The sequence below is a fragment of the Malaclemys terrapin genome, chromosome 8 (genome assembly GCF_027887155.1).
Source record: "Malaclemys terrapin pileata isolate rMalTer1 chromosome 8, rMalTer1.hap1, whole genome shotgun sequence".
In the NCBI taxonomy this organism is placed as follows: Eukaryota; Metazoa; Chordata; order Testudines; family Emydidae; genus Malaclemys; species Malaclemys terrapin.
In genome coordinates this window covers 72,705,966-72,759,380 of record NC_071512.1, presented here as the reverse complement: position 1 = coordinate 72,759,380, position 53,415 = coordinate 72,705,966, and the positions used below count along the sequence as shown (strand labels likewise).

The 53,415-nt window shown below is 40.7% G+C and overlaps 2 protein-coding genes across 6 annotated transcripts; one reads left to right on the top strand and one right to left on the bottom strand.

Annotated features, from left to right (window-relative positions):
* Positions 1–1,982: 1,982 nt before the first annotated feature.
* On the bottom strand, positions 1,983–23,017 carry DBT (dihydrolipoamide branched chain transacylase E2). 5 transcript variants are annotated; one of them, XM_054036375.1, is made up of 12 exons: positions 22,952–23,003; positions 19,329–19,447; positions 17,358–17,481; positions 17,106–17,181; positions 16,053–16,234; positions 9,491–9,618; positions 8,777–9,020; positions 7,477–7,643; positions 6,965–7,042; positions 5,610–5,801; positions 5,338–5,409; positions 1,983–3,717 (listed from the first exon to the last, which is right to left on the bottom strand). In XM_054036375.1, exons 3-12 carry the CDS (start codon positions 17,422–17,424, stop codon positions 3,550–3,552), a joined length of 1,374 nt encoding a protein of 457 aa, XP_053892350.1. In that variant the 5' UTR covers positions 17,425–17,481; positions 19,329–19,447; positions 22,952–23,003; the 3' UTR covers positions 1,983–3,549. The 5 variants fall into 5 exon arrangements, with proteins under 5 accessions (XP_053892350.1, XP_053892352.1, XP_053892351.1 ...); XM_054036377.1 differs by lacking the exon at positions 19,329–19,447 and adding an exon at positions 21,361–21,415 and having other exon boundaries at positions 22,952–22,973; XM_054036376.1 differs by lacking the exon at positions 22,952–23,003 and adding an exon at positions 21,361–21,415.
* Positions 23,018–25,208: 2,191 nt separating this feature from the next.
* Positions 25,209–37,171, top strand: RTCA (RNA 3'-terminal phosphate cyclase). Its single transcript, XM_054036379.1, has 11 exons — positions 25,209–25,589; positions 26,001–26,101; positions 28,035–28,178; positions 28,673–28,796; positions 29,426–29,484; positions 31,283–31,424; positions 32,551–32,675; positions 33,795–33,853; positions 34,500–34,594; positions 35,749–35,853; positions 36,670–37,171. Exons 1-11 carry the CDS (start codon positions 25,545–25,547, stop codon positions 36,766–36,768), a joined length of 1,098 nt encoding a protein of 365 aa, XP_053892354.1. The 5' UTR covers positions 25,209–25,544; the 3' UTR covers positions 36,769–37,171.
* Positions 37,172–53,415: the final 16,244 nt, after the last annotated feature.

Here is a 53,415-nt window from a genome sequence, read left to right as displayed (position 1 = left end):
TGGCAATGTTTTGCTGCAAATAACACAGTTTCAGAAAAATATTAAACATTTGGCTACTGTGAAAAGAATTATAAAGCAAAATTAAACCCTAAAATGCACTGTATTTGGAAGAGAAAAGAGTTGCTTTGTATTGTTCTGCTCAGTTACACTTGTAGTAAATTTAAACATTTGTGAAATTCCCAGACACTCTGCTATGCAGTTCTTTCTCTTCACAATAAAGTCCAGGATACCTGCTGAACAGTGATAGTACTGAACCAAGAAGTAGTTCACTTCTGGCTGCAGAAGGAAGAATTTGAGATGTTTTGTTTTTGCTGGTGTTTCCCCCCCTCTCCCAGAATCTTAATGTAAATAACTTTTATAAAAGGGCCATATTGTCCTCCATGCAGGAAAAATCTGCACAGGAAACTGAGTTTTACCTGGCAGGTATGATCCATCATGGGAGCTTGGATTAGAACAGGCAGAGTTTGGTCCTCTAAAATGATGACTTTGTTGAAATCAGTGTGAATCACAGGACACTCAGCTCTCTGATAACCATCTGCTTTTCCCAAGGCAGTATAGTTTTCTCAGGAGAGTTTTGCTATTCTCTGGGACCACAGGTCTCATTCTCTGGGAATAGGGATGTCATTAAGAGAAAACAAGTGTACAACCAGTATGACAAGATCATCACTATATTAGGCTTCACAACCCCAGTGGAAATAAAGAGATGTGATGCTGTGGTCAGTGGTCTCCCGCTCCACTCCCTTTTCAGTCAGAAATCCCAACAGTTCAGAGCACCTGCACAGAGGTTTCCACAGGATCAGGAGAAAGGGGAACTTGCATATGAGATGCTGCTGTCCCTCCCCTTCTACACTCCCACCCAAGCAGTACTTGATTGGGCTCCTCTCTGCATGATAATTCCATCTGATAAATATTAAAGGTGAACTTTTAGGTAAGTGGGGTTTGTCTCTCTACCCCCAAAAAGAAGCAGGCCACAACCTCATGATCCTCCAAGATTTGAGCACATCTCAGACATGGCTTCTGGAGATTCTGTGTCTCTGTGCTAGCTCAGGGCCCCGCCTCCTTGAGCTCCCTGAAAGCACAGTCCCAACCACAGGCATCCCTGGGACCTCCTGTGAAGTCTAACCTCTGCACTGATTCCCAATGGGTTTAAGGGAATTGTGCACCCAGTCCCCAGCTCTGCCTATCTTGCCCACAGCACATTGGATCCCAAGAGAGCCAGGACAGAAGGACAGGACAGAAATCACAGCTCACTGCTTGAAAGAGAATCAATAAAACTATGTCCTCAATGACATTGCCCAAGAGTGCCGCTTGTGAAGACAATTTTTGTAAAGTGGATTCATAATCACTATGTCAAATCCTCATCAAATGGCAATGCTTTCCTGTCACTACCAACCTGGGCCAGATTAGAACTGGTTCCATGTGAAGGTAAAAGGCTCCATAATCCATCACTAACCCCCGATCCCTGTTAGTTCCCCCCACATCCATTTATAGATACCAACTGTACTCACTTTTCAATCCTCTAAGATTTTTTTCTGATCTAGTTATTGAAAACTTCTCTTAAATACCCAATTTCCTTCCTGATTTAATTAACTACTCAGATAAGTAGAGATGATTGCAGAAGATAGACTGCCCATTTTGTTAAGGATTTGACAGACAAAAATAGAAATCTGGCTCCCTTTGCTGGCAGAGTAGTTTAATCTATCTAAGGTATTTCTAAGGCACCTATCATGTTGTATCATTCCTGCAGCCCTTCAATTTGGTTCTCATCCATAGTCATAAGGTTTTCACATGCATCATTTGGATTGCAGCCCTTACAGCAACACAAATGATAGGTGAGTAGCGTTTAGTCCATGTCCTTTTGCTAAGTCTCACGAGAGCTAGACTCCAAGCACCCCTTCGTGATCTCGAATAGGAAGAAGATTTATTCTCCTGTTCAGGATTGTCAGCATGAAATTCCCAAATAAGAAGATCCAAAGCACAAAGCTTGTCATAAGTTTTATTAATAGAAAAATCAGATTAAAACGAATCTTGTCTTACACTGCAAAAGCTAATACAGATAGAAACCACTGTGCATAGGAACATGAGTAGCAGCTTATATTTCTGGTGTATATCCTCTCCCCACAGCTTGAGAGTTTCTTCCTCGCCCCCTTAAGCAGTTAGCACATCAGGTCTTGCATCTTCCTCCCTTCCTTCTCATGGTCCCTCAGTTACACCTTTCAGGTTACTTATATCTACTCACCACAGGGTCTTATCCACAAAGGTATTCAGCCAGATGTACCCTCCAGAGAGGAGATTAGTCTCTTATGAAATGTCCTTTTTGACTTCCCCAAATTGTTTGGTTACATTACAGTGATCCTATATTGTTTTTGCAACTCAGTGTTCTCTGGAAAGTGTATGCGCACAATGGTTTTTCTTTGCATCTTATTTGCAAACCAGCATTCCCATTGTCCATTGTTTTAGCCTAAAACAACATATATGCTATTTGTCCTGGGGGTGCTAACCTGAATCCTATTGACTGTCTGCCTTGCATATGAGTTTAGAGAGGATTTATCTAATTCTTATGCACTGTTTACACAGATTCTATTTCATATCAAATACTGATCTGTTATACCTTCGTATCTGAACAAACAATAGCTGTCATGTGCAAGGTGACGACAGTCTTTTAGAGCACAGTAGCTGTTTGCTAGGTTATGGTAATTATAAACTATGGTGGTAAGCAGCTATTTGGTTAGTGATGGAAAACCTATTCATGGCATCCTTTTGCAGGATGTTGCTTCCCAGAAGAAAAGTCTTAGAGTATGTAAACAATCCTACATACTTTCAGCCTACCAGAGTGTGTTGCAAGACAGTTCTACAGAGTTATTACAAAGAGTTGTTGGATACAAGTAAATATTCTGAAACTGTGCAGGAAGTAAATTTTGGGGGATATTGTCATCTTCCATTGTCACCTGATACTGAGTACCTGTGCTAAGAACTTTCTATGTATAAGAGGACTAGAGGAAACATTAGCACCATAAAACAATAAAAAGTCCACTGGACATCTTTAAAGATAATCGTAAAGACATTTTATTTGTACATTATTTCTGCATAATTTCTTTCAGGAACTTGGAAATATTCCATTAGATTTGTTAAAATAAATTCCTGTTTTCAACCAGGAATAATTGCGACGTAACTTCCCTTCTATCCAGAATAAGCAGTTTAAAAGTACTGCAGACATGTAGATATCCGTCTTTCAGTAATGTCAGCTTAGTGGCAGTCAGCACATATTATCACAGTCAGGCACTAAATACTTCCCCCCCATCACATTTAGAAGTCACACCATGACCTATTAAGTATGACAGCCTCCCATAGAATAAACTACAGAACTACTCATTTTAATTGAAAAGAATGGAACAGGTTATCAATAGACTGACATAGGCTCTTGAGACCTTTCAACCAAATAATATAATTATATAATAAGAAAACGGACATATGCTAGCATAGCTAGCTTTTATAATGATCGAGTTTATTCCTCCGAAGTTTAAGGATGTGTTCTGGCATTAGTGTTCTTTATTTAAGATCTAGCAGCATGGAAGCAGGGTTTTCCAAATAGGATTTCCACAAGTTAGAAAAACGGGCCATTGTAGCTCCATCAATAATTCTATGATCAGCTGACCAGCTCACATTCATTATCTGTGCTTTAAATACTGCCCCATTACCATTAAATCGGGGAAGAACCTAGAAAGAAGAGAAGGGAAGAAAATAGGAACCTGATGAAAGAAACTATACAAACATGATTCTTGTCTTAACAATTGCTAGAGTAAATATAGAGTAGTATTTCAATTAAGAGAATACAGATTTCCCCCCAATTGTTTATGTAGTGGGTCTCAAACAGAATTACCACCTACCACTCCTAAGCAACCCTGTTGAATTTATCTTAATTCCTCCCTGACTCCAAATTATCCTGCTAGACCAGAGGTCCCAAAACTGTGGGGCGCACTCCCTACATGGGCATGAAGGAACATTTGGGGCATGGCTGGGCCTGGACCAGCCCCCATGTGGGGCAGGGAGGGAACACCACCCAGCACCACTCCCCGCTCTGCTCTGGCCCTGCCCCCAGCCTTGGCTCCTGGCCATGGCACCCAGCCCTGGTCTTGGCCCCAGATCTACCCTGAGCTGCAGCCTGAGCCTTGGCCCCCTTACCCTCATCCGCGTCCCCTTCAGCCCCTCAGGGTAGCTGCGGTCCCACTCCTGGCCCCAGGGGGCGCGGACAGGGATAAGGGAAGTATGACTCTGAAAAGTTTGGGGACCACTGTGCTAGAGAAGTTGATTGAACCTTTGGTGTTGAGGTGACACATGCCTCCCAAACCTTCCCTAAAAGCTCAAAAAGGCATAGGGGAAATATATGAAAAATATTATCCACTAAGAAATGTAGGGGGAGGGTCTGTTTTGGTTTTTTGCTTGTCTACACTACCAAATGTATTTATCTGACTGTACAAAGTTCTTAGATAGATTTAAATCTCTGGATCACGTAACAAAACTTAAATATCAGAAGCAATTTGTTTCAAGTCTTCTCCTGGTTTGAAACCCTGCAAATATTCTTTCTGAACAAAGATGGTATTATAAAACCCCTACAAATATCAGAATATAATCTAATTTTTTTCTCTTATACCTAGAAGCCAACAAGTTAAATAAAAACATCATGAGGTGAATATAATGGACTTCTGGTAGACAAAAAGATTTTTGTTTATAATTTTAGTCTCTGCTCAGCCTTTTAAGTCTTATAAAAACATTGTAAGATTTCATTTACAAAGTTTACATGGTGTCCTTCTTCCACATCTTGTAGAAAAAATGCTTTCAGTAAGAACAATGTACAGTAGTACCTCAGAGTTACGAACACCAGAGTTACGAACTGACCAGTCTACCACACACCTCGTTTGGAACCAGAAGTATGCAATCAGGCAGCAGTAGAGATGAACACCCCACCCCCAAAACCCCCAGAAACAAATAAAATTCAGTACTGTGTTAAATATAAACTACTAAAAAATGTAAGGAAACTGGTTCTGTGCTTGTTTCATTTAAATTAAGATAGTTAAAAGCAGGATTTTTCTTCTGCATAGTAAAGTTTCAAAGCTGTATTAAGTCAATGTTCAGCTCTAAACTTTTGAAAGAACAACCATAAAGTTTTGTTCAGAGGTATGAACATTTCAGAGTTATGAACAACCTCCATTTCCGAGGTGTTCGTAATGATGAGATTCTACTGTATCGAAGGTAGACGAAATGCAAAGTTTTAATTGAACATGGTCTTACTACAGTACAAACACCTGTGTCTTTGTAGTTAGATCAACATACACATACCTGTATCTTTCCAAGAGCACCAATAGCTACTTCAGGAGGTAGTATCACTGGTTTGGCATAGGTACCACCAATCTAAAAAGGGAAACCAAGAAAATTAGCTCAAGAATATTCCAGGAGTGCCCATTTGCAGTAGCAACATGTTTCTTGTATGCTGTACTGTAATATTTGTTATAGAAAATACTTTTTTCTAACGATTACATATTTATCAATGTAACAGGTAGTAGTTATTTTTTAACCAATTTTTTCAATGTAAAAACTTTTTTTTAACTCACTGTGCCAATATTGGAGAGCGTGAATGTTCCCCCAGTGAGGTCATTTGTTCCCAACTGGCCTGCAGAGCCCAAGGTCAGAAGGCGATTTAATGCAGAAGCAATCTCAAACACGCTACAGACCTGAACATTTTTCACATTAGGGACAATCAAGCCTTGTTCTGTGTCCATAGCAACTCCAATGTTGTGAGAAGCCTACAATATATTCAGTTACAATACAGTAAGTTTCACTAACCAACCATACGCTATATGTAAGTTAATGCAAAAAAAGGAAATATGAATTAGCTTTATTTTATACAAACTAAAGTGCTAAAATATTGTTTTCAGTATTTCCACTACGGAAGTTTCTGTTCAGAATAAACCACACTCTATGCAGATTTGAATTTTTTAAAGAAAAGTCTCTTTGGTACTCTCCATATAATTCTGGAACAGTAAAGGCAACTTCCAAACTGTTTTTGGGGAGTTTAAATCTAGGAAATTTAGGTTCCTGAGTTCGACATCCCCTTGGAAATATGAATTCTTTATTCTGGTAACAAATCTGTGCACACATCGTAACAATAAAAACTATCACCCATGCTGTCAGTCTCAGCAGTGAGACCATGAATTTAAAGGAAACAGAGACTGAACTGCCCTTTCATCCTCTGAAGTGATTCAGAAAGAGTAAGTCTCAGAGATGTGGAGTAAGACAGTCCAAGGGAAGCTTGCATTGCTGACACCCGTGCTATATCATTTCTGTAAATATAGGAGTTCAGTCCTCAGGACCATCAACCCAGTACCGTTCACAAGCACAAAATAAATCCATGCAAAACGTGTATTCCGGATAGCCCTGACCACAAACTCTCTATATTTTCTATGTTGCATGTCAAGCTTCCTGCTTTCTGTCATACCAAGAAAATCCCATTTTTTTTTTTTTAAGTAGAAAGGTGACTTATTTAAGACATCAGAGTTGATAGACAGAACAGTGTCATCATTGCCACAGTAACAAAACATTTCTACCCCTACATTTGTATGGGTTATGGTTCGGGACCGCTTGGCCCCTTGTCAGAAAGAAGAGCAAGAGAGCAGGTTGCTAATATGGCTAGCAGTGGCATGTCTTTCTTAGCAGGCGCTATATAAATAGCATCAATTGCATTAATCTAGTCCTCTCCATTCAATCCATTTTGATATTAGACAGAGGTGGTGGTGTATGGATCATTTTCCATCACAGTACTTAAGAATTGCTTTGGGATCTATTGTTTTCCCCCTTTTCCATTCAAAAAAAGTTAATTTATTTGTACCGAAAAAGAGCCCTGATTATTAGATGCTTGGAGGAGCATTACTTTTTTGGCACAGGAGTATTTTCATAAAATTGCACAAACCTTGTATGTGATATTTTGACAGTTTTCATCCACAGACGCATTAAGAATAGGATAATGCAATAATCCCAGAGAAGCTGCCTGTTAAACATAAAAAAACAATATTAACACTAAGACCTCTCTTAATACTCTTATCACCCAATGGAGAAAGGAAGGGGCAGGATGAGTGTACCTCAGGCAGCTTGTAATATCCAGAATGCAATCAAGTGTTTGTCTAGGTTACTCTAATTTCTATTTTGAAATACTCTGGAGATCCATACAAGTACCTGGATAGGTAAAGGGAACGGGTTACTGTAAGCAGGAAGAGTTCTCACTGTAGAACTAAAGAGGGTTTTTGTGTGTTGCTGATTGTAATGATGAGAGGGATAAAATAAAAAGGCAATTAAAAAAGCTGGCTGAAACTAAATGAAAAAATACAGAAGAAAAGCAAGTTTTTCCTTCCTCCCCACTATGTCCTTTGGTGTCAACAGTATATGCCATCAGGAATCCTGTTCTGAGATGCAGCTATGACTCACCTTTATGAAGAAAGGCATAAAGGAGAGTTTAACTCCACGAACTTGTGCTAGAGGTTTCAATTCTTCTCTCAATTGAACAAGCTGAGTTAAGTCAATCTCATCACAATAACCAAAGTGAGGAATCTTCAATGCAGCAGTCATGGTCTTTACCATTGCCTTGTGAAAGCCTGAAAAATATTCAATGGGTGCTTTTACCAATAAAAAGCTTTTAGAAACTTTAGAGTTAGTCAGTTTTGTTTGAAAAACTATAAATCTTTCTTTCAAAAGTTGGGATAGAATCCACTTATGATCATTCTTGCTTGGGCACCAAGTTACTTTAGTACTACACCAAGAGCTACTAAAATAGCACTGGATACAACTGGACACTCTGAGTACCTTTCCCAGACCTGAAGAAGAGTAGCTCCGTGTAAGCTCAAAAGCTTCTCTCTCTCACCAACGGAAGCTGGTCCCATAAAAGACACTACCTCACCCACCTTGTCTCTTTGTATACAAGCGGAATTTTACCATGAGTGTGAAAATATTGATGGGGAGACTCGTTATACACCTGAAGCAGGTACCCGATAACTTCAGTAATGAATTTATGCTGCCCCAAATGTTTGGAATTATTTCCGTATCCTAGCATCTGTCTCTAGATCATTCCTACAGGCTAACCTTGTGTGCAAGGCCCACAAATGTTAAGCTGCATCAGTCTTTTCATCTTTTCTAGCCCAAATATTATGTAACTGAGGAAAACAGAAATGTAGTTTGCTCTCCCAGTGCATCTTGTCTTATCTGTGCCCATCTTAGATTGGGAGCTCTACATGGCAAGAATGATTACATCACACATAAACAATCCTACTCATTGATCCTGCTAATAAATTACATAATGATTTCTATAGGAATAGTATTTGCAATACTGTTTGAAGAATTCCAGAGTATCTATTTCCAAAATTTTGCACAAAATGTTTTTAGATGTTCATAATGCAGAGTTAAAAAAACAGAATTTAAAATGAACAGGTGCAAATCACAGCCCGATGCTACTAGCAGAGAACATGATGAAACCACACAGTGCCAGAGAAGAACACTGACAACCCTGTCTGACCACCATTTGAAAAATTATTTCAAACTCCTCCTTTCTGCAAAGTACACTTACCTTTCCTGATTCTCATTGTCTCCCCACACTAGTGTGATTACAAGATGAAAGCTGGCTCTCCGTCAATGGGAATAGGAGAATCAATTTAAATGTTATCATTCACTGACTAATTATTTAGAAGCTATATCAACTATGAGTGCTACTTCATGATAACATTTATGTTTTTACCTGTCACAGCCTCAGTTTTATCTTTCCCTGCAAACACGATGGGCTTGGAAATGGGTATAGGAATTTTAGTTCCTTTGTCCTTTGGAGCAGCTGGTGCAGTCTCCGATTTTGGTAATGGTGGGATAATTTCAGGTTTTGGTGATGGAGGTAAAATAGCTCCCGTCTGCTTGGCCAAATAATTGAGAATATCTTCTTTAAGGATGCGGTTATCTTTCCCTGTTCCAACAACTTCACTCAGTTTAATCTGAAAAGTATATAACAAACTATAGAACTTTTGCTATATAGCACAAGTAGAGAAATTATATGTTGTAATTGGATTATAAATACAAAAATGTTACAGGTACTCGAGTAACATTTCTCAGGTTAATACCTTCTTGTGACTTAGTATCTGGCTCAAACACTATCTAAACTTTCTGAAAGACCCTCTGTGTCCTTAATTACATATATATATATTAAGGCAGAATAATGATTATTTAAAAGGTACTTTTTTCTTATAGGAGAAATATTATATACAAGCAGTTCACAGCTTCAACAGTGAAACACTATTCATTTGAAGCAAGCCATTTATCAACAACTTTTTTCATTGTTGTTCCCTGGCAATTCACCACCAGCTTTCAATAACATTTGAGTTTTATTGCCCTCCCAGATGCAGTCAGACTAATATACAAGCAATGGATATAAAACAGAGCTGGCTTCAATAGAACACAATCCTACATTGTTTTCCATGGCAAGGCGACGGACAGCAGGGGTTGCCAGTGTTTTGTGGCCTTTTATCTCTTGGTGTGTATGTTCTTCATGAGACACAGCAGGTGTCTCAACAACATCCTCTTCTGAGGCTACATCTGAAAATAATATAAAAACTGCTTTAACTTTACTACATTGCTCAAAGTGGTTTTGATTAAAACAGAGATATGTATACAGGTTATGGTTATGAATATATACACACACATACACACACACATATATACATATAGATATATACACACACATATAGACAGATATAGAGATATAGATATAAACGGTAATTGTAACTCAGGTTCAACTTCAGCATTACCTCACAACAGAGTGATGAAGCACTCTGGAAGAGAGGGGCTATCTCCCCAACCACAAGACACTGGTTTCAAGCACCTAGTCACTTCACCTTGAATGATCCCTTCACCTTAAATGGTCTTTATCTAGAGATCTTGATCTGTTTTATCTTGTATTTATTCATAGATTCATAGAGTCACAGATTCTAGGACTGGAAGGGACGTCGAGAGGTCATCGAGTCCAGTCCCCTGCCCGCATGGCAGGACCAAATACTGTCTAGACCATCCCTGATAGACATTTATCTAACCTACTCTTAAATATCTCCAGAGATGGAGATTCCACAACCTCCCTAGGCAATTTATTCCAGTGTTTAACCACCCTGACAGTTAGGAACTTTTTCCTAATGTCCAACCTAGACGTCCCTTGCTGCAGTTTAAGCCCATTGCTTCTTGTTCTATCCTTAGAGGCTAAGGTGAACAAGTTTTCTCCCTCCTCCTTATGACACCCTTTTAGATACCTGAAAACTGCTATCATGTCCCCTCTCAGTCTTCTCTTTTCCAAACTAAACAAACCCAATTCTTTCAGCCTTCCTTCATAGGCCATGTTCTCAAGATCTTTAAACATTCTTGTTGCTCTTCTCTGGACCCTTTCCAATTTCTCCACATCTTTCTTGTAATGCGGTGCCCAGAACTGGACACAATAGTCCAGCTGAGGCCTAACCAGAGCAGAGTAGAGCGGAAGAATGACTTCTCATGTCTTGCTCACAACACACCTGTTAATACATCCCAGAATCATGTTTGCTTTTTTTGCAACAGCATCACACTGTTGACTCATATTTAGCTTGTGGTCCACTATAACCCCTAGATCCCTTTCTGCCGTACTCCTTCCTAGACAGTCTCTTCCCATTCTGTATGTGTGAGACTGATTTTTTCTTCCTAAGTGGAGCACTTTGCATTTATCTTTGTTAAACTTCATCCTGTTTAACTCAGACCATTTCTCCAATTTGTCCAGATCATTTTGAATTATGACCCTGTCCTCCAAAGCAGTTGCAATCCCTCCCAATTTGGTATCATCCGCAAACTTAATAAGCGTACTTTCTATGCCAATATCTAAGTCGTTGATGAAAATATTGAACAGAGCCGGTCCCAAAACAGACCCGTGCGGAACCCCACTCGTTATGCCTTGCCAGCAGGATTGGGAACTATTAATAACAACTCTCTGAGTATGGTTATCCAGCCAGTTATGCACCCACCTTATAGTAGCCCCATCTAAATTGTATTTGCCTAGTTTATCGATAAGAATATCATGCGAGACCGTATCAAATGCCTTAATAAAGTCTAGGTATATCACATCCACAGTCTTATCCACAAGACTCGTTATCCTATCAAAGAAAGCTATCAGATTGGTTTGACATGATTTGTTCTTTACAAATCCATGCTGGCTGTTCCCTATCACCTTACCACCTTCCAAGTGTTTGCAAATGATTTAGCTGTGCCATTCTGAGTATGTTTCTCAGACCTGAGGAAGAGCTCTGTGTAGCTTGAAAGCTTGTCTCTCTCACCAACAGAAGTTGGTCCAATAAAAGATATTACCTCACCCACCTTGACCTCTCTCTGGGACTGACATGGCTACTACACTGCATACACCAGGCCCTTGTCCAGCCCAGGAGTAAACAATGAGGAATCATCAAAGCAAATGGGAATAGCTTGAAAGTGAAAAGAAACCCCAGTCTTCAGAAACTAAGAAAGGAGAGAGTTTTCTCCACTTTGAATATCTGTAATGACTGCCAGCCCTTTTAAAATGGAAGGAGTTTGTACTGAAGATCATCCAGAATTTGAAGGACTGTCTCGATCCCTCCTACAGGTAGGCTGGGAAACTGTTTAAGGCAACAAGTAACTCTTATTAGAAAAGGGGTTTTATCTGCTATGAAAGTGAAAAGCTTGAGGTTGTGTCTTTATGTTTGTTTTCTGTGTAACTCATACATATGTTTGCTGTTCCTTACTATTCCATCTTTGAATCTATGGTTTTTCTATTGAATAAATAGAATTGTTTATTTTCATCCCAAGCAGGTGCCCAGTGTGCAAACTGTGTGGAGTGTGTATGCCATAGTAAGCTAACTGAAAGAATGTTTTCATGACTTCCGGGTTGATGAACCAGAAGGGAACAGACCAAGTATCTGGTAATTCAGAACTCAGGGAGGATTTATTTGGGGAGACTTGGAACCTGGAGGGAAGTTGGTATCTTCTCTGCAAAGAATAACTACACTGGTGAGAGCCAAGGTAAGACCTTATGCTTGTGGGTAGACTACTGGTGTCAGGGAATTGAACCCATAGCTGCACAGCACAAAGGCCCCCCCAGGTTACAAGGCAGGCAATGACAAAACTCCTTACTGGTCTGGATGGACCCCAAAACATCATAGGAAACCTTATAAGAAACTGTCCATTTTGGGACTTTTTAAAAACAATCACTAGATCAAATCAAGCAGCTTTGTCATTTTTTAAAAACACACTCAGGAAGAGAATTGACCTCAAGAAATTATGAATTTTCTAATCTCTACCTGACTGTATGAACAGTAAAAAAATCCCACTCTAGTGTAAAAAACTAAATGATTATGGAGATAAAACTGTGTTTAAACATATATAGGTTTTTTTTCTTTTGGCAATAATACTGCTACTATGGTATTTCACTTTACCTGAAGTAATTTAAATGTAATTAATGTTAATACATTCATTTAAAAGTGGATCAGAAAAATACACAACAGTGTTAGGTATTATTAAAGTGATTAATGCCACATCAAGTTAAAAAAGCTTATTTGCAAATAAAGATTTAAGATATCTATGTGATACTTAAATAAATTACTAAACAGTCATTATTTTATTTGAAATTCTAGTTAGTCCCTTGCATTTTACTTCCTACAATAAAAGATAGCTCAGAAGTGTGAGTGTTCTGATGGGTAACAAAAGTTCCAACAATTGAAACTGTCCCCAGTGTTGAAGTTTAGAGCTGCAGTTGTTTACATTTCTCTGATATATTGCAGCGCTCAGAAGTTATTGTAATTCTCTCCAATACCTTTGCAAGCCGGAAGTCTGGGGAGAGTGTATACTTTGCTACTGTGTGATTTGTGGCATTTGCCATCACATGAAAAGAAAACAAGTAACAGTTGCAAATTTACTGTCATATTGTACATAACCCAAATTATAGAATTTGGATTATCATAAATTTACATAAAATAGATTTTATTATCCTTTTCACAGGTATGTTTCATTATTGTGGTTTCACTTGAAATTATCACTTTAGAGATTTAAGGTAACATTTTAAAAAACATCTCAGTGACTCTGAATGTCAGTAGGACTTAGACTAGTAATTCATCTAGGTTCTTAAAAACATTTCACCGTTACAAGTATAATATAATTATTCAACAAGACATCTGGTGGACCCCTAAGATAACCAATACTTAATTTTATTCTCCTTCCCACAAACCATAGCTAGATTGGTACCAAATACAAAGATATTATGCAAAACTGGACCATTAATTTATTTTTAGTGAGTTCATCGTGGAACTGAAGGCTTCTTTTTCAATATACAGCTACCCAATGGAAATGCAACCCCTTCTCTGTTATTAAAAAATAAGCTAATATAGGGATATTTTTAATAGATAGCTGAATAAAAGAAAACTTTAGCCGCTCCTAGAGATCACAGAGCAAAAAGAAAATCATCCATTTTTCTTAAACTAACACAAATCTATCTTTTTGCCCCTAAGAAAATATTAGTCTTATCCCCAACGCCCCTCCTCTACTTGCGCTACATTGATGACATCTTCATTATATGGACCCACGGAAAGGAGGCCATTGAAGAATTCCACCTGGATTTCAACAATTTCCACCCCACCATCAACCTCAGCCTGGACCAGTCCACACAAGAGATCCACTTCCTGGACACTACAGTGCAAATAAGTGATGGTCACATAAACACAACCCTATACCGGAAACCTACTGACCGCTGTACTTACCTACATGCCTCCAGTTTACATCCAGGACACATCACACGATCCATTGAGTACAGCCAAGCCCTAAGATACAACCGAATTTGCTCCAATCCCTCAGACAGAGACAAACACCTACAAAATCTTTATCAAGAATTCTTAAAACTACAATATCCACCCTGGGGAAGTGAGGAAACAGACTGACAGAGCGAAACAGGTACCCAGAAATCACTTAGTACAGGACAGGTCCAACAATGAAAATAACAGAACACCACTGGCCATCACGTACAGCCCCCAGCTAAAACCTCTCCAGCGCATTATTAACGATCTACAACCTATCCTGGAAAACGATCCCTTACTCTCAGAGACCTTGGGAGGCAGGCCAGTCCTCACTTACAGACAACCCCCAACCTGAAGCAAATACTCACCAGCAATTACACACCACAGCACAGAAACACCAACCCAGGAACCAATCCCTGTAGGAAACCTCGTTGCCTACTCTGTCCCCATATCTACTTTAGCAACACCATCTGAGGACCCAACCACATCAGCCAGACCATCAAGGACTCATTCAACTGCACGGTCTACTAATGTTATATATGCCATCATGTGCCAGCAATGCCCCTCTGCCATGTACATTGGCCAAACCGGACAGCCTTACGTAAAAGACTAAATGGACTCAAATCGGACACCAGGAATGGTAACATACAAAAGCCAGAAGGTGAACACGTCAATCTTCCTGGTCATTCTATTACAGATTTAAAAGTCACTATCATTGAACAAAAAAACTTCAGAAACAGACTTCAAAGAGAAACAGCAGAACTAAAATTCATTTGCAAATTCAACACCATTAATCTGGGCTTGAATAGGGACTGGGAGTGGCTGGTTCACTACAGAAGCAGCTTTGCCTCTCCTGGAACTGACACCTCCTCATCTATTATTGGGAGTGGACTACATCCACCCTGATTGAATTGGCCCTGTCAACACTGGTTCTCCACTTGCAAAGTAACTCCCTGCTCTCCATGTGTTAGTATATAATGCCTGCATCTGTAACTTTCACTCTATGCATCCGAAGAAGTGAGGTTTTTACTCACGAAAGCTTATGCCCAAATAAATCTGTTAGTCTTTAAGGTGCCACCAGACTCCTTGTTGTTTTTGTACATAAGCAGGATATACAGAGGCAAAACCCCTAGATTGAAATCCTTGCTCCAGTGAAGCCAATGGCAAAACTCCCACAGACTTCATGGGAGTTTCATCCCTAATCTTCAGGAGAGAATTAGGGTCATTTGCCATGCACCCCAACTCCTGACTCTATCTCTTGGGCTAGATATGTACAAGAATGGAAAACTGCCAGTATATCATTGCAGTGTTGTGGCTGATTTTAAAAGCACAAACTAGTTGAAACTTAAAGTTTTGATTCCCAGAGTAATACATCCCCTTGTGCAGATGCAATATTGTTTATTGTATAGGATATAAAATTGCATGCCTCTATGTAGAATGGAGCTGTTACGATTTTTGTGGGAACCATGATTTTGAATTGTCTGACTTGAAAATTTCAAACTCTACCACCAATAACTTTGGATTTTCTTCTATTTTTTTTTTGTATAAAAAAAAGTAAAAAGAATGTTGATAATATTTAAATGCATACACCACTGTTCTACTTTATGTAGTTCAGGGGTGGGGAACCTTTTTTGTGTCAGGGGCCACTGATCCATCCAAAAAAATCAATGGTGGGCCACATATGTTCAACTCCCCTGCCCGGGGGGCATGGAGGCTAGGGGCTTCTGCCCCCCCTGCAGCGGGGCAAGCTGGTGCTCATGGCTTCAGTCTCGCCCGGGGGGGAGTGGGGGGAGGTGAGAAGGGGGAGAGAGGAGGGCACCAAGACTCAGAGCTTTCCCCTCCCTCTCCCCCCCCTTCACCCCCCGCGGCAGGGAGAGCCAGCACTTGCAGCTCCAGTCCATCGGCACCAGCCCTGTGGGCGGGAAGCCCTGAGCCTCCGTGCATCCCCACCCCTCCCAGCAGGTGAGCTGAACGTGTGTGGTCCATGGGCCGGATGAAAATGAGCAAGGGGCCAGATCTGGCCCACGGGCTGTAGGTTCCTCACCCATGGTGTAGTTTCTTATAAACAGAAGTTAAATTGTATAGATTTTAATCAAATTCATTTTCTGCAAAAAATGTAATCTTAATCTTGAATTCCCCTGAATACCTGGATGGTTTTGACAACAAAAATAAATTAATATGCAAGAGGAAAAGTGTTTACAATACCTTTCAGAGCATCAGTTTCTATGTCCACTAATGGTTTTCCAACATAAGCAATTTCATCTAGATTATAATGGAGTTTTCTAATGATGCCATCATAACGACTAGTGATAGTGACAGAAGCTTTATCACTTTGTACTTCACAGATGCTATCAAACTGAGACACACTATCACCTTCTTTTACATACCTATGGGGGGGGAAAAGATAGGCTTACATAGCATATGAGAGTAAAATCATACTGGCTCAATGTATTCTTTTAATAAACTCAATTATGAATAACAGTATAATATAATGTGTTGTTTAAAATGTGAATGTATTCTGTTGTATACCTCTTGCCAGCCTATAGACAAGAGAACTATCTTTGATATGCAAAATGTTACCATGACTTGGGATTCTTCCCCACAATACATTTGTTCTATCGTTTTACTACAAATATTAGTGTTCTCTTGACAGTATACAAACTATTTTCAACTAAAAGCCTCATGTTCAGTTAATTAATAGCACAGGTTGGTCTGACCCTGACATCATGAATATGTGACAGGGAAGCTCTACAGTTGGAGAGTCTACCTCCAGCTGACACAGAGCAAAAAGCATTCCATGGCTGCTTTCCCCTTAGTGGAGTCTCAATTCTATTCAATCAATTTACTATTGAGGTTTTGGGAATGATTTCTGTGCTAGGTTCTTCCATTTTAAAAGGAATTATGGGCCTAACTGGGGTTTTCCTAACCAGAAGCTCCTTTCCAAAATTCAGCCTAACACATGTGGTCCAAACTTAAACTTCCTGCACCCTCAAACTAGTCATTGTGGAGGGAAGAGAGAGTGCTACCTTTAGTTGTAATTAAATTATGGACTCTTCCCCAAAGCAGTCCATGATGAGGTAGAACAATGGAATATTAAACTCAGATTATACAGGGCATGGGTCTTCAAAATGTGGCAAACATAATTAAAAAAAGCCTACACAGGTAACACAAAAAGGTTATTCACAATCTATTGATAATTAATGTAGACGTTAAAGCATTTTTAATTTCTGAGTATGTTAGTAACAAAATTAAACTTACCATTCTTTCACAGTCACCTCTGTAATTCCTTCTCCAATATCAGAGAGCTTAAACTGGACAATTTGGCCATTTGAAACTTGAAACAGATAATCGGACAAAAATAGCAAGTTAAATATTAAATCTAAAATACCAGCTAGAAAAATGTTAATACACCAAATATACTAGATTATGTACTAGTAATTAGACACAAATCACAGACTACTGACATAATGGGAATGTAAAATAAATTACTTAAATATAAAAAAAACTTACTAGCAGATGTTCTGAACAATCTGTGTTGATGACTAAACTTGAATGCAGATTTATCAAATATGCTCATGTATTTGGACTTTATAAAGCGAACACTGCTACACGATCTAATATGGTGAACACAGATCTGGAGGGGAAAAAATCTCAAGTATTAAAAAGGTGTGGTCTTAAATTACAATTGAAAACATTCTATAATGTATACAGATTCTAAATTAGCACAGTCTTTATTTGTCATATGTACTTATATCGTTTTACTAATATAACACTTGGGAGTTCAAAAACATCAAAACATCAAGCATTTTGTCATCACTAGTTAATAAAAATCATGACAAGATTTGGCATCAAATATATAGCTGTTGTTTCTAAGCAACTGGCATGTTTTACAAAGATTACATACACACACTAAACACAAGTACAGCCATTTAAAATATTCATATGCAAAATGCATGTTGGAAAGAACTTTTAATGTGAGGAAAAAAATCTGTACATTTTCCTTTGACTTTATAGTAATCACAGGTTGATCTGAGGTGCTAAGTAGAATGTAATTGAGATTCTAGGGCACAAACAACTGCCTTTCCAGTCCCATTTAAAATAATCTAGAATTGGCACATACCTTCAGGTAATTATTCTTTAACATCAGCTTTATTAAATTATTTTAGCATTGGGTATAATTTGCATGTTTTCTTTAGATCTGAAATTATATACAGTCCAGAAACCTAATTCAGGAGTCAATATAATAGTCTGAAAAGTTCTTTGATATAGAGGCATTGTATAGTCACAGAAGCAGTAATTCTGGATAAATGCCTACAGGCCAAGAGTGCTCCCACTGAAGGTAATGGGTGTTTTATCATTAACCTCAATGGCAGTTAAACCAAGCCCTTAGAAACCAGTTTACTACTTTAGCATGTATTGGAGCATAAGTTTTCGTGGGTCTCATGCGTCTGACAAAGTGGGTATTCACTCACGAAAGCTTATGCTCCAATACATCTGTTAATCTATAAGGTGCCACAGGACTCTTTGTTGCTTTTTACAGATCCAGACTAACATAGCTACCCCTCTGATACTTTAGCACGAAACATGTTTATTTAAATTTTATTCTGGTTTTATGTTGTCTAAAAATGATCACTAAAGCTAACAAAAATAACTTTAAATAAATTAACTGCTGAGATTTGCTACTAAAAAACAAAACTCAGGTGCTACAATGTACCTCAAGTGGCTCAGACTGTAAAATTTAGAAATTATCTTCTTAGAGGATCCAGAAAACAGGATACCTACATGGGAAAGTTTGCAATTATGTGTTTTAACTTAATTTTCCCCCCTCTCTTAGTTCAGACAAATAGAAAAGCATATTAACTTCCTATAGACAAAGAATATTAAACTTCTCCCATAAACTAGGAAAGGATTGGTTTTATGTGACACCTTTCATAAGAAAGGTAATCCAGAATACTATGCTATATTGAATTTTAGGTACTGTTCACGTATTTCTTATGCATATTAGTATATATAATTTGATCTGATATATAAATACCCATAACTGTTTCCTTTTTTTCCAGAAACAATATTTACATTGCACAGGCTAACTCTAACAACATTCCAATGTCATTTTCAGCTACCTTTCAGCTACTTGTTACTGAGATAATCTCTGTTGAGCTAGAATGAGTATTTTTCTAATTCCCCCTATGAATATCCCTTCCTGCCTATTTCCATGACAAAAATTCAGCAAAATAACATTAAACGACAGTAGCTCTTGTTTCATGAAAACATTTAAAGTTTATGGCAAGTTAGATTATGTTCCAGTAAAGTGTGAATGACTTTTCTGCCCTGATTTTTGGATTTTTTGTTTGTTATATGTTTACATCTCCTCGCTTGAGATCATGGCTATATTGTTTGCTCAATAAGGCTTATTAATTCAGAACATAAAATACAATTCTATTCCCTTATAAAGCCCCTAACTGGAAAATGCTCAATATTTACCTGAATAGATGATCACAAGCAGCAACCTCTGAACTATCACTAAATCTGAAGTTTCATGAATGCATTCCATTTGATTTTAACATTAGGTAACCATTGAAGATAGTAAATTAGTACTGTCACTGCCAAAAAAACAGACTGGTTTTGGTACAGAAGATTTTCAGTCCTGTCTTGAGTTGACATTTTTAGGAATAATTAAAAACTAATGCAGTGTTTTAAATGAAATCTGTCTTTGATTTTTAATACTACACATTCTTTACGAAAAAACTTGGTGAGTTAACAGTTAACATATTAAATGAATCATCCAGCATGTAGTCTCTTTATACAATAAGGTGTTACTTTCTTAACAGCTCAAATCCATGGACTAAAGATGCTGGTAATTTCACTGCGTAATATCATTATAGCAATATTTATTGTTTCATTGAACAAATTACAAAATAATTTGTTATTATGACATGAAATAAGAGAATCACTCTTTTAATCCTATACTAGGAGTACCATTTAAATAATCCAACAAATATAAGAATATTAAACATATTAATATTATACACTGATCTTTGTAGGATTGGGCCTTAGTTAGAAACTGAGTCGAAACAAGCTTTGTAGGCTAGCTAAAGCCAGAAAACATTTATGAAAACAAGTGCTTGACACCCAGGATATGTCTTTACTGGTCTATTTAAACTGGCTGATTGGCACCCAGATCTGAACACCAGCGTTAGCCTAGACTGGGTTTGAATGTTTCCATAGTAAAGTCATACCAATGTTATTGTGTCCTCTCTGTCTCTGCACTCGCTTTTGTGTACTTGGGAATATATCCCATGGTTCTTTGGGCTGAGACACTAAGATTCTTTCCCAGTCAATTGTTGGAGAACTTTTCTGTCCTTTGAGGGGCACTATAGGAAGGGTATTATAGGACTACCAGCACTCAAGTGATTTTACCTGGACCCTCACTGTAAAGCAGGCTGGTTTCTGCCCAAGTGAAAGCAGCAGATTCTAATCTATACCCTCAGCCATGTAAACTAGCCTGGATGTGAAGTACCTCCAAACCTGGGTCACAAGTTTTTCTATGGAGATAATGGGGTGTGGACTAAAATCTGGTAAGAGCCCAAGTTGACTGCACAGTGAAGATATACCCATTGTCAGACACTGCCATTGTCTGACAATTATAGTAACACAACAGTCTTCCCATGCAAATGTTAAACTTATTTCCAGAATGGTTCTGCTGGCCCAATTTTGCTCCTGGATTTCTAGATAGGTAAAAGAGGCCCTTGTGCTTTCTCAATCTACAGCTGTCCAGGAGACTATACTGCTAACTTCACAACAGCAGTTGATGCCATATTCCCTTCAGGCTTGATTACCATTATATACTCTACTTAAAGCTACTCCTTAAATCCATGTGGAAGCTTCAGTTAGTGGAGAATGCCACTGCTTTCTTCCTAAGTGGGGCAGCTAGAACAACACATGTGCTCATATCTTTGCATTGACTGTTAGTTTGCAGGTACAATGCAAGGTGTTGATCTTTACAGACCTGAATTAAAGTTATGGGACCAGTTAAATTAAACTGCAAATCACTCAATCTCAAAACCCAGTCTGAACACAGAGTGACAAGTCCATCAGTGAAGGATGCCTACCTTGTGAACTCCCTTGTCTCGGCAGTCTCTCAGAACTAGAACATAACTGAACTTCAGGGTAAGTATTTTTTTTTTTAAATATTTGTTTAAATTTTGTTTTGCATACATTTTCTATATTTGAAAGAGCACAGCTGCCTTCATAGAAATCAGTAAAATAAAAATTGTATCACAATGTTATGATTATTTTATCCTGAAACCTCAACATAAGTTACAGGCAAAAATATATTTACTGAATCCTGACAACCCTCATGACTCTTTGCGGTGGATGTTTTCAGGAAGAGAAATGGAATGTCTTCCAAGAATAAGAGAAAATGCATGCAGTTAGGTATCCAATCTAAACAGACAATGCTAAATTACAGACCAGATAACTCACTGATGCAAATAGACAAAAGAACCATTTTTACCTTAACATAGTTTTCCTCTGGATATGAAAAGCAGGCATCCTGATTAGATAGACGACTAACAAGACAACGCAGAAACAAGAAGCGGGAGTTTTCAAAATGCTTTGACAATTACAGTGAGTTGAATGTTGTCTAAAAAATGGTTGATTGCTAAACTGTTTAGACAATTGTCACAAAAATCCTTCACTACAGTATTATTAAGTGAATCCTAAATAAGAGTAACAGATTTATTTGGGCATAAGCTTTCGTGGGTAAAAAAACCTCACTTCTTCAGATGCATGGAGTGAAAGTTACAGATAATCTGTTAGTCTTTAAGGTGCCACTGGACTCCTTGTTGTTTTTGTGGATACAGACTAACACAGCTACCTCCTGATACTAAATAAGAGGGAAAACTTGGTAGGTCTGTGACTAGATGGAACTGGATATAATTGTTTATAGCTGATAAGATGCTGTGGGGACAAAAAATATCCACTTCTCTCACAAAGCAGGATATATGTTCATTTTAAATGGTTTTTCACTTGGAAAAGCTCATGAGATATTTTCATTTTTGTGAAGTTCCACATGACAACAGCAATCATATAATCCTACACCAACATGCTTCAATAAAGGTTTCAATATAGACAGTTGCAAATACTGAGCATCATTTTGCAAAAACATTTTTAATTGACGAGATTACAAGTTTTATTAAAAGCAGACTGTTTGAACCCCTCCTAGCAAGTTAGGAGGCTGCTTATGCCAGCTCTTTGGAGCTACACATACAACATGGTTGTGACGCAAAGACACATACACAAGGACCATATATAGCCTATATAGGGATGTATTAGTATATGAAGGGAGTTGCCACCTGTGTGGGATATATAGGTGATGCAATGGGACAGATAATTGTGAGGCTTACCTAAAAAAGGGTATAACTGGCTTATGAAAATGTGTATTTGAGATGTGGATTTCCTTGTGGCGATGTCTGCATATTGAAGAGATATGAAACAGTAGGGAAATATCTGCATTGGGATGTCTGGGCTGGTGGGTTATGGGGTGGGGAGGGGTCCACATTGGGGTGTCTAAGCTGGGAGGCTCTGGCATGGGGACCACTGGGGTGTCAGCTCTGGCAAGGGACAAGTCACCACAGGGGATTCTTGGAAGGGAGCTATGGCACAGCGATGGGTCCACATGGGTATCTGGGCTGTCAGGGACGGGTCTGCACTGAGGTGTCTGGGAGGAGGGTTAGAGTGTCTGAGACAGAAGGCAATAGCCTCCGGGAGGGGGCCATACTGGGGTGTCCGGGATTTGGCTGTGGGAAGGGACAGGTCTGCGCTGCGATGTCTGGTGCACGTATCTGGGACAGGGGACTATGGCCTAAGGGAGAGGCTCGCACAGGGGTGACTGGGATGGGGACGGGTCCAAAGGGGGGTTACGGGGCAAGTGGAGGTGTCTGGGGCGGTGGTCTCTCCACTAGGGACCTTCTTCTCTCCCCTGCTCAGGAGGGGCAGGAGGTGCCAGAGGCAGCGGCTCCCCGGCGGGCCCGCGCACCCGAGAAGGCGGGGGTGCACGCGTTGCCTGGCCCCTCATAAGCTCTAAGGCGCCCCGCCCCCCTTACCAGGCGCCCCGCAGTCCGCGAGCAGCTCCTCAGCGCCCTCACTGCCGCCATCTTAAACAGGAAAGAGAGGGAGCCCCCACAACGCCCCCCCACACCTCCCACCCGTCAACCAATCAGAAGACAGCTTCGGACCCAGCAGCCAATCAGGGATAGAGGACTAGCCCACTCCCAAAGCCAGTCGGTGGTCTAGGGAGCGGCAAGGTCTTGGGGCATCAATTTGTTCCGGCGCGGCGGAGCTTTGTGACTCGGAGCGGCGAGCGCGTGGGCGTGGCTGGGGAGCGAGCGGGGGTCCCCCAAAGGTGAAACTGCTGGGGAAGGGACTTCGGGGAGACTCGTACCGCACAGCACAGGGCGGAGCAAGGAATCGTGGAAGCTTCAAAGGGGCCCGTCTCACCTACGTGAATTCACAGTGCCTTAAGTTCACCTATGCAGAGTCCCCACGCCCATACTTATACCACCACCAAAGGTGGCCGGCTTTCCCTGGATATTGGAAATGATTGTCTTTCCCACTCCCCTGCAGGAAAGATACACAAACCAGGGGCTGCGGAATGAAGCTGACTACTACAGCACTCAGTCTTCATCAGTGATGTTTGCATTGATTGAAGCACCGCAAAGGGTGCCGTTAATGCACAAACTCAACAAATGTGGGGGACCGGAGAGGATGACGGTTTTTCTTTGATATTTCAGTTATAGGGATTTTAGAGATTACTTAATAGGTACAAAAATATCAGATTGAAATATGACTATAAAAAGGGAATTTCCGTTTTAAATTTCATAGTAAACATTAAAGAGCGAGTGATCATCAAATCAAGTTGGTATTTCTCGTTATTTTAGTTTTTTTAACTCTTTACTCTCTGATATTATTATTCATTTATTTTAATTTAATTTAATTTAATTTTCTCAGAGGAGAGCCCTGCAAATCCGCAGATACAAAGCAAATATCTGCAGATATCTGAAGATCATGGACAGATGCTGATCCAAATTTTATTTCTAAAGCCCTGCAAATCTGCAGATATCCATGGATTATTTTTGCGTATCACGGATAAGATGCGGATACAATTTTTGTATCCGTGCAGGGCTCTATCTTGGAGCTTTCACAGCAACTGAAAATGCACACTATCAAAATTATCCCTTGTATCTACACAGTAAGACCTTGTCTGCTCACAGTGTTCCTCATGTGGATGCAGCTATATTGGTGTAAATGTGCTTATAACGACATAATTTATTCCTAGGAAGCAGAATAAACTAAACCAATGGAAGCACATTTATACTAGTATAACTGCATTCAAACTAGAGGTTGTACTGGTATAACGTAAAAAAAATCACCCCCAAACATAATTATACCCATACAAAATCTGTAAGAAATATTATATCCCTTTATTTTATGCCCCCTTTTTTCCTGTTAATTTTGATAGCCTTATCATGTATTGGATTGATAGTTTTCTTAACTTTTTCACAGTTGTTTCCTGCTTTATGAGTGGCAAAAGCAACTATGAGAGGAGGCTGGTTAATTTATTCTACCATATTGTGTATAGCTATACAAATTACAGTCTGGATTAGTATCCTTAATTTGAGAATTTTATTCAAAACAGACTCTGCAGCTGTATAATATTTGGACATTACTAATCCACACCAATTTTTAAAGGATTATCTATGATCGTAATAGGAATGTTCCTTGAAGTCACTGGGACCTGAGGTGCCTACAATTAAGTATTTGCAGCACTGGGGACTGAGCATTCTCTTTTTGTATATTGAAAGCAATCAGTTTGTTGTCTGTAAACATCTCTTACCCTCATTAATGGAATAGGTACGTTTAGTTCCTCCTTTGTGGTCCCAGCACGTAATAGCTCTTTATAGTCCATTGAAGTTCTGCTGCAAACTTCACTTGCCGCAGAAACAAACATACTCTTGAAACATAAGCCAGCTTCCAGACAGTTATAGCAAACAGCTGTTTTGAAGCCCGACTTCTTTATTATGAGTTTTTGGGACCTCAGGCCTGGCTGATCTTATTCTCTGCTGCTCTACATTCTTCACACATCTAGGAATACACATTGGAGTATGATGGAATAGTCAATAAGGAAGCACAGTCAAAACATGCTGATAAAGCGGAAATGTAAACAAAGGGAAGTGCTCTCAGTTCTCACTGACTTCAGAGGGGGCCCAGCTCCTAGTAGGAGTGGGACCAAGATCTAGGCACTTTTCCTCACCCCCCAAACTTCTCTCCGGACCGGCCTGAACGTGCTCCCTTCCCACAGTGAGGGAGAGTCGGGCCGGGTCTATCGGCTCTCCGAGCTGCTCCTCACAGCTAAGTCGCCCCCTAGAAGCCGCAGTCGGGAGGGGGCCCCGCTCACTCTGCAGCTGCCAGGCAGCCAGTGGCATTTCAGCGCTGGCTACAGCCTCCGCCGCTAGCTCAGAGCCCGGCTGCTGCGTCCTGACTCTCCCCAGCCACGTGTTACCGGCTCCAGCTCCTCCCTGCACTGTGCCCGGCCCCGGGAGCCTGTTCCGCCGGGGCCTCGCTGTGTGCAGAGCCCAGCCAACTCTCCATTGTCTCGGCCGCTCTTACCCGGGGAGGCGCCGCGGCTGCCTGTTGCCCATGGACGGGGACAGGGTGGAGATAGATGGCGGGGTCATGGAGGGGGTGAGTACAAGGACCTGGCCCGTGGATCGGCCCGGTCTTCCTGCTGGAACAGCACAGAGCTAGGCTGCCGGGGGCCCCGGGGCGAGCCTGGCTCGGCCTGGCTCCCGCAGATGGAGGGTAGAGAGTGCATGAATGGCCGGCTGGTCTCCGGGCTGTGGGGGGTGGTCCTAGCGGGCTCCCGGAAACAGCCGGGCTGCGCCTTGGGGATTCAGTGTGTGCTGGGGTGGATCCTGGCTTGGCCCCCGTCCCTGGCTGGGGATGGAGGTGGATAAAGGATTGGGTTTAGGGCCTTGATGGGAAAGGGGTGGTGGTTAGCCCGACTTGGAGGAGTGGGGTGGAGGTAGACCCCTGGCCCAGCCGTCCCTGCCCTGTGCTCCGTGGTGCAGCTGACCAGCTGTCTCCCCCTTGCAGGGTGGCCAGATCTTGCGAGTTTCCACGGCCTTGAGCTGCCTGCTGGGGCTTCCCCTGCGAGTGCGGAGGATCCGAGCTGGGAGGAGCCAGCCTGGCCTTAGGTAAGCTTCCCCCAATGACCCAGAACTGGGAGATTTTCCATTAAAACGTGTTGAGGAAAAACCATGCCTAAAGTTGTGAGGGGTGGCAGGAGAGCATCCCACTCAACACACCTGACATTGGCTGTGTCTACACTGACCCTTTGCTCAAAGTCCTTCTGTGTTGCTGTGACACTAATGCAACTCCAGCAGAGGTAGCAGTGGTGGCAATGCTAGTGTAAGTTGGGGTATGGGTATTTTTTTACCACCCCATTGCCTAACCCTACCTATAGGTTTTGAGGGCACAATAATAATAAAAATGCCACCAGATAATAGTATTCCTATTCACTGGAGCTACACTAGTGCTACCGCAATAGTAAGAGATTTTTAGCAAAAGGCTATTGTGTCAGGAAAGGATCCAAGATTGAACTCCAGAAACTCTGAAGTCCTAACCTGTTCACATGCTTCATGTAAATATATTAGCTTCTGGCATACACTTTTGGCATCATCTATATAGTTTGTCATGGCAAAAGAGTATTTGAATTTGTTTCACCTAGGAGGGCTTCTGTCCCACTACCCTCCACTTGGGTCTGGCTGGCTGATTCCCTTTCCTATAAGAGATCCCATCAGTTACACCTTGTTATAAAAACATAATATGACAATATGAGATTTCAAATATTATCAAAATTGTAAAATGTCTTGCTGAAACATACAGCAAAATATTCCATCCCTAGCAAGGGAGACTGCAAACATGTCTATAAACAATGTCCCCAAATAGTGAGTCTCCCTATACCAAGGCACAAAGATCTGAATGTTTTTACCTAGACTGTTTAAGGAGCTGATGGTTAATGACTTTTTATGTGGCTGGTGTCAGTACTATGTAGGTTTTGCTTAGGACACTTGGCAATAATTTTAGAAACAGAACCTGAAACAACAAAGAGAGGCCATATTTGGTTTTAAAGATTGTCTGAGGCTATATGCTTTCTTTCCACTGTAGAAACTTCAAAAATATTTGTCACGTGTGTACCTATCAAACTCAATTTAGTAATTGACATTCTTGTCTGTAGGCCTCTTCTCTCCCTTCTTTAACTACTGTCTGTCTTTGATTTGTGACGTACTACTCCAATCACAATGTCACAGTTACAAGGCTATGGCATATAAAAGCCAACAGAGTTAATTATACTAATTACATTATTTTAATTTGAATCACAGTGGTCAAACTGTGGAATCAAACTGGTCCCGTAGCAGTTGTATACACCGCACATTTTTGTATATTTAAGTTGACAGTGTCAATTTGAAACTAATCAGCTTCATCAAAATGAACCAAAATCATTTTGGTGAAGTTGACTTGTCCTGCCTTTGAGTACCCTTGCACACTTAAAAAAAAAAAAATATTGACCATGTTTTCCTATTTTATTTCTCCAATGTTTTTCTCTCCTCTTGCTTTGTGGAAGACCCACACAAATAGAAGAGTGAATGTCTGCACAGCAGGAGCTATCAGGACAGATATTGCAGGAGAGCTCTAATCATCCTGCTGTGCACCTGACTCTAAGATGGCTTGAGTCAAGTGACTGCTCCTGATTCTATTCCAATCCTCCTCTCTGGCTCCATATAGCGGACTGGAATGGGGTTACTGCATTTTGGCTCAAGCTTTAACAAGTTCTTGCAGGGAAAGCAGGGGATTCCTGCTGCACCCCACCTCAGTCCCATCTCTCTACCCTGTCCTGCTCCTGTGAAAGAGAAACAGGATCCCCACTAATTCCAGAACGCTATTCTGGTTCCTGTGGTTTACGGGCAGCCATGAAACTCTGTGGGAATCAGTTTGAATTTCTACTGTTTTGGTTTGGGCTGAAGCTTGCAATTGTTATACTATTACTAAATATGTAATAGTTCTGTAATGTAATGTGGGTGAGTAGGCAGTCTGATGTATGTCTTAATATAGTATTATGACTTGAAGGCCTCAACATCTGTCTGGACTAGAGATGATTCAAGATTTATGTGATGGGCAGCTGGATGGTGGAGAAATCGGTTCAACAGAAATAACCTTCTCTCCTGGGAAGATCAAAGGTGGAACCCACATAGCGGATACCAAAACAGCAGGGTATGTGTGTTGTAATACCTACTATTAACTGATGTAATAACTAGTTTTAACTGTTCTTCAGCAGTTTTTAGGTTATGGCAAAAATGAGAAAAAACAAGGAAATTCATGCTGAGGACTGATACTATCTCCTTAATTCAGGCTATTAGTAATGTAGATGTACAAGGGAAATAAACAAGAAACCTATGTTAATTTCCCCCTCAAATGAGTGTATGCAAAACTTGACTGATCAAAGATAAAACAAAAATCTTAGGGAAAAATCTTTATTTTTAGGCTTGTAAAGAAACGTCAATGACAAAAAGTTACTTGTTAGGATTTTGGCAGGGTAATGTATGTTAGAGGAATGTCTAATGTCATTTCACTAATGATTATCTTCAGACTGAAATATTCCAATTTATAGGTAAAATGCTCTTGAAACTTCACTTGCTGACTGATATTTACTGGTCTAAGTGGATTATGCCTGCATTACCTGTGAGTGTTTTCCAAATCCATTTTAGGAGCGTGTGCCTCCTGATGCAGGTAGCAATGCCGTGTGTGCTGTTTGCTGCTTCCCCTTCAGAACTTCGTTTAAAAGGTGGGACTAATGCTGAGATGGCTCCACAGATAGACTACACAGTGTTGGTAGGGATCAGCTTCTTTGACTTGCTAAATCTTTCAGGTGCAAAAGTAACTTGTGTACTTCTGTATGTTCCTATTACTGCTTTATATCATCAGTGGTAACTGTAGATTAATCAAAGCAATTTTTTTCTTTTTTTGCTGTTTCAAATGTGAAATGAAATAGAATAACCTCCTTTCTATTTAAATGCTAAAATATGCAAGTGAAAAATGTGTTTTGATATATTAATAGTGCAATATTTCCATACTATATGTTTAAAGGGCACCAAATTCCTCACATAATTCCTTGAAACACAAAGGAATTATGCCTCTACTTGTTTATTTCTCTTTTTATTTTTAGTTGTTAAAGATAATTTGAATTAAAAGTCTCTTTGTTCTAGAAATGCTAAGTATTAATAGGGAAGGAGGGGAGCAGGTCCTTAAGGGAATCTCTCTTACAAAATTGTCTGCAGAATAAAATGTGGAGATCCCAATCTAATTCATTCTTCATGACACTGAATATTTTTTATAGTGTATTTTGAGATCTTCACTGTAGACCAGTGTATATATATTTTTCTCTCTGTGGATTGAATGATAGGGTGGGATATGTTAAACACAAACTAGTTCTGCACATTTAAAGTATGCTTACTCCTCAGGTCTTTAAACCAATAATTGAAAAGTTCAATTTGACCTTTGACTGTGACATAAAAAGGAGGTAAGTTATACTATCATGGCTTTTGAAATACTTTGTGCAGGGGCCAGTCTCTAAGTGGAATGTGAGTCCTTTATGTTTGAGTGCTTTCCAGCCCCATTTTGTCCACTGAAGACAAAGGGAGTTTTTCTTTTGACTTCAGTGGAAGTTGTATCAGACCTGCTGAAGGCCTTCAGTTTACCCACCTATGAAAAGAGGATAAGATATATCTACTCATGGTTGTTGAGTGGCTTAATTAATGTTTGTAAATTGCTTCAAGAACATTAAATGACAATGTTATTTAAGTGCAAAGTATTATTTTAATTTCTTATATAGTGCTTACCATGCTAGCTGCTTATAGTCTCTACCCCAAAGAGCTTACTGCCTGTTTTTAGACATGGCTTAACAGATGAGAACAACAAACAGTAGGGTGTGAGAAAAGAGGAATAAGACATGGACTATGCTAATAAGCAGGGTGGATAAAAATTGATGATCAAAAAATGGATTTTATTTAAATTAAATGGAGGTTTATGTTTAAAAACTATTTAAACTATTTAAAATTTAAAAATTGACAACCTATAAGGCCCAAATTTATTATAATCTTATTAAGATTATTTACATTAAATACAAAAACATAATATTAAGTGGTATTTGCTCGCTACCAAGTTTTAAAGAAAGGCAAACCACTGACCTAGTGGAAGGCACTGGCTAAGCACCTGGAATCAAAGTCCGTTAAAGTGCTAAATTAGCTTTTGACAACTGTGGCGCCTCTTCTGCAGGTGCAGAGAGAATATTTTCTTCACTTCAGTTTATTCAGCTAGTTTAGTTCAATGACTATTTCTTTCAAAATTAAGAAACCAATTGGGAGCTGAAAAAGCAGGAAAGATTATTTTCTTCTTCCAGTCTATGAATAAAAAACTAGCTGTAAAAGGATGAGATCTACTAGTTCTAAAATCTTGCAGGAGATGGTGACAAGAAACAATCAGTTCAACTCACTAGCAACATATTAAACAAATGAAGCATTATAAAATAAGTTACTTTTAAATGCAAAGCCTGTTTTATTAGAAAAAAAAATTATCAGAAGTGTATGTATCCACCATGTTTAAGGTAGTTTTATTGAATAAAAAATGAAGGTGTGTTGTGCATTTTTAATTTAATTTGAATTTCCACCCAAATAGAGCTTGACACAAAATAATCACAAGTAAAAAAAAAAAAATAATAATAATCCTCATCTGGTAAATAAGAATTGCATGATTCATCATTTTCTGACATAATAAAAATATAAATATTAAGAACCTGAATAAATGTAAGTCAAGCTGTATAATGCTTAAATAGATAAAATGTGTCCTCCTGGTTAGCAAAAAGAAGCACCAAATTTAATATAAAGGCCATGTTTAGTTGCAAATATGTTAAAATAATGTTTTAATGATTATCAACTAATAAGAATCATCCTTTCTTTAGGAAAATTAAAATTGATGATTTAAATCAAGGTTTCCTGCTTGCTGATTTAAATAATGATTAAAATCAGTGATTTTAATCAATCTACCCTGTTAATAAGATTGTGCAGTTAATTAAGTTCATTCTATGCATGTTGAGGGTAATACTATGTTTTTATTTTTTGTACTCATTTCTATGATACACATCACAAATTTCTAAGCCACTTGATCTGTCTAAAATAGCATGTTAAGGATAAGAACACATACTAGCAAACAAATATGCTAAATCCATTTTTAGTTTTCTTGCTTATAGGAATAACTTAATTTGTAATGTCATGCACCCCTTTTCTTTCCATTTAACCATATCTGATATCCATTTTTAATAGGGGCTACTACCCCCAAGGTGGTGGTGAAGTGATAGTCCGAATGTCACCAGTCAAACAGTTAAGCCCAATAAACTTAACTGAACGTGGCACTGTGACAAAGATACATGGAAGAGCATTTGTTGCTGGAGCCTTGCCCATTAAAGTGAGTGCCTGTAATATTCCTAGAAGTAAGGGGATGTAATTTTATATAGTGTAAATAAATATTATACAATTATTTGTCTCTTATGCAATCTTTATAAGTAGTTCTATAAATTTATTGGTATTTTTTTCTGTAGTTCTCCACCTGTAAAACCAGGCAACCATAATACAATGAATCCAACTGTACAGATCTTCCAAGGAGAGGAAAATTATAACAAATACAAATTTAGAGAATTCCAAAATAAAGTATTATTATATAGATTATAGTAGCACCCAAAATGGTAGGAGAGAACATTGTCCTTGTTGTAACCATTCGGAAGCCCTTGGCAGAGATTCAAGATTGGATACCTTTCTAAAAGATATGCATCCGAAGAAGTGGGCTGTAGTCCACGAAAGCTTATGCTCTAATAAATTTGTTAGTCTCTAAGGTGCCACAAGTACTCCTGTTCTTCTTTTTGCGGATACAGACTAACACGGCTGCTACTCTGAAACCTTTCTAAAAGATCGGCTTTAGCTCAACCAGAAGTGATGGCTTTGATGCAGAAATCTCTGGTTGAAATTGTCTGTCCTGTATTATACAGGAGGTCAGGCTAAATGAACTTAATGGCCTTTCTGGCCTTAAAATCTTAAGAACCTATGAAAATGTGCTATGAGCTTTCCAAACACTGTTGTATTTAGAATCTCTATCCCAAAGATCTTGTAACTGTGACCTAAAATAGCTCTCCGCTACATAAAATGTTGTGATTTTTAAGATCAGATATCTCAAGCTTTATCAGGGCTAGATATAAAATCCTTATCTTGTAGAATGGGGGGAAATCCTGAATTTCTATTGGTATTGAAGCTCCTATGTACAGCTTTAAAATCTGTCATTGGTCCAGGACTGAATATTACCTAAACTTTGTAGGAAAACTGCACATTGAGGGGAAGGAAGATAAGTTAGATGTCATCTTACAGTTTGTAGTAGTTTACAATAATACATGAGGTACGTTCATTTTAAAAGCTAGTCTCCTTATAGCTTGGAATAACATTATTCAAATATGCATTCATATGGTTAAATATATAGGGAAAATGTTAGAGCAAACATTTATTTTAACTACTGTACCTGGTTCTTTTTTGTTTTACCATGCTAGCTAGCAAAAGACATGGCATCAGCAGCAGTGAGATGCATCAGAAAAGAAATCAGGGATCTTTACGTTAATATTCAGCCTGTTCGAGAACCTGATAATCAAGCCTTTGGAACTGGAAGTGGAATAATGTGAGACAAGATACAAACCTCCTATTTACTTATTTTACTGTGTTATAGTTGAGAATATGGTAATGATCCTTCTGTGACTGAGAGAGGTAGTAAACAAAAAAAGCAATACCCCTTTCCTTTTTATTAAGAATAGTAATTAGGACACTTTATAATAAGCCAAGAAATTTCTATTTTTATTTCATCTTTGGCAGGAGAGATTGGTGTGTGTAAATCTTCTAAGAATTTGTCAGGAGTTTGAATTAAATACATGTTAACAAAAACAAACTAAAACTTTGTTTTTAAGCATCTGACTGAAGCTTGAGCAGTTGAGAGAGGGAGGGATTTTTAGTTTTTTAATGTTATAATCTCAGTAGTTCTCTAGCCATTCATGGAGTTCTCTAGCAAAAACAGAGTACTCAGGACCTGGTATTTCTCATTTAAAAGCAAGAGAAATTTTGTGTGTTTGTTTGGAATAAATGCAGGCCTATTTCCTATCACAGAGATGCAAAAAAGGGAACAAATGTTATCTCCTTTGCAGATCACTTTTTTTAAAGGAATTGAAATACAAAAAACTATATTGAAGCCACATTTAACGTACATATTTAAAGACAACACATTCATAATATAGTTACTAGTTAGGTCACTAACTATACCTAAATATATACAGTATGTGCAATGTGGGTAATTTTTTACTGTGAGGATATTACATCTGGCTTCTCTAGCTTTTTAATATATAAGAAATATATATATTTAATATATAAATAAAGGTTAAATATATAACCTTCCATGCTGAATTTCTGTATTTTCTATGCATGTGACTGTGCTTTTCTGACATGACACTTCTTCTAGCATTACGTCAGGGCTGTCAGTTGGTGCTCACTCAGAGGAGTACCATCTGCTGAGTGAGCAACGAACCTCTTCCCCCACCTGTGTATTTTTTCTTGGACATTTTCCATCCAGTTAGTGAGATCAGCCCTAGAAGTCAAAGTATATGTTTCCATTGACTTTAATAGGAATTGATTTGGGACTCAAGTACTGGTCATACCAACCATTCTTACCTTGATATCATAACCCAGTGTGCTGTGGTTGCAGATAAATGCCTAATTGCTATCTGGTAATTTACTTAATTTTTCTGTTTAGTATTGTTGCAGAAACTTCAACAGGTTGTCTGTTTGCTGGATCATCACTTGGTAAAAGAGGTGAGAGTTGTGTAAAGTATATCATGTTTCGTGCATTTAGTTTCCTACTGGATATTAAATCTATATTGTTAGTAACCAGAGGCCAACAGACATTCACGGATTTTAGTTTTGCTTTATAGAATCTTAAACTTTCATTTAAAAAAATACACTGTCTTTACATCCATGTTTTTTCCACAGCATGGTGAATCAATCAACAAAGTTGTGAACTTATCCACTTATTTTAATGGATTGTTAGAGATCACTGATTTGTGAAGACTTCTGGGTTATTAAAACATACACACTCCACCCCTGTTCATCTGATGTAGGATTTGTCCTGTACTACATAAAGCAGAGTATATATGTTAAAGGTGTAGGAGTGAATTTGATTTAATTGATATCTTGTTTGGCTAAAGCTGCTTCTCAAAGTCTAAGGAGGCCTAGACTTTTCCCAATGCTGAGGAGTAGGTACCATATTTATCCAGATGCACTAGTGGGATGATAGATCACAGTACTCCGAGAGTGACAAGTGAACATTTGAGCCAAGAGTGTGGCAATAAAGGTGTAATTAACTGCCTTCTGTTTCCTGTTTTTTTTCCTCCATATTCTACAGTGAATGAATATTATAAATGTTCTGGAGCTTCTTAATCCTCCTGAACTCTCTCCCTAGGTAAGAATTCTGACAGGGTTGGAATTGAAGCTGCAGAGATGCTGCTTGGAAATCTTAGGCATGGGGGAGCAGTGGATGACTATCTGCAAGACCAGGTAAGAATCCCATACACTGACTTTAAGATGAAGTTAAGGCAGCAAGCACGCAGCAAGCGGGTTTGACTGTGTATTGAATGTACATCAAGAGAGCAAAAAAAAAATAAAAAGTCTTGAATTTCAGAGTTAAAATTGCATTTCCACAGCAAGCCACAGATTTACATTCAAATAGCCACTACAGCCATAACTTTAGGAGGTGTTCAGGGGTCTCCCAAATCCAGTCACCCTGAAGTCATAGGGGAGGGGCTAGTAAATAGCCTTTTCCGGTTTCCACCCCTTAAGTGTTAGAAGCCTCCATGGAGGGGACTTCGCAGTGTGACTTCTGGATTATTATAGCAATAGCAACCCCACCACGATAAGCCAAAATGGACTTTTTAGGAAGTTTAAACAAGCCACTTAAGCCCATGAGGAAACACACATGACACCTGGAAAGGCTCCTGAGGCTCAAGGAGGGGTGACAACTAGCCTCCTAGGACTCACTTGACGTTTCCTCTTCCTGCAGACCTCAATAAATCCAGAGGAAGAGGGTGGGAATTCCCTTCCCCCACCTCCCCATATCTACTCTCTCTAGATCCCCTCTACACAACAGATCTAGAGAAGGCAGCTCTGTTCTTGCAGACCTAAGTGCCTCAGGAGGTGACTAAGTGAGAGCAAGGGAGAACATACTGAGGGAATATTCTTCTCCATTTTGCTTACCTGGCTCCATGCAGGAGACCTGGGGAATGAAGAATCCTTCAGCTTTCTCCAGCTACACCACATTTAGCGCCAGGCCAGGGTGCAACAATCAACATGTCAGAGTGGTGTTTCTAATTCAAGTCAAACTACTACATATGTGGTGAATACCTCTTTGAGTGTGTCATCATTCAGAAACCTCATTTCCAGTGTCCTGTTCAGCCCCAGGTGTAACCTATCAATGTGAAGTCAGATGTGATTTTTTTGGTGTGGATTTTAGCAAGGGGGCTAGAATCAAGATTGCAGCGGCATTACCATTATAAACTTAACTCGGGAATGACTGTTACCAGTGTATAATATACATTGAAACAGCAAACCTACTTGCTTTCAGTTCACTTGTGTGCTGCTCTGACTCTTTTATGGATCAGTGTTATGGAACTGTAGTAATGGTTTAAAAACTAATTATTTTTTTTCTTCTTAAGCTGATCATTTTCATGGCATTAGCGAATGGGGTATCTAGAGTGAAAAGTGGACCAATTACACTTCATACTCAAACAGCTATACATTTTGCAGAACAGCTAACAAAGGTGAGTCCAGAGAATGGAGAAGAGTACTATCAGTGGGCATTCATCCTGTGGCTTAGGCTTAGTGTGTAGCAAGCCAGAGCGTGAATCTACAGCACACTAGTCTGCTGCACACTAAGGCCAGGTCTACACTACAAACTTACACGGATACAATAACGTTGCTCAGGGGTGAGAAAAATCCACAGCCCCTGAGCAATGTCGTTATACCAACCTACCGTCCTGTGTGGACAGCGCTGTGTCGACAGGAAGCCCTCTCCAGTCGACATAGCTACTGCCTCTCATGGAGGTGGAATACCTACGCTGACAGGAGAAGCCCTCCCATCAGTCTAGGTAGCATCTTCACTGAAGCGTTACAGCAATGCCACTGCACCATTTAAGTGAAGACCTGCCCAGAGTCACTGGGTGGACCCTGCTAGCAGCCAGAACTATACATTAACTCCCTGGTTTGCCATGCACTAAATCTCCGTGTAGATGAGCGCTTGATATGTATACTTTTGTAGTGTCACCCTCTGATGGCTTTTTTGTGGTGTATGTGAAATGAGTTTGGTGTTGGGATACAGGTGGTCAGAACACCACAGTTCTTACTAATTACTAGCAAACACCCCTGAAAATAAAGAACAGTGTGTTTAGAGTTCAATTTTAAATTCCTTGGCATTGATTAGATACTTTCACAACCTTAATTAAAAATATTTTCAGTGGAATTAATTATATATACATGTACATCTGTTTGACTAAATATATTATTATTAGACATCTAGTATTCTGGGTCTGGTCTAACTACATTATAAGTTTTCTAATACTTTGTCCTCATCATTGCAGGCTAAATTTACTGTGACAAAATCAGAAGATGAAGATTCCACTAAAGATGCCTACTTTATTGAGTGCCAAGGAATGGGGTTGATAAACTCAAACTTGTAGTTTTTCTTTAAAGAAAAAACATACCTCTGATGCATTGCACTACATTTCAATTGACATGCTACCCAGTGGGGAACAGGAGTTACTTTATCATAAATAATTGGTTTGATTTAAATTCAGAGATGATGTAGTGATTTTGTGGTATGCTGAGAATACTTCCTGTCCTTCCTTTGGCTGTTAACAGCAAAATGAGTACTGATGAAATAGCAAATGGAATAAAATGCAAGTGTTCAGGAGAGCTGAAACTAGAGATGAGTAGCTTTAAGCATCTGAGTGCACCAGAGTTGATAAACTACCATAACAACTTTTAAAAGTTACTTAAATGACACAACCATTCCCCTTAAAGCATGTAGGTTTATCATATGGGATCCTTTACATATTTATGTTACGAAATAGTTAATTTCTGTTTATCCGGCTTTGTCTCTAAAGTATTCTTTCTGTAGTCATTTTGCTGAAATTGATATGGAAAAAATAAAGCAATTTCGGTGTACTTTAATTGGATAGTTTTTGCTTATGATTTCTTCAGCAGTTTGTTGAAGTGAGGTAGATTCATTAGCTGTGAGTTAAGTTTTTTGCAAACACCATCTGGAACTTCTTTTCAGTTATCCAGGAAGGACCGTAGACACTCTCTGCTTTAAAGTCATCATCTTTCTTGCATTAAGGGGTCAGCTCTACAAGTCTTCTCTTCTGTGCTGTAACCTGTCTTTGTTTATGACTTTGTTTATAACTTTGTCTACACTTGCAGCGACGTGTAGGGTGTGTGTAACTATATGCCACAGTGAAAGAGAGGCTGCATCTACACTCTCTGTGGGGTGTAGCTACACACAGCATTGGGGGGCTCTGGCTGGGGGTGGGGCTGTGGATGAGGAGCTTTGGGTGTAGGAGGGTGCTCTGGGCTGGGACTGAGGGGTTCGGAGGGAAGGAGGGGGATCAGGGCTGGGGCAGGGGGTTGGGACATGGGGAGAGGCTCAGGGGTGCAGGTTCTGGGTGGCGCTTACCTCAAGTGGCTCCTGGAAGCAGTGGCATATCCCTTCTCCGGCTCCTATGAAGAGGTGCGGCCATGCAACTCTGCACGCTGCCCTGTCTGCAAGAACCACCCCTGCAGCTCCCATTGGCTGCAGTTCCCGGCCAATGGGGGTGGCGCTTGGGGCAGCGTGCAGAGTGGAGCCCCCTGGCTGCCTCTATGCGTAGGAGCTGGAGCGGGGCCATGCTGCTGCTTCCGGGAGCTGCGTGGAGCGGCCCCCAACCCTGCTCCCCGGCTGGAGCACCAGAGCGGGGCCATGCTGCTGCATCCAGGAGCTGCATGGAGTGGCCCCCAACCCTGCTCCTCGGCGGGAGCTCGAGGGCTGGATTAAAACAGCTGGTGGGCTGGATGCGGCCCATAGTTTGCCCACCCCTGGCCTAAATGTTGCATTTAGGCACCTAAAGTGACCCTTAAGCACCTAAGTCCCTTTGTGGATCTAGCCTGAAGTGACTTACACAAGAAACTAACTGCAGCAGAAGCAGGAACTGAACCTAGATCTGCAGCATCTTAAATAAGAGCCTGAACCACAAGACCTTCTTCCTACTCTAGATTGTGTCCATGGTATTTGATTTTCAGAGCTGCAGCTCAAGTGTAGTACTCTCGTTTCTTTTATGTTCATTCAGATCATTGGCTGCAGTTGCTTCACTGTGCATTTTAATTGGGATTAAAGCATTGAATTTAGGACTGAAGAATGCCCACTGAAGCTAAGAAATCGCTCCATATGTATCTGGTTAACTATATCAGCTTCTCCTTACAACTTCTTTCCTCTCAGAAATCTGTCAGCACAGAAATTGGGCAGGATTAATTTCGTAACCAATAGAAATAGCCCTTAAAAAGCTTGTATTTCTAATATTAGGAATGGCCTGGTGGTGGCAGCAGGCAACCTAATAAACCAGTGTTGTATGAATTGAAATTTAGTTTTAAAGTTGATATCAGGAGCACATCTCTCAAACACCATTCCAGGCTCTTGACTTTCAATGCTAGTACAGGGCGATGAAAGACACAGAAAATACTTATCCAAAAGCGGAGAAGCTTGAAGGGAAGCATACATGCAGCTAACATCTCCTTTCATCAAAACACACTGCTCTAAAACATGTTAAATAAGTCTTCCCTGGGATTTTTTTTTATTTGCATTACACAGGAGATTAGCATACATTCCTTATTTTCCAGAGTTGTAGGTGCTGTAGAAAAACCTAGGATAGCAAAAAGAGAGAGGGAACTGATTATGACATTTTAATGTTGACATCTCTGAAGATACTAGCTGGTGTGTATCTTGGAGTAGGGTGCGGTGTGAAGAATCTCCCTCAGTTTAAACTAAAAAAAAAAAAAAAAAAGTAACCAAAATTGGGTCAGTTCCTCGGATGTGGCCATGTTCCACTCAGTGGCAGTGCAGACATGAAACTAAGAAGAGGCAAAAGTGATTGTTTTTCCTGATATCAAAGCCAGTTTGGTCCCAAATGCAAGTCAGAGCAGTGTCAGAGTTGCCATAAATTTTGCTCAGCTATAGTAACCCCCAAGGCATCATTTTAACAGCTGCTCAACTTGGGGAAGCCAAGAGAAGGTGGCAAAGAATCAGCTATCCACTTCTACATTACCTAGGAAAGTCTTCTATGCCTGGCGAATCCTCAGGTAGCTGGCTTTTGGGACTGCTTTGCTCTGAAAGACTGGCACCAAGCAGACATATTGGAGCCTAGGATTTAAGTTGCTCTAAAATCCAAAACAAGAATTATGATCATTGTGACATGTTTTAATTCTAGACCCTGTCATATGTTATGGTTTCAAAAGCTTGAAACAAAACAGAAAAGCCTCCTCTAATGTAGTCACCTACGTATTTAAAGGCAGGATTTTAGGGCAATATAATTGCTGGATTATAAATGGATTAATAGTTTTATAAGAGTTCCCTATCAAAGACTTGATCAATCATAGTTGGATCTCTCCTAGTATGCAAATAATCCAATTTAGAGTTCAGTGCTAAGCACTTTAAACCTTTGTGTAATGTACTTCACAAGGGATATTTACATTGACATTCTTTTTACAAGATGTCCACATTTACTTGAAAAGAACCAGGAGTGCCTACCTCCCCACATACTGCAGTTTGGAAACTAATGCCTTCCCTTCAGATTAAAAAACCCTCCAATAGAAATTCCTTTAAATACTGTTTTTCTTACCCTATAATCACTGCTACATTTTAACAATCAAAGAGGAATGTCTTACTTTCCAACCACAAAGGATCCATTAGGCAACAATTGTACTTAGGTTATGTTAATTCTTAGTTCATTTAATCTTTAAAATGTCTAACAGAGCTAACTCTTGTAATATTAAGAAAAGTCCAAGAATGAAAGCATTGGTACAGTAATCTACATCTTTTAGATTTATGTAGTCCTTTATATTCGTTTGAGTGTGTATGTGACTCACACTGCTTTAAAGGTAGTAGTAAAATTGAGGATTAGCACAGGTATGATTAACAAGAACAAACCACACCCTTTGGCCAAATGCTCAGAAGGTGTAAGTTGTCATAACTCCATTGCCTTCTGCCCTGATGTGTACTACTTGCAAATTGAACAGAATAGTATTTTTACTGAGAAAGGTATGGTCTGTTGGTTTAAACCTGGGACTGAGAGTCGGATAGTCATAGACTTTTCACTTGCACCCTCTGTGGTTTTGGCAAATCACTCCATCTCTCTGCCTCTGTTTCTTCATCTACAAACGGAATGGTATATACCTGCCCCATATGAAAGAGTAATAAATGGTTAACTTTAAAAGTATTACTATTCAAAGAGACCTTGGGTACAAGGTGTTCTGTGTAGTATGGTAATTCTAGCACCAAATGGTTTTCACAAAAACGTTTACAAAATTAATATAGCAAAATGTGAAACTCATCCCTTTCCTTCATTCCATTCATTGCTGTGAGGTTTGTTTAGAGTCATTATGGACCATTGAAATGCATTTACAGTGTTAAGTACAGACATTTTGTTAATAAAAACAAAATAAGGACGTTCCAATGCAAAACACTCACATTAACATGGAATTGATTCTATGTGTATCCCTTCTGCCAGCGTCAATGGCAGCTACAAGGGTTGGGTTCTAAAACATGTAAGGGTTCTTCTTGGAAAATAACACAACAACTTGAGTGCCCATTCAGTCTTTGATTTCAGCTCTGAGAAAAATAAAATAAACTCTCCAAATCAGTTCTTTTCCACTTGGGAGGACTCTTGAGTTTATTTGGAATATAAAACAAAGGAATATTTTAATAAGGGAAAAGGGAACACAGACAAAAGAATAGAGCTGGGTGGAGAAACTTTGATTGAATCATATAGGGACATCAAAAACACTGGTCTACAATTTTTGAGAAGTTGTCTGCTTCAGAGATAAAATGTGCTATTTATTATGTATTTTGATGTGACAATTAAAACAACTGATTGGCTACTGTTTCTAAGATATTGAAGTTTTTACATTTTATGTTTATGTATATTGTGTAGATAGTAGAGTTTTAATCATAAATTGTAAACCTAGGTCTTTTCATGTGTTTATGGTTGCTTTACATGATAATATTTCACCTGTCCTGTTTATGTAACACTTTAAAAATCAGCAAAAGGGTTATATAAATAAAATTTATTATGAAACAAAAGGCAAAAAACTATTATGTATGTAGTTTAGTCCTATTCAGTGTCTGCTCGGCTTGTCTCTTGTATTCATTAAATGGAGCATCTCTTGTCACTGTCCAGCAATAGTCTGCAAGCATTGATGGGCTCCATTTGCCCTGATAGCGTTTCTCCATTGTTGCAATGTCCTGGTGAAATCGCTCGCCGTGCTCGTCGCTCACTGCTCCGCAGTTCGGTGGAAAAAAATGTAGATGAGAGTGCAAAAAATGTATCTTTAGTGACATGTTGCAACCAAGGCTTTTGTATGCCTTGAGGAGGTTTTCCACCAACAACCTGTAGTTGTCTGCCTTGTTGTTTCCGAGAAAATTTATTGCCACTAACTGGAAGGCTTTCCAGGCCGTCTTTTCCTTGTCACGCAGTGCATGGTCAAATGCATCATCTCGAAGAAGTTCACTAATCTGAGGACCAACAAAGACACCTTCCTTTATCTTAGCTTCACTTAACCTTGGAAATTTTCCACGGAGGTACTTGAAAGCTGCTTCTGTTTTGTCAATGGCCTTGACAAAGTTCTTCATCAGACCCAGCTTGATGTGTAAGGGTGGTAACAAAATCTTCCTTGATTCAACAAGTGGTGGATGCTGAACACTTTTCCTCCCAGGCTCCAATGACTGTTGGAGTGGCCAATCTTTCTTGATGTAGTGAGAATCTCTTGCACTATTATCCCATTCACAGAGAAAACAGCAGTACTTTGTGTATCCAGTCTGCAGACCTAGCAAGAGAGCAACAACCTTCAAATCGCCACAAAGCTGCCACTGATGTTGGTCATAGTTTATGCACCTCAAAAGTTGTTTCATGTTGTCATAGGTTTTCTTCATATGGACTGCATGACCAACTGGAATTGATGGCAAAACATTGCCATTATGCAGTAAAACAGCTTTAAGACTCGTCTTCGATGAATCAATGAACAGTCTCCACTCATCTGGATCGTGAACGATGTTGAGGGCTGCCATCACACCATCGATGTTGTTGCAGGCTACAAGATCACCTTCCATGAAGAAGAATGGGACAAGATCCTTTTGACAGTCACAGAACATGGAAACCCTAACATCACCTGCCAGGAGATTCCACTGCTGTAGTCTGGAGCCCAACAGCTCTGCCTTACTCTTGGGTAGTTCCAAATCCCTGACAAGGTCATTCAGTTCACCTTGTGTTATGAGGTATGGTTCAGAGGAGGAGGATGGGAAAAAATGTGGGTCCTGTGACATTGATGGTTCAGGACCAGAAGTTTCATCCTCTTCCTCATCTGACTCAAATGAGAATGATTCTGGTGCATCAGGAACCGGCAGTCCTTCTCCGTGGGGTACTGGGCGTATAGCTGATGGAATGTTTGGATAATGCACAGTCCACTTTTTCTTCTTTGACACACCTTTCCCAACTGGAGGCACCATGCAGAAGTAACAATTGCTGGTATGATCTGTTGGCTCTCTCCAAATCATTGGCACTGCAAAAGGCATAGATTTCCTTTTCCTATTCAACCACTGGCGAAGATTTGTTGCACAAGTGTTGCAGCATATGTGTGGGGCCCACCTCTTGTCCTGATCTCCAATTTTGCCGCCAAAATAAAGGTGATAGGCTTTCTTAACCATAGTGGTTATACTGCGCTTTTGTGATGCAAAAGTCACTTCACCACAAACATAGCAGAAGTTATCTGCACTGTTCACACAAGTACGAGGTATCTCTGCTCACTTTGGCTAAACAGAAATGTGTCCCTTTGCAAAATCAAACACTGACAAATAAGAGAGCACGACACTGTATGATTTCTACAGCTGATATAGGGCAATTTGTTCAGCAGAGTGATGTAAGCTTTGTTATGATTGCATCATCCATGACTTCTAGGAATAACATGATGCAATTCGTATTGTGTATGACGCAATACCAGCTTCAGATTGCATCATTCATTGTTTTGCCTAAAAAGCAAGTACTGTCCAAACCCAGTCATAGATTTATTCATAGATCCAGTCAAAGATGTATTTTAGTCATTTCTGGTTTAAATTGAGATCCCTTCCCTTTAGAACTCACTTATCCTCCGCCATTCCCAAGTCAAGGGTCGTATATACTGACCCAATAGCATATCTTGAAAACTAGAGCCAATCAACAATTTTAAGCATCATTTTAGTTCTCAGTGACCCAGAATTAGTAAAGTTTGACTACATTTATTTCAGAAGCATTTTGGCTGTAGAGCAGTGAAATATAAAAAATGGTTTGCAAAATGAGGTCAATTTCACTGGAATTTTGTTTTGGAAAAAAACATGGAAAGAAAGTTTACACAGCACCAAAACTGCTAGGAGTTTATCCAAAGCCCATAACCACCACCTCAACCAGCCACAATAAGTGTCTAGTGGCTGGAAGTCCAATACCCTGACTACCCACAGTTCCACCCAGCTGAAACCCTACTCACAATTTGAGTCAGGGCATGTGGTGTGGCCAGTCCTCTGCTGACCCAGCTCTAGTCCCATCAGAGCTGCTCAGCCTGGTTCTACCCCAAAGCAAAACCCTCTGGGCCAGCTCTTGATTCAACTTGCTTCAGCACTGAATGGGTCAGGGTGCTGTAAAATCTGCTCTGTTCCCCTCTGCCAGCACTGCTGTGGAATCTACTCCACTGGTCCAGAATCTGCTTCCCCCTGCTGCTGGTCCAGCCAGTGCTCACCAGAAGTGAGCTCTCTCTCAGCTGCTGTTTGAAGCAGTACTTGTCAGCTCTACTCCCTAGTCCACTGCTGGTGTGATCAAGCCTTGTCTGTAAACTCTTCCTCACAGTATAAAAGTTCTTCCAGATGATGGAAATCCACAGCAAACTGTATTCTTAGATAAAACCCCAACTCCTTAGACTAAAGCTTTCACCTTTAGAGCAAAACCTTTTCCTTATCCTAACTTCATTATCCACCCTTAGTTCACATCTTGTATCCTTATGGTGACCCACTCACCCCGGGCATGGTTAGCACAGCTCCTATACCCTTTCTTTAGGTAATAAGGATAATTTTGTATCATATGCATTTAAAACAAAATTTAATCAAAACAACAAAATCAAACGTGGTAGAATTAGTGATAACAATATGCAAATTAAGCTGACCTGAGTTGGTTTTTCCCCTTCTCATCAAAAGAGGGCTCCATCCCCTAAATCCTCTGACCATGGGGCTTGCATATGAATTTAAACTCACAAGTCAAAATATGGGTTACAATTCTCTTAGTAAATAACATTCCTACATTGCACATACTGTACATAGTTATATTTACATTTCAGAATGTGTAACCATCGTGCATTAGCTGGAGTGTTCACCTTTCATGAATATCCAACTTAAAATCAGGTAAGTTGTCTTATTGTGATAAGGCTAGACTAAATTATTTGTAGGGAATTTATTAATATTTTGTTTAGTACAAGATGAAAAATTACTTGCACCTGCTATATAAGTATGCCCTGAGTTTTCTTATGTTATTTAGCAAATCAGTGTCTCACATAAAAACATTACTTTGAGTATTTAGTTAAGGCTAAGATGGTTATATTCACAAATAAGCTCCTATATGTACCATGGAATCAGATGTGGTTAGTCATCTCAAATTGTCTTAACTGCCCTATCTAGTATGTTTCCACTGGATAAGAATTACATTTTTAAGTGAATTTAGTGGTCGAGAGGGTGGGGGGTGGCATTGATCAGCGTTCACATTGCACTCCCCAGCAGTACCTGGCCGAAGCCGGGGAAACTAATGATCCAACCAGCAGACCAAATTCAGTGATGAATCATGGCCGCATGCCACCTGAGACACATTGTACATACACTAAGAAGAAGAGTGGTCAGAGAAAGGTATTGGATGGAAAGATCTGGAAACTGAAGTCCTCAGACAAATAAATTCATTACATACAGCCTCTCTGTTACAAAAATTTCCCCAGATTAGAAAATAATGAAATCTAATTTTGATTAAATTTCATTCCTCCCAAGAAGAAAAGTAAATCTTTAAACCTTTTCTCATCTTGCTGTCCGAGTAGAGTCATCATAGAAGATTAGGGTTGGAAGAGATCTCAGAAGGTCATCTAGTCCAACCTCCTGCTCAAAGCAGGACCAACACCAACTAAATCATCCCAGCCAGGGCTTTGTCAAGCCGGGCCTTAAAAACCTGTAAGGATGGAGATTCCACCAACTCCCTAGGTAACACATTTCAGTGCTTCACCACCCTCCTAGTGAAATAGTTTTTCTTAATATCCAAGCTAGACCTCCCCCACTTCAACTTGAGACCATTGCTCCTTGTTCTGTCATCTGCCACCACTGAGAACAGCCAAGCACCATCCTCTTTGGAACCCCCCTTCAGGTAGTTGAAGGCAGCTATCAAATCTGCCCTCACTTTTCTCTTCTGCAGACTAAACAAGCCCAGTTCCTCAGCCTTTCCTCATAAGTCATGTGCCCCAGCCCCCTGATCATTGTCGTTGCCCTTCGCTGGACTCTCTCTAATTTGTCCACATCCTTTCTGTAGTGGGGGGCCCAAAACTGGATGCAGTAGTCCAGATGTGACCTCACCAGTGCCAAATAGAGGGGAATAATCACTTCCCTCGATCTGCTGGCAATGCTCCTACTAATGCAGCTCAATATGCCATTAGCCTTCCTGGCAGCAAGGGTACACTGCTGACTCATATCCAACTTCTTATCCACTGTAATCCCCCGGTCCTTTTCTGCAGAACTGATGCTTAGCCAGTGTAACCCTCCTGCCCGTCAGAGTTAGCAGCAACAAGGGCCGGGTTCAGTATTTAGGGGTTCCGTTTCAATAACACAATGCAAAACCGTCTCGAGCCCCCACCCAGTGACGAGGGACAATTACATAACACCCCCTGGGCACCTCTAAGAGGCAATACTTCCCCTCTCGCAAGCACGTAGTCTGAGTGTAGCAAAAGCCTTTTAATAAAGGAGGGAAACAATGTGGCATTATCTTGGGAAAACTCCACAAACAGAATTTATAACACAAATCATGAGCAAAAGACCCATTTTCAAGTAAGTTTGGCAGTGTCCTTTTCCCCTCAGGGTTTTAAGTCCAGCAACCCAACAGTCACCCCACCCACAGTTTCTGACGTTGGTTAGTGCAGACCCCAGAGTTCAAAAGTTCCTCTGCAGAATTTACCTCCCAGCCTGGGTGGAAGTGGGGGAAGGTATTGGGAGGGCATCTCACATGCTCTGCTGCTCGGGTTGACGGCTGATTGCCACGCCTCTCCGTGGGGTTCTGCCGCAGTCTACACCACCAGCTGCGTCTTTCCGCCAGCTGCCCTGCTATCCTCTTTGATTGCCACACCTCTCCGCTATCCGCTCCTCTCCACTAGCCGTTCTGGTAGTAGGGGAGCCTTAGTGCTAGTGCACCACTAGCCCAAAGTAGGTTTAATGCCTAGACCCAGGTATCAGTGATTTCAGCTCTGTAGCACATTACAAGACTCCTAATGGAGTCAAAATTAGCTCTGTTATTGCACACTGAAAAGAGGAGGGGTAAAAGTGGTGTTTAGGGCCCTCAGAAGGGGCCTACAGTACCAGGCACAAATACCTGTCCCCAACCTCTCTTAATTCACTGGGGTTTGGCACCCATGTTCCAAAGTGAGTGCTACTTAGGTAAGGGTGAGTCCCTCCATCATAAAATGCCAAGTACAGTTCTACTGTCCTTGATTCACGTATCAAGGGCCTGGTCCACACTAACCCCCTCTTCGAACTAAGATACGCAACTTCAGCTACGTGAATAACGTAGCTGAAGTCGAAGTACCTTAGTTCGAACTTACCGTGGGTCCAGACGCGGCAGGCAGGCTCCCCCGTCGACTCCTCGTACTCCTCTCACGGAGCAGGAGTACCGGCGTCGACAGCGAGCACTTCCGGGATTGATCCGGGATTGATTTATCACGTCTAGACAAGATGCGATAAATCGATCCCAGAAGATCGATTGCTTACCACCGGACCCGGAGATAAGTATAGACCTACCCAAGAATAACAACGCTTTCTTACTCCTGCCCCAATAACAAAGAGACTGGGGATCCCACAGCAGCTAAAGTGACCATTTGGGCAAGCAGTCCATCATGCTAGGCACCATGCAAACGAAATCAGCCCCTAAAATCCTTTTCCACAGCTCACCACCAGATTTTAGGGGAGAGCTCAGTCTAACTCTGCTTACACCAGTCAGTCCCCAGCCTGTAGCAATGCATGGGATTCTTTCGTCCTAAGTGCAGGACTCTGCACTTGTCCTTGTTGAATCTCATCAGGTTACCTTACAAGTCCCTGCCTCAGAGCCAGAGGTTAAAATTTTGTAGAGTGTCTACACACAGGAGTTGTCTGGGTTTAATGTAAATCACCTAAAAAAATCTGATTTAGTTAAACAAGTGCAAACCCTTGTGTGGATAGTTATCAGTATGTCCACAAAGTTGCACCATTTAAATATCAGACCTTTAATTAAACCAGTTCAACTTTGTGTGTAGACCAGGCCTAAAACCCACCCTCCTGTTTCTGGGCATGATTCCCTGCTATGTTACTCCAGTTTTATGATGGTGTAACTCCAAACGGGGGTAATGCAGGGATGAATCAGGCCCTTTGATTTTAAGATTGGAAAATGCCCTTATAAAACAATATTTTTCCCTTCTGTATATTTGTAACTCGTATCACTCTTGACACTGGGTATTTCATTCTAGTGTTCACGTTAGGCACTCAGATACCATGGTGAGGGGCAACACTATGAAAAACAAGTAGACAGATGTTCATGTTATTATTGCATATTATTGCAGTATAAAACTGGAATGCAGGTTCTATAAAAACAGAACTGAACATTGTATATGTTAGAGATTACCAATGGATTAGGGATAGTTTAAATTAACGAGATTACTTTATAAATGTCATGCCTAAGTACCAAAGAATTCCAAAGAAATGCTCCAGCAAAGAAGTTATGCTTTTTTGGAAAACTAATGCTTGTTTTATTTATTAACATGACCTATATATTAAATAAAACATTATAAGTGATAATACTCTGTCTATAAAAATGCTCAGATAAAATCAAATGGTTTGAAAGTTTAACCATGGAAAGCTAACATAGTTTCATTTTAGAATCAGAGCTACCTCTCTGACTAAAAATGAATTAGGAAGTAAATGCACAGGAATAATCTACTGCAGAGGTTCTCAACCTTTTTCTTTCTGAGGTCCCCCCTCAATTTGCTAGAAAAACTACAGGGCCCAGTGGTGGGTGGAGGTGGGGTACTTGGGACTCCGGGCTAGGGGTGGGAACCCTTAGGCATAGGCATAGTTTGTCTTCTGTTTTTGGGGGGGGAAAGGGCTAGTGGGGCTCTGGCCAGCTCTGCACTGCGGGGTCCAGGGAGGAAGCGCCACCTCCACCCCCGACTCACTTCAGCAGTCTGGGGCTGTGTGCCAGTGGCTATTCTCCGAGGGCTCCGCTGGGCCAGGAGCTGCCCAGGCAGCTCTGACCAGCTGTGTGAACAGTCCAAGGGCACTGGCAGCTGAGGAGCAGCCACAACGCTGACTGGTCACCAGGAGCAGATGGGGGGCCATGGATGCTCACTCCATGGCACCACCAGCGAGGGTAGCCAATGTGGGTTGGATGTATTTCTGAAGATTTCATCACATGACATTAATCTTTAATTCCTGGAGACTCCAGGCCAATCTGGGAGCATTGGCAACTCTACCACCACCCAGAGGAGTCACACACTGCCTGGCTCTGGCTTCCCGCTCAAGACCTGGCCAGAAGGTGAGGCCTGAGGGGGGTGGGGGAGAGGAGGATGAGGAGCTGGGGGGGTGGAGTTGCACCCAGGACCGTCCCACTCTGGGTAAGGTACTGCAGTTTGGGGGGACAACACCCTTGTGCTCCCCCAACTCTGCCCATGGGCTCAAGGTTTCTGCCCCCATTGGGGTTTCAGCCCCCACTCCCAGCTTTGGGGGGGGAAAGCTTGGGGTTTCAGTCCTGCACTGCTCCCCACGTCAGCCCCGCTCGAGGCACCGGGTTTCAACGGCGGGGATCCCAGGAGGCTGCGGACCTGTAGTTGAGAACCGCTGATCTACTGGATAATGTGCTCTAGAAAACTGAGAACTAAAACTAATACTTGAAAAGCATGCAAGGTGCTCAGAGCAGTCGAAAAGAAGGGCTGTTCCCCTTTTTCATTCTGTAACAAGTTGTAAAGGTTTGAAAAAACCTTTGTATAAGGTGCTTTCCAGCTGAGAGACGAGGCTGTGAAATTTTGGTTCCGATGTGTCCAGCACACAACACTTACATGGCAAAAGAACAGCCTGCTAACAGGTGATGCTTTCTCAAAAAGTCATCAGCCAACATTGTTCCTGAGGTAGGGAACTCTTCATGTGGACCTGTTTGCCACAATGCCAAGCTGTTTCTGTCTGCATTCCCTCAAATTCCTGCCCTCCACAAGGTTCTGCACAAGATCAACCAGGGCAAGTGCAAAATGCTGATCATAGCCCCAGATCACTGTGTCGCTAATGCAATTCAAACGTTACTGAGTCACTGGTCTGCCTAGTGTAGCGAGATAATGAAAGTACTGCCACCAAGAATAACCATAAAAGTCACTCTGTGAGGCTAGTAGTAGAGCGAGACTTCATATACTGTCTTGAATGGAGATAAGGCTGCTATTATTGTGTTGTGGAAAATTGACCACACGGTTGATTTTGGATCAGACAGCCTGAGGCTCCTTTATTGATCAATCAAACATGCATGCATGGGGGAGTCAGCCAAGGCAGCCGAACCCCCACGACAAACAAAATGCGAAAGCTTATATAGGAGAAAACCACAAAAATTACATATACTTCCTTAAAATTTTACATCCATATAAGGAATAAAGCAAGCAAGCCTTTTCTGTTTTTCCTTACTTTTGCCCTTCGCGGTTTCTTGCTCTGTCACCTGGCAGCTATTAATCATAAGCTGTTACAAAAGGTTAATTCTACTTTTATACAGTTCTGCTTTTATAGTTTCTACAGTTAGTTCTGCTTTTATAATTTCTCTTTTACCTTTCTTTTTCTATCTCTCCCCCCCCAACCCATTTTCTACCTTCAGGCCAAACCATACAGACTGCTTAACTAAGTTTAGGCCCTGACCATTTTTCCTCCACAATTGCTGTTGGGACAAAGAAACAACCTGGAATAAGTGTATAGGGACCCAAAGGAGAGCCACGTGTCTGAAACTCATCCCAGCATACCCTGAACTTTGCTTGTTCAACTCAAATAGGATGGACTCAGATCCAAACCACCCCTGGTTAGAGTTTTGCTCATCTTTAGCAAAAAGTTTACTTCAGAATGATACACAAGAAAAAGCTTTTCTTTAGAAGCTTTGATGTATGTCAATTCTCCTCCCCCACATTTCCTAAAACACTCAAAGATGCATTAGGTTAAATGTTTAGCTTTTCTCCCCTTTATAATTTCAAGAAATAAACTAGGGCTGAGTTTGTAGCCATTTTAAGATTGGGGTCCCTTGGTAACAATCTGTACTCCTGTATTCACTCCTTACACACTATTGTGATAATCTTTGTATAAAGTATGCCTTGTGAAGTATCATTTTAAAACTCATAATTTGCTGGTCAATATTGTCCTGATAAAATGTGTGTGGAACATTGTATATAATGTTATAAGATTCCGCTGTATGGCAGGGCTGCCCAGAGGATTCAGGGGGCCTGGGGCAAAGTAATTTTGGGGGCCCCTTCCATAAAAAAAAGTTGCAATACTATAGAATACTATATTCTCGTGGGGGCCCCTGTGGGACCTGGGGCAAATTGCCCACTTGCCCTCCCCCCCCCGGTTGGCCCTGCTGCATGGTGTTATTAACACATGTTCCAAACCACAGCCCAGCCCAAACAGAAGTTGGCAAACAGGTCTGTCACAAACAAAAGAAGGTATGCTCTGCTTAAATTGCATTTAAGAGAACATACCTTCTTTTGTTTGTGACAGACCCGCGTGCTGCCCCAGCCAATTGCATTTAAGCAGTAAACAGTCATCAAGCACAAAGGGAGATCCAACAGGTGGGAAAACCTCTCCTATAGACTTTTTGTCTCCTGAAACTCAGCTGGAAATGTTTTCTAAGAGGGGCACTGATACTATAAAAATGAGGGACAAACACTGGCAGGGACCCCTCCTCTTCTGCTCTCACTCTGTCCATCGATTGACTACACCAGAAGGAACTAATGAAGCAGCCATTACACAGAAGCAGGCCTGGAACTTCCTGACCTAGAGGTTTGGCCACTAAGACTATTAAGAGCATGTGTTATGAGAAACTTTGGTTTGACTTTAACATAGTTTGTTAAGTTAGGCATTAGTTGCATTTTATCTTTATTGCTCTTGTAACCATTTCTGATTTTTATGTTCCATTACTTATATTCACTTAAATCTTCCTCCTTGTAGTTAATAAACTTGTTTTATTGTTTTATCTAAACCAGTGTGTTTGAAGTGTTTGGGAAACTAACTCCATTTGGGATAACAGGATTTGTGAATATTTCTTTTAATAAAATTACAGACTTTATATGAGCTTGTATTGTCCAGGAGAGGGCTGGGCAATACAAGACATACATTTCTGGGACTGAGAGTGTGCTGGAGTTACCCTGAAGTATAATTCAGGCTAGTGAAAGCCTAAATCTGACTGGTAGACAGACATAGCTAGGTGTGATTTATATGCTAGAGGCTGCTTGTGATCAGTCCAGCAGTGGAGGCAAAAACAGCAAAGCAGTGTCCAGGTCAGAGGGCAGGGAGGACACTTATAGTCCAGATTATAACCTGGGTATGTCACTCACTTTGTACATCCCACTTTACATCCAGAGTAACTCTGCGGAGTTACTCTGAAATTACACTGGAAATAAATGAAAGATTCTGACCCCTTTGTGATTAAGAAATATCGACATGTGTTGATAGACCTTAGACAAAGAAGTTGGGGTAGTCATTATGGTGTACTGAGGATAACCACATGGCCTCTATTCAAGTGATCTGGTGATGTTGTATAAAGCTCTCTTATCTGAAGCAAGATTACTAGCATTCTCCTCTATGCTGGTGGGTTCGTTTTTGTGATCAATGTCAGATTTGCTGAATAGCAAATAGTCTGTATATTCTAGAACAGTAACAGGAGGATATATGGTCAGAGTTCAGAATATGAGTTATATAATTATGTTTCACAAAGCCAAGCATATTCATTAACAGATATTGGGCCTGACCTCGTCATCTTTATAGAGACAAAACTACCATTGACTTCAACAGGAGTTTTTGCCCAAATAGGAAGTGCAACACTGGGCTTAGCGTTGCCAGGTGTCTGGTTTTTGACCAGAACGCCTGGTCGAAAAGGGACCCTGGCGGCTCTGGTCAGCATTGCTGACCAGGCCATTAAAAGTCCAGTCAGCGGTGTTGCAGGGCTAAGGCAGACTAGTCCCTGCCTGTCCTGGCACTGCTCTGTGCCCCAGAAGCGGCCAGCAGGTCCGGCTCCTAGGTGGTGGTGGGGGTCACAGGGCTCTGCGTGCTGCCCCAGCCCTGAGCACCAGCTCCACACTCCCATTGGCCGGGAACCGAGACCAATGGGAGCTGGGGGGCAGGGCCTGCAGGTGAGAGCTGCATGGAGCCTCCTGGCCCACCTGCCTAAGAGCTGCCGGACATGCCAGATGTTTCCGGGGAACAGCGTGGTGCCAGGACAGGCAGAGATCATGCCTTAGCCCTGCTGTGTCGCTGACCGGGAGCTGCCCGGGGTAAGTCCGCACCCCAACCCCAGCCTCAATCCCCTTCCCCCACCCTGAGCACCCCCAAATCCAGAGCCCCCTTCTATGCCCTCATCCCCAGGCCCATCCAAGAATCCACACCCGCAGCCCAGAGCCCGTACCCCCTCCTGCAACCCAACCCCTTGCCTCAACCTGCAGCCCCCTCCCACATCCAAATCCCTCTGCCCCATGCCCCAGCCTGGAGCCCCCTCCTATATCCCAAAACCCTCCTCCCCAGCCCCACCCCAAACCCCGCACCCCAGCCCAGAACCCTCACCCCCTCC

Coding starts and splice junctions, on each gene's coding strand:
- DBT (XM_054036374.1), bottom strand. CDS start 23,002: ATGGCGGCAGTGAGGGCGCTGAGGAGCTGCTCGCGGACTGCGGGGCGC. Junction 17,482..22,951: donor CGCGGACTGCGGGGCGCCTG/GTAAGGGGGGCG, acceptor TTTCCCCTCCAG/ATCTGTGTTCACCATATTAG. Junction 9,021..9,490: donor GCCTTGCCATGGAAAACAAT/GTAGGATTGTGT, acceptor TATACTTTTCAG/ATTAAACTGAGTGAAGTTGT.
- RTCA (XM_054036379.1), top strand. CDS start 25,545: ATGGACGGGGACAGGGTGGAGATAGATGGCGGGGTCATGGAGGGG. Junction 26,102..28,034: donor AGGAGCCAGCCTGGCCTTAG/GTAAGCTTCCCC, acceptor TATGACTTGAAG/GCCTCAACATCTGTCTGGAC. Junction 33,854..34,499: donor ATCATCACTTGGTAAAAGAG/GTGAGAGTTGTG, acceptor CTCTCTCCCTAG/GTAAGAATTCTGACAGGGTT.